The 60,948-nt window shown below is 45.7% G+C and overlaps 2 protein-coding genes, 1 long non-coding RNA gene and 1 pseudogene across 4 annotated transcripts; 2 read left to right on the top strand and 2 right to left on the bottom strand.

The window, feature by feature from the left end:
• The first annotated feature begins 4,681 nt into the window (after nt 1-4,681).
• On the top strand, nt 4,682-11,510 carry LOC144121903 (uncharacterized). The gene is made up of 2 exons (XM_077655349.1): nt 4,682-5,007; nt 11,083-11,510. Exons 1-2 carry the CDS (start codon nt 4,852-4,854, stop codon nt 11,488-11,490), a joined length of 564 nt encoding a protein of 187 aa, XP_077511475.1. The 5' UTR covers nt 4,682-4,851; the 3' UTR covers nt 11,491-11,510.
• A 10,213-nt stretch (nt 11,511-21,723) lies between these two features.
• Nucleotides 21,724-24,243, top strand: LOC144119169 (uncharacterized). The gene is made up of 6 exons (XM_077651864.1): nt 21,724-21,868; nt 21,930-22,046; nt 22,512-22,595; nt 22,777-22,857; nt 22,970-23,050; nt 23,279-24,243. The coding sequence occupies exons 3-6, from the start codon at nt 22,568-22,570 to the stop codon at nt 24,241-24,243; spliced, it is 1,155 nt and encodes a 384-aa protein (XP_077507990.1). The 5' UTR covers nt 21,724-21,868; nt 21,930-22,046; nt 22,512-22,567.
• Nucleotides 24,244-25,648: 1,405 nt separating this feature from the next.
• LOC144119168 (uncharacterized) lies at nt 25,649-28,539 on the bottom strand (annotated as a pseudogene).
• Nucleotides 28,540-42,295: 13,756 nt separating this feature from the next.
• On the bottom strand, nt 42,296-55,956 carry LOC144119167 (uncharacterized). Of its 2 annotated transcripts, XR_013312280.1 has the most exons (5): nt 55,777-55,956; nt 55,299-55,369; nt 50,404-50,584; nt 47,977-48,093; nt 42,296-42,378 (listed from the first exon to the last, which is right to left on the bottom strand). It is a non-coding gene; the product is annotated as an uncharacterized LOC144119167 (long non-coding RNA). The 2 variants fall into 2 exon arrangements; XR_013312279.1 differs by lacking the exon at nt 55,777-55,956 and having other exon boundaries at nt 55,299-55,595.
• Nucleotides 55,957-60,948: the final 4,992 nt, after the last annotated feature.

Here is a 60,948-nt window from a genome sequence, read left to right as displayed (position 1 = left end):
CAGAAGGAAAAATACCTAAGGAGTGGAAGATAGCCGTCATAGTGCCACTCCTGAAACCTGGGAAACTACCAAGTTCTCCAAGTAGCTATAGGCCGATAGCCCTAACAAGCTGTCTTGCAAAACCTTTTGAGTATCCTTAATATAAGATTAACATTTGTCCTTGAATCCCGCGAACTTCTTAATGTCCATCAATGCAGTTATAAAAAGGGATGTTCAACAACAGACCATTTAGTTCGCCTCGAAAACACAATAAGAGAAGCTTTTATGCGCAAACAACATTGTTTTGTCGCTTTCTTCGATATGGAGAAAGCGTACGATACAACTTGGAGGTTTGGGATCCTCCGCGACTTGGGCAACCTAGGTATCCGCGGTACTTCTGAGCGATAGTGACGGACTGCAGGAGGGCGTCACGGATCATAAATTGAGAAGCTTGGGGACGAAGGTAGAAGGCGCGTGGAGGACGTCGAGGAGGGAAGAAATCCAGCCGTCGTGGCGCTGATCAAAGGGCATGTCCGTAGCAGTGAGTGCTGCGATTTTGGAATCAGATATTGGCGAAGTGAGCAATATGTTCGTTCGCCGCTTCCACATATGCTGGCCACCATCGCGTCTCTTGGTCTGCTGCAGGCCCGATTATGACAGCCCATCCGCTCCCGAAGAGGTCACAAAGGCCTGAACAACGGTGCTGTATGCGGCGGCCAGAACATCATGTTGCATTGCGTGTATTTGGACATAACAGGGAAGTAAAATGGAAGCTGGTGAAGCGCACTGTTTGCTTATTGTGCACAGACTGTGTACCGTTTACTTCGTCCGCTTAAACCTCGAAAACGCCACTTACGTGTCTTGCGTTCGTCCCACCAGTTCCCGATGGTCACTATGATTACGACGGACGTCTTATATCAGCAGAACCCATTCCGTTCTCTACAATGCACCAGTTGCCTTCGAACGAATGATGGACTCCTTGCTTCGCGGCTTTAAATGGCCCGAATGTGTGTGGTACCTCGACGGTGGTGTTGTATTTCGCCCACATTTGCAACGCACCTCGAAGGACTAGATAGCATTCTTTCTTTCTTCCGTAGACAGCCCATTGTGCCTTCTAGCGGTGCTTGCAGGCACTTTATTTTTTTTATTTGTTTTCTGCCCAAACTAAATTCTGTCTTCCGTTGATAGCCCATTGTGCCTTAGACAATGCGGGGTGGGCAACACTATTTAAATTTTCGTAACCTGACAACACTACTTTCTCTTCCGTACAGCCGGCCTTGAGCTGAGCTTGTCCAAATGCCAATTCGGTGGCCGACAGCTGATCATTTTGGAACAAATGCTATACCCCATTTGTTAGGCTTGTACCATGATAGAGCTCAAACGATCGAGGACTTCCTTATCCCCCTGTAGTCTAAGGATGTGCGCACCTTTGTCAATCTGTGCTCATACTTCCGCCGTTTCGCCAAAAATTTTGCGAACATCGCTCGTCCCCTTACCGACCTCGTTAAGTAAGACGCCTCTTTTATCTGGGGCCCTGCCAACAAGGCCTTTTCTTCGCTGATCCACTTGTGCACCTCTCCTCCTAATTTGGCCCATTACAACCCGTCAGCTGCGACTGATGTTCGTAAAGATGCATGAGGTTATGAGATCGGCGCTGTGCTCGCTCAACAGCCCAAGGTCAAGACCGTGTCATTGGATATGCCAGCCGCCTTCTTTCTACCGCCTACCTCAATCACAAAGTTAGAGATCGGTCGTGTCGGGCAATTTGGGACCTCATCTGCTTGGCCATCTGTTCTGAGTTACGACCGTCCACCACGCTCTTTGCTGGCTTTCTTCACTGAAGGACACCTAGGCCGGTTTGGGCATTGCACCTCTAAGAGTTTTCTTACACCGTTGTCTGCAAGTCGAGGCTTCGTTATTAAAGGGACACTGAGGAGAAATTGAAGTTGGCTTGTATCAATAGAGTACCAGCTCCTGATCACAAAAATGCCACTCTTACTGAAAACAAACCTCTTGTAAGGTAGAAAATAGCAAGAACCAAAATACAGGTATCGCCGCCACAGGCCAATCTCGCAAGTACAAGCATGTTGATGTCATAGGACAAGAGAAGCCACCTTGAAGGAATTCTTCCTACATGGATTCGCGAATCTCTGAGGCTGACAAAGGAAGGTTGCGCTGTTCAATATTGAATTAAGTTTTGTTTTAAAATCGATAGTGCAGTTTTATCACGCAAGGAAGAGAGACAAAAGACAACCTGAATGTTCGAAGAAAAATCCGACGCTTCGCGGCACCACAGGCGACCAGGAGAGTTTCGATTTGTTATGGCGCTTCGCGTCTATGAGCTTTGCGTGCCCCGTGCTTTTGTCTTTGACGCGCCTCGATTTACAAACGCCGAACAGCAGGGGAACTCCAAGTGCCGCTTCAAGCGGTAGTTAACCTTTGAAGGAGCCTTTTAAGGCTGGTCAGTTGATCGCCATGGTCAATGAAAAACTATGATGGCACGATGGTAGGTAATCGTACAAGGCAATTCGCAGTATAAAGAGCACAACTAATTAACGGAAAGCGTTTATTAGGGACAGGAGACAAGGTACAAGGCAGTTAAGAAAAATTGCTGATGCCCCATCTCTGTTAGGCTGGGATATACGTAGCGAAAGCGCGGAGACTTCTGCATCGGAAGAGTGCATTCGCTAGATGCGCCTTTATGCGTGGTTTAATCTTGAGCTGTCGTGGCGGAGTGCTATCATCTCCGCCTCAAACGCCAAGGCCCCTGGTTCGATTCCGAGCCGCGGCACAGGTTTTTTTTTATTCAGTGAGTGGACGGAGGGTTTCAATGGCTCCCATAGATGCCGCCCCCGAATACATTGGTTAGCTGTTGTGTGTATGTTGGGATATGTGTAAAACACACCCTTGCCAATACGATGACTGCTGTCCTTGGTGCGGCGACACACCAACCCTAAAACATATCACTTGGCATTGCAAACAAAGACCAGCAGAGGGAAACTCACCCCTCGTCACACGCAACGAACTTGAAAGGTCATGGGACGCGCTACACGCCCAGCAGGACCTGGGAAGGCAGCAGGCAACCTTGGAACGAGCCGCTAGAGCCAGTAGGACCCTTGAATAGGGGGGCCTCCACCGCAAGAACCTCAGTCCCCTATTTCAATAAAATGTTTATTCTTCCTCCTCCTGGTTAGCGGTTAAGCGCAGGCCCGGTTAAGGCGCGTTTATACTCCGGCGTAGCGCGCGCGCTGCACGACGACGTCACGTCGGCCAAAGCGAGACCCTCCTCCAACCGCGCTTGACCGCCGACGCGTTCGGCGGCTTCGGCGCACTCTGACCGCACTGGCGGAGACTTGGAGCATGTCTCTACTGTGTCGCAGCTCACTTGGCGCACTGGATTAACTGTGGTGCCAGGCTCGATGCCTGTGGATGGTTCTTGGGACAGTACTGGCATTTCCACATCACGTATAGGTGGTGACTCGAACGGTAGTGCTTTGACACAGAAGAATAAGTATGGCCCTCAAAGCCACATAAGTGGCAGATATGGGGCTTGTTAGGATAAGTTAGTTGCAAGATGTTGATAGCCATTGAACAAGGAGACCTTGCCCCGCAGAGACACCGAAAGGACCGCCACCACCGGTAGCGAAAAGTAAAAAAAAAAACTATTAGTATCACCATGTCTACTGCAGAGGAATATCGAACACCGAGCAGGGTACAGACTCCGTGCACTACCACGGAGAAAAAGGGAAAAAAAATAACTGCACCTCACCTCTAGGCTGCCTCGCGACTACCGCACGGGCGACAGGGTGACGTGGTGCACTAGACGTCATTGAGACCCCTGACGGGACTGGCATAAAAGATGGCCTAACAGGCGAGTGCGCCGTGTCTGTAGGCTGTTCAAAGAAAGATAACTCGGTTATCGTGGAGCTGAATGAGATGAATAAGAACAGCAAAAATGTACGAGATGCAGGCTTTGAGCTGATCGGGACTTTAACCCTTTAGGGCCCTGTCACACTAGCCCGACACGCCGCCGACGCCGACACGACAAAGACACCAAAGATCGGCCAACCCGGTCGGCCGACCTTGTCTGTGGCAGACCGAGCTGTCACACTAGGCCGACTACGACACCAACGCGGCCGACGACCGGATGTCTTCGTAGTGTGACAAGCTTTGACGACCGCGACGCCGACAAAACCAGTCTGCCGACCGTGTCGTCGCGAGATCGGTCGCCGAGCAAAAACATTACCGAAACAAGGCCCTGCTTCCATATCCAGCCTGCGGAGAATAAATTTCGGATACATTTCGGCGCTCACAAAACGTTCAAATTATTATGACAGCCGAATTGACATCGTGTCCACATTGCTTTAACCCTCCTTTGGTCAGGTTTTTAAGCGTGCGCTGGTCATTTCAATCGCCACCTCGCACGAGAATGACTGCTGCAGCATTTTCTTTGGAAGTGGAGACGGAGCTGATCTCCCTAATAGAAGAGCGTCGCCTGATATGGGACGTTAAACATCCCCATTACCACCGCCGCGACTTTAAAGAAGTAGCATACGCGGAGGTATGCGAGGCACTGGGAGGCCAATTCACCGGTACGTACGGGAACATACCACGTTGCGCGGAGTATCGGAGACTATATCTGATGCTGTGGTGTCTGCTGTTTTTTTTAGCACTGCTTATGGTTAGTGTGGCGTCGTGACTTCCCGACCGTCGATTGCATTAACTATGTGGCTTGGCGTCGTCCGCACGAGAAGTCAAACAGCAGCCACAAAACTTTATTTGACTGCCACGCTGTACCGATGCTCCCTTTTCTGACGTTACTTTTCAGTTGCCCAAGTGCGCGCGCGGTTCGCTAACTTGCGCACACAATTTATGCGCGAGAGGCGCAAGATCAAGGCCCGCTCCGGCGCAAGCCCGGACGAGCTCTACCAGCCAAAGTGGGCTCATTACAAAAGCCTGATGTTCCTGGATACCTCCTGCTCCTCGCAGCCAAGTTTTTCGACACTCCACACGCAGGAAGAAGAGGAGGTATGTTGTGTTTATTCCTTGATAGCTGGCGAGTATGCAGGGGCATTTCTAAATGTGTTGTATTGAAGCTGCATTTTGAGTACAACATCTGTTTTTTGAGCATCCAGGATAAGGTGTTATGTCACCGAATCTTTAAATAATGTTCAAAACTCATTCTGATAAAGCATGTTACAGGATGAAAACTGGCATGCTTTTTGAAATCAACAGTGCATCACATCTTCAATCAAGCTGGCCTGAAGCAAATCGTGGCCTACACAGACAACCGAAATTTGCTGCAGGCCATATTACATTATGTCTACACTGGTGTACAGTTGTGCCCCATCAATACAATATTCTTTAACATGCGCGGCTCAAGTTATGAGCATTTTCTTAAAAACCCAAATTTTTGCATTCATTTTAACCTCATTGCCCAGATGGTAAACAGGGTGAAAGTGCGCACAGCCTCTTGGAAATCTTGTCACATTAAAATTAATAGCACTGAGAACACAATATCGACTTCCCCTGACAAGTATTTCTATTCTTGTGTTTTATTGCTGAACACCACCGCAAAGGAGTAAAAAAGCTAGCATGATGGCTGTTCTTTGGTTTAATGCTTTCCAGTATCATGGTGCTTGGCCGGAAGGCCCCATCATTTGCCATGTTGCATGAGTTACTGTCCTCTGTGCTGCTTTGTTACATCAAAGCCTCCTTCAGGAGCACATCGAACTGTATCTAAATATTTTAAAAGTAATGGCAACCACAATAACACACTTGGAACTTCCCAGCTTTTGACTAATCACCGCTTCACTGCCGTCCCCTATGCACAGAAACAGATATTGGGCTAATACCCCTGTCACACGGCATTCCTCGAAGGCCTTTCCAGCAAAGGCACCTTTTTTCACCAAAGGAGCGAAAGCTTAAAGGAGCAGTGACGCAGCTACACGGTGCAGCCCAAAGGTGGAACAGCCATTCAGACTTAGCACCCGCTGCTGTGCTCGAGGCGGCTTAAGTGAATGTTTTAAAATTAAAGTGGGGTATTCTGTTCATTCGTTGAGCTCAGGCAATTTTTTTTATTCTGATTCCTTCCTTAAAAGGACTGCAACAGCTACCCTCATCAGCAGCAGCAGGTTTTGTGCATTGCCTTGGCCACCAGGGGCACTCGGTGTTCTGCAACGCTTTCACTGTCTTGAAATCTGGGCATAAAATATAAACACCCGTACAAAAAGCAAAGCCAGACACACCTTTCGTATTTCTTGAAGATGTTTTCAAACATTTTTGGCTGCATCTACGTTCTTTTTTAATTTATTTTACTTTTTCACATTGGATGGCACTGCGATCACAGGTTCTCGAAGGCCGCGCCTTTGGGCTCCAAAGGTCTTGGACGGGCCAAGGCCCTTAGCAGCAAAGGCACAACATTTGTGCTGTGTAGCTGCACTCCTTATGACTTTGGATATAAAGACCTGACTCTCAAAGGCCTTTGCGGTGCCCGTGTGACAGGGTATAAGTCAGCAACAGGGCCTGATAGAGTGAGAAACAGAATGTTGCGTAATTTAGACGACAGGTCTATCTCCAACCTCTCAACATACATGCAGGACTGCTGGGAGAAGGGGACGATACCGCAGGAGTGTAAACTCAGAAACCTTATTTAATTCCCAAGTCAGGGAAGAAACCGGGCTCCGAGAACATCGGACCGATATCGCTAACCTCCTGCATGGGTAAGCTTATGGAGCACATCTTTCAGACTCGGCTAAATAAGTATACAGAGGACAGTGGGCTGTACCCGGACACCATGATCGTTTTCAGACCAAAGCTGTCAGCATGCAACGTGATGCTGCAGCTCAAGGAGCAATTCATAGACAAGCAAACCCGAGACTCGAGTGGTCGTGGTGTTGGATGTGGCAAAGGCATTTGACAATGTGAGGCACGTGTCGGTCTTGGAGAAGTTGAACTCACTTAATGTCGGGAGGAGAGTGAACAACTACATCAAGGACTTTCTTACAAACAGGAAAGCCGCTCTCAAGCTAGGGGAAGACTCCATCGAGGACATTACAGTGGGTGACAGGGGGGGCTCCACAGGGTTCGTGTTATCACCAACCCTCTTCAACACTGTAATGTTGAGACTCCCCGACCATTTGGCGGAAATTGGAAATCTAAACCACACCAGTTACACAGATGACTTAACATTATGGATAAACAAGATAGGCGACCGGCAAATTGAAAGCTCTCTACAAAATGCAATTGACATCATTGAAGAGTACCTGAAGCCTAAAGGAGTTAAATGTTCAGCAGAAAAGCCGGAAGCATTGTTCCTCATGCCCCTCGGAAAATGACGGCTTCACCAAAAGCACGAGGCAGGCATCCGCTTGTATGTCAACGGCGGAGAGATCCTCGCGGTCGTCAGTATCCACGTCCTCGGGCTTAGAATTCAGGCGAACAGACGAAACACGAAACGCTTGCTAGGTTAGAAGCCAGCACAAATCAAACACGTCATCTTATCAGATGAATAGCAAACAGGCACGCTGGGATGAAGGAGGCGAATCTCTTGAGACTTGCACAAACCTTCGTATTCAGTTAGATAGTGTATGTGGCAGCCTACTTCAATCTGAACACAGTGGAACGGAACAAGCTAGACGTTATTATCAGGAAAAGCATCAAGGTGGCACTCGGATTCCCCCCGAACATGTCTACTGACAGACGTGAAGCTAGGGGTCTCGAACACTCTCGTGGAGCTGACTGAGGCTGCCGTTACAGTGCAGCATGAAAGACTACTCGGATCTAAAATGGAGAGGAAAATTTTAGACAGATTGGGGTACGAGCTTAAGCAGTAGCATGTGCACTCAAGAGACATACCGCGACAAATCAAGGACAAGGTTAAAATCGCTCCGCTGCCCAGAAACATGCACCCTGCCTTTCACAAAGGCAGATGTAAAGACTGAACAGATGCATTACAAACTAGGTATACAGGTTGGCAGGATGTCCTGTATACAGACGCTGTAGTATACGAGATCAAAGTGGCATACGCGCCTGTGGAGGAAGACTGAACCCTGGTGGCATGCTGCACAGTTTGTGGCGCTGAGACCGCAGAAGCAGAGGAAGTGGCCATAGCCTTGGCCATGAGCTAAGGGGGTTTAGGGTGGTCATCAGTGATTCAAAAAACGTTGTAAATGAATTGGGGACGGTGATGGAGACTGCCGTCCGTATATTAAACAGGGAAGGAGGACCCAGAGAACTGGTTCTGCTGGTTTGGGCACCAGCTCACCAAGGACTTAGAGGAAACGAGGAGGCTCATTTAGTCGCCCGAAGTCTCAATTGCCGGTTGACTCCTGGAACCTCCCAAGTCACCGAAACTATAAACAGCAGAGAGGATATGCGCTCGTACCAGGAAATCGCACTATACTACAGACTAAATCGACAAATTCATCCGCCAGTGGACAGAAAGCTCAATAAGAAAGAGGAGGTTGTGTGGAGAAAATTACAGGCGGGGTTTTTTCCCAACCCAGTACTATACAGCAAGTGGCACCCTGAAGTCTTCAGATCACAGTGCAAATTTTGCGACAATGCAGCAACATTGGTCCACATAGTGTGGACGTGTCTGGCTAAGTACGAGAGTTCGCGCACTCTAGAACCCTTGGGAGGCTTTGCTCTGTAGCCCAGACCCTAACTTCCAGCAGGACATCATTGGTCAAGTCTTTGCTGCTGCTGTGTCCCAAGGGATTCCGGCCGACGGCTAGGGGCGATGGACTTCTCTTGGCGTTCATTGGCTAGTGTTCCATTCATTTATGGAAAATTTGCAAAACGTTAAGTTGAACAGAACAAAAAGTGTGCCTTTTAGCATTATTTCTTAAAAAAAGCATCAGAACAGGCATTGCTCAATATGAAAAAAAAGAACTTGAATATTCAACATACTGGTGTTTCTCTACGGCATTACATCCTCAACGAATGTGACCACTTGCACTATGACATTTTCACATGTGTCCAGTGACACTGCAGTAATCATGCCGTGTAGCTATTAAAAGCCTTTGCACTGTGTTTTGCCTTTCTGCGCTTGAGTTACGTTAGCGCAAGGTACATCTTTGTTTATTGCAATTATGGTGTACCAGTCACACACATTCCTTAAGATGTACTGATAAGGGTTCCACAGTCTGTAACAGCAATGGGACACTCCATTAAAAACCACAAAGAGAACATTGTGTAAGGAGAACAGCAGATGCTTTTTATATAATCAAGATTGAACAACTACAGTGCACCTCAAAAACAAGATCTCAGCAGAAGAAAAGAAACACAGAAAATATGGATATAACAGTGCATAAAGAAACTTACACCCAAAAATAAATGCACAAACAATAGTGAATGAAACAAGTTTAACAAAGCATAACCAGTCAATACTCAAGAACTCTAGGAACTGTAAAAAAGGGTAATGAAATAAAGACATGAACGCATGAGGTGCAACCGAATCTCTTACTGTTTTGCAAAAAATTTCATAAATGATTGTTTCAACGCCCGCATCTAACAGACTGTGTCTTGCGTTATACTGTAGCTCACTTCAGAAACAAAAGCCGTACTCCGGGTACATTAAAATAGGTGGCAGAGAGCCAGGTTACTCATAGTAAGAGCTTTTGTCACAAAGGATTACAAATGGATACAAAAGACATTGATGTCTATCAATTATCAACTCATTGTTCCATAGATGGCTTTAATGTTCAACCTTTTTTCTTTACATCGTACAGTTTTTCCATGACTACATCCACAGTATTCATCTCAATATCTTTATCAGTGGCAAATGGCTGCTGAGGCCAATGATGAAGGATCAAGTTCTGGCCACGGCTGCTGCATTTCGGGGAAAGCAGCACATAAAAATGGCAATGTTACTGGGTTATACTAGTGCAGAAGAGCTCGGGTGGTCAAAATTAATTAGTAACCCTGCAATAGACCATTTCTCATAATCGATTTGTGTCACGAATTTCCCCGGAGAACACTCGGACCGAAAGAATGGACTAGGCGACAGCTGTACCCACACAGACGCACATTTAATACACCCTACGTGGCATGCACACTAGCACGCAAAACTAACACAAAACAGACTGTAAATACACACGACCCGGAACCACTGCTACCAGCGTCAACTACTAGCACTCTACTGTTAACGGTCGGCGTTCGTGCTCACTGTTCGTTCTGTCCGGATGCGGCGTTGCATGCGTCCAGTAGCCGGCTTCTAGATGGCGTTCGACGTGCTGAGGCTGGCGTCGGTGTCGTATAAGCTCCCGGTCCAAGCGTCCTTGGAGGTGATGCCAGTGTTGTTGGCGTTGGGGGCACCACCCGAATGGGTGGCAACAGCGCTGGAGACACACTTGGCTGTAGCAGGTGGTAGCGTCCTCAGTTAACTCCCCAGAACGAGCTCAGGAACAGCAGGAAGCCCACGATGCATTGCCGTAGAACGCGAGCTCACCGGAGCAGTAGCCTGCGCCGCACTATTCAAGCCAAAGCGTCCCTGACCCGCCGGAGCCTCCGCTTCTCTGTTCTTCCCCCTTGTGCCTCGCTCTCCGTCGTCCTTTTATAGCCTTGGCGTTAGTCCACGTAAGCCTTGTCGTCTTCTTCTCTTCTCCACCAATCATCTCTCTCCACCTTACCGAATGCTTCTTCATCTTCTATAGTCTTCGGTTAATCCACGTTATCCTTATTGCCAACCTCTTGCCTCCATAATTTTATTTTAAACTGCCTATGAAATGTGACAATGTGCAACTTTGAGCATTGGGGATTACTGTATGGGATAAATTAGTCATTAAATCCTAGTACTGCCATGATGGCTCAGTGGTTAGGGTGCCCGACTGCTGAACCCAAGGATACGGGCTGAATCCCAGCCGCCATGGCCGCTTTTCGATGGAGGCGAAAAGCAAAGCAGCTGTTTACTACAGTGACAGTGTACGTTAAAAAACCCAAGGTCGTAGAAATTTCCGAAGCCCTTCACTGTAGCGTCCGAGTCGCCTTGGGAATTTTAATACAAGCATAACTATGTTTCAATTGTGGCCCCATACGTTAAATAAGATACAGTTTAGCCTGTGTAGTTTTGACTTAAGATTTTGTGTCCTTTTGTTTTAGGAGACTGAACGGCAGTGCGAGCACTGGAACAACGAATCCGCAGATCAAGAAATGGATTTTCCTTGTTCGCCACAAAATTGTGCAGAGCCAAGTCTGCCAGCACAGCAGATTGGAGAGGGGACTTCAAGGCCTGGAAAAAAGAGAAGGCGAAATGATGACGAGACAGAACAAAGGAAAGTTCTGCTGACAACAGCGGTGGAAACATTACAGAGAAGTCAGCAACGCCTGGCGGCCAATGATGAATGCGACGCATTTGGCAGCATGATGGCGCATGCTGTCCGCCAAATACCGCCAGGCCCAGACCGTCAGTTGGCCATGCTAAATGCCCATCAGGCAATTGTAAAAATTAATTTATTTAGGCACAGTGTTCCAGTGGAAATGTTAAACGTCCTCAACATGCAGGAATAAAAACAGATTTCTATTTCACCTGGACACAAGTTTCCACTGCCAGCTAACTTGGCCTTCATTGCAGAAGTAGCTCTTGAAAACTTCTCTAGTTTCCCGAGCACTCCTGCTGCAGTTCCCGCCAGTTTTTGAGAGCGGCTTCATGGCACCACAAGGGTCTGCCCGGTCGCGCCAGGATCCTTGATGGACATGTCCTGCGCATGAGCAAAGAATGCAATGTACGGCAGCAGCATGAAGCATTTCTTGTAGCATAAGAACACAACACTACCTTAGGCAAGGCTAATAAGAATGTCCACATGATGGTGCATGCTTTGTTTCAAGGGACCCACCTTAAAATATTTTTGCAATACTTAAATAGCAATTTAAGTGCACCAAGTCAACGTTATTCTTTCATAAAGTGTTTTTATTTCTTTTCCTTTATTAATACCCCCAGGGCCATTTGGCATTACAGAGGGGAATGTTAATGTGACTATTTGCATAACTGATGACATTTCTAACACACGCATAATCTCCATTTTAAATGAAAGCATCATCCTTCTGTCTTTACACATGTTAGGCCATTTGGTCAGAAATACACACTGCTGTTTTTAGAGCTCAGCTCTTAGGTGCCGTTCCTTAACTCCTGCTATATTTAAAGCGTAGCTCAGGCTTCTTTTTCTAGATTCCTAGTCAGTGGCCTCACACGCCACCTGCCAGCTGTGGCAGGTAGTAGCAGAGCGAAATGCCACGGCGAGCAGGTGGTAGATTGGAGAGATGGAAATCCCCTCCTTGAATTTGAACCTGGCAGTTTTGGATCCCGAATAAGACATGTAACCCTTAGGTCATGCATGGACATTAGGACAGCTTAGTTAAAGTGGGGCATTATATCTAGGTCAGGTGGTCTTTCACAGTGCGTTAGTTTACGAGTGTATTCAATGTATGTTTCAGATAATGTGTAAGATGAGAATGAGCGAATTTGAATGCGTAAGCATTTTATGGCTATGTTTGCGGTTTTGTGCCCTCACGAGCTTCTCATCACGATAACGTTCGAACAAATTGAGTTATAAGAAAAAGTGGGCGGGGCCACAGCGAAAGTGGCGCCAAATTTGAAAGAGAGGTGACGAGTTGAGTAAACAGAGGCAAGGAGGTGCGAGGAGGAGTCAATGTTTGCGCATTCCTCCAATGCAGGTGCCGCAGTGATCTCATACTTTTTAGAGGGAGTTTAATGGTGTAGTGATTAAGCAGGCAGCAAAGTGCATTAAGGTGAACGTAAATCTGAAAAGAGCCGTAGACAAGAACCATTAACGCGATCTCAATGTAAGGACAACTCAAACTTCGCATTACCGAGTATTGTAATCGTCAGTAAATTTCTTTTGGAAAAAAATTCAGACTGTCACACTGCACGGACAGGAATACAGTCAAGCCTTGTTAATGTGAACAATTTGGTTGCTGAGCAAATCTGTTCATAGAGCAGCCAGTCCAGTGAATTGTGAAGGGAAAAAAGCTCAGGAAAATGAAAACAATTCTATGGTTAAGATCTCCAGATCACCAATTGTAGTAACGAAAGAGCCGTTACACTAAATTAAAGTGGTGCGGTTTGAAGCACCTAGTGGTCCATGAGATGTGTCTCAGAGTGATAATACACCTCCTACTGTGGCTGCTGAGATCTCTCAAACCACTGTGCACATCTGTACTCAGTCAGTTCACAGCTGCTAAAAGCTAATTTATATGCAGCATATAAAGTAGACAGAGATGTCTTCACAGCCATTCAATGAATATAGCAGACAGTAAGGGGTGTCAACTGGACTCTTGGCACCCTAAAGCATGAAACCACAAAAGAGAAGCTGTGACTAGAAACATTTCCCCTTTCTCACTGCCATTCAATAGTACCCTGTGGTCAAAATATTGGAAAGCTCCAGATTGAACAGTCAACATTCTGCTACAGCAGTGGCTCGTTAATATGGATAGTTCAGTTCTATATTAGCCGGCAAAAGTACATGACCTGCAATGGGCGCTCTACTTCCCCCCGTCCATTGCCTGGACGAGCTTCCATATTAACAAGGCACAAAATATACTGAAAAACCTTGGTCCCCAGAAAAGCTGCCCATAGTTTGAATCATCCATATTAACTGGGGTCGCATTAATAGGACACAACTGTACTCAACCTACACATTGGCAAAGCTCACACAGCACTTTGAAGACTGGCACTGCTGATCTGACTGCAGAGTAAATGCTTGGCAGTGGCCCTCCTTTCAAGACCTTGCAAAACGAATAAACGTTCCAAAGTAGAGAAGACAGATATAACAAATTCAAATATTGAATGAGGCACTGCATACAGCAGTACACAAGCGGGAGTGATCTGTTGGGTTGAAAGTAGTTGTTCATGACGAACCGAAACACTGAAGCGGAGGGCCGTTCAGATATGCAATCTTGACAAACCAGACCCATGTATGTTGCATAAATAGAAAAAGAAGCTGGGAAAATGTTGCGTGACATCTATTCCAAGTCATAAAATTATTGTAGGCACAGCATTCCTGCTCTTTGTCCTGATCACTTGTAAAAGAAGGAGAGCACTGTATGCAGCCATGATTACAGATATGCACAGGTTTCAACAGAGGTGAACAGGACAGGCTATTGGCCTCCTTGCCTTTTTCACACATGGTCTAAAACTGGCAGGTATCAGATGCATAGCCTGGTAGAGCCTGCTGGTGCTGTTTGAAGAGGCGAGCTACGATCACACTTGCAAAAGGGTACAGTGCTCCATTTACTGATGTCTGCCCCTGTGCATACTGTCATGATCAGTATTCCAAATAAATACTTGGAAGCACATTAATAAACTGCTGCTTATAATAATGTGTTCTGTCAAGTCATCAACGGCATACACAGTTATACAGACTAGGCAGGCCTTGTGCGTTCCTAGCAGTGCAACAGCTTCAAGACACAAGCCAAGATTGCCACGAATTTCGCAAAGTAGGAGAAAGTGGTGTCTTGCCTGTTAGCACATCTTCCACATCAAGGCTCTCGGGTGGAGTATACAGTTGTCTTGATGCCCCCCTAGACCGAAGATAATTGTGCAATGCAACTGTGGCAAGCACAAGTTGCACTGCCTTGAGGGGCTTGTGTCGCATCGGCGCCCTGTATATCTGCCAGCGGCTGGCTAAAATGCCGAAAGCGTTTTCTGCAGTGCGCCTGGCACGAGAGAGCCTGAAATGAATGGGTTCAAGAATGAGGACAAAAGTGCAAAAAAAAACCCTTTCATAGCTGCTTCATCCGTTCATGACACTGTGACTGGGCAGTAAATGCTCCTATTAAGTACATAATATTCCAAAGGAACAGCGGAAGCATGGTTTACTGCATTACAAGATAGTCTCGATGCAAGAAACTTGGTTACAATGCAAATTAAGTAGGTTGCAAGGCCACCACTACCGAACTGCACCTGGAAAAATGGAGAATCAGCTGGATGAAAGCAAATTCCGTCATTGTGCAACCCGCACCCTGACCCTCATCATCCTCTGCCCGAGATCCAAACAATTCCCACACCAGGAAGGTACCTTTGCTGCGAAACTACTTTTGAAAATAATTGTACGCCTTCAAAAAATAAACTTAAGTGACCAAAACAGATGCAGGAATGGATATTGTGTACGATTTTACGCAGGCCGCACCTGTAGTTAAAAATCCTCTTCTCGTGCTGCAGCTCGGCGACTGGATATGGCCGCATGAGATATGGCTTGAGGCCAAATCCCTCGTCTCCCACAATTACATAGGGAGCACTGGTACAAGAGTTGGGCAGCTGCTCAGGAGGGGGAAGGCATGTTGGGTCTGACTCGATTCTTAAGCGCAGCTTTGCCTCGGTCCAGACCCCACTGTCATTTAGGCGTCCGTTTTTGCCAACATCAGCAAAGATGAAGTTGAGGTCAGCATCCACAAGTGCCATGAGAACTATACTAAATGTTCCCTTATAGTTCCTGTACACAGCTCCACTCCCTGGTGGTGGCGTGATGACAACATGCTTGCCATCCAGTGCCCCTATGCAATGTGGGAACTGCCACAGTTCTTGAAAGCCTTGCGCTATTTGTAGCCATTCGTCGTGGCGTGTGGGTGCCTGTAGAAGGGAAACAACCAAAAGTGCAACGTTGAGACATGCTTTGCTCAACTGTATATTAGTGGACGCACACAATTTCACTGTAAAAATTGGTGTACTCTCCATGACAACTTCTTTTAGTGTAGTCCATAATTTATACACCTGCACTTTTTTATTGCTTGTCAAGGAACCTTTGCAAAGCACTGTTTGCGGAAATGAACTTTTCTAGTGCCATACATTTATGTCGAGCAGTATTTTGATTGAATGTGTACATCTGCAGATTGCCTGCAGCATTACATAAACGACAACACTTCAGCATTGGTTTCCATCCTTGATAATGTGTAAAGTGTTGAAAATTACAGTAAAGTGCACATACCTTCAGCACTTTTGGCTTCAGAACTCTGTATATTGCTTGAGACACCTCAGATATAATTCCGGATATGGTATTATGTGCCACATAAAATGCAAACTGCAGCGACATTTCGCTGTTTCCTGAAAGAGAGAATGTGGGCATTAGTGTAATGTGGACAACTACATTTTCTCCAGAAGGGGATTTGAATATGTGGCATACACACACGGCAAAATTATCTGTTAACCCAGCTTGCAAAACACACCAGAAAATGGTTAAAAAAAACAAACTTCCCAGCTGTCCTTGCAAAGAAGTAGCATTCAATCACTGCACACCAGAGACAACTTTAGGTGCGAGTGCTGGCAGGTGCAGGTGCTGAGATGCCATTTAAAATGTAACCTGCAGAAAACGGCAAAAAAAATGCAGGCAGCAGATGCTTTTAACGCCAAAACTATGTTGCAGTGCTGAGTCCCGATCGAACTGTCAAATTCGTCTGCCTGGCTTGTTTCCCTAAACACAATTCAGCCCTGTTATTTTGTATCTCCCGGCATGATATTCTGCAGTAGGCCCTATAAATGCAGTCTATCGCACTGTTTGATTTTTTTTTATTCGCCACAATCGCTTTAATTGACTTCAATTAACTCACTCAGAAAACGTAATTAAAATGCTAGGCTGGTTCACACTAATTAGCATTAACAGCAATAATTAAGATGCTTAAATGCACGTGATGATCACTGTGCGCACTTATTACAGGGAACCGATTGCTGCTGATGGGCAAGTCGAAGCCCTTGAGGAATTTAGACATGACAGCGCTTGAACGGCAGCGATCGAGCAGTATGCTGCAAATCATGTCATTCAACTAAATTTCTTACGCGATTTTAGACATAAAGCGCAAATGGTAATAAACGTCGCCTCCAGCTCCGGCACCTGAATCTCTGCTGAGTTTAAAATGTACCGGATGTCATAGCGTGCGACGCGCTCGATCGCTCACCTGTTGCAAGGTACCGTAGAGTAATGGCCAGCCGTTCTCCTGCCTGAATAGCTTCCCTGAAAGGCGTATCTTTCTTGGTGATGTGCGGCCTTACTTCACCAAGGAGCTCTTCAAAGGTGGCCGTGTCCATCCGTATCCAGCGGCGATAATTTTCGCTGTCTTCAAGGGCCAGCTCCCGCATCAGATTTTCATAGGCGCCCTGCTGTTTCCTGCGCTGCAGCCACGGCGACACCCAGGAAGTCCGCGGCTTCTTTGCAGGCGGCTCCTCCAACAGCTCCAGTATTACTAGAGCTGCTGTAGCAACAGCAGCCGCCGATTCAGCTTCCATTTCAGACGCGCGGAGATTGCCGTAGTGTGGATGCTTTGGTCGATGCCGAAGCGCAGAAGGGCGGCAGCGAGAGCGGAATTCCCCCGGGAAGGTCACGTGACAAACTACCACTGCGGCGCGCCGTTTTCGTGATAACGCGAGAAGAGAGGGCACGGAGTCGGCCGATGGTTTCCGAGCGTTGTCTTGCTAGTGTGACATGGGAGTTTGCAGACCATCGGCCAATACCTGTTTGGCGAGCGAGAGGGAGCCGACGCCGACAGTCGGCCGACTGTTTTCGTCGGCGCAGTGTGACATAGAGCCAGACATCACGACGACATGGTTTTGGCAGACCGAGTCGGCCGACTGTTGGCCTAGTGTGACAGGCCCTTTATAAGGCATGAGGTCACACGCAAAAAAAATGTTTTTTTGATCCAAGGACACTTTATTGAAGCTAAGAAAAGGCGGTCAGACCAGTTTTCGTCACTCTCCATACAATTGTTTTAGCACAAAAGGTGGGACAACATGTGTCCCGCTGCACACAAGGAATAAAGGGAGGTGGGACAGCATGTGTCCCAATGCTCACGAGGGGGTACCACAAAAGAAAGTTGCATCGTGATTTTAGGTTCACTTTTATGAGTGAAAGGGAGAAAAGCACTGCATACATAATGGCACGTTACAACTTGTGCATATGAGCTTGGTGCGCACTTCGGCGCGCTTGGTTGAACACCAGCGGCATCTCTTTCTTGTGCCAGATGATTGTGGGAAGTGGTTGTTTCCTTGAAAACGGACTTCGTGTGGAACTCCCGTTAGTATAGAACCACTGTGGCGCCCATTTTTTCTGAGGTAGTCTGCCTGGGATCTTCCAATGCGGAAGCATCGCCGCTCGACTAGTTGTCGCCCAAGAATGAGCTTGAATTGCAGCAAGTCTGTGCTGCCAGCATCGTGAACACCTGCGTGCTGAATGAAGGCATTCACGATGGCAGCATCAGCCATGAAATAAAAAATTCTGTGCCATCCTTTTTTTGACCGCCTATCTACTATGTAGGCATTTCTTTTTTGGTCAAATCGGTCAACTCCACCCATCCACCGATTATAGTCTTTCACAGCCTTCGGGCATGTCACCTAGATTTTTGTTCCACAAGGCAGCTTCCTTTCCACTGTAGCTTCTTCTTGGGGGTCATGATAATTGGACATCACATGGACGTTCTTGGAGTCCCGCCACTGGTACACAGAAATTGGCCCTTTGGATCTGTACACGAATGATCCCCGCTTCAATTGTCAACCTTTACCTCTTGAGGCAGATCTTTCTTATTGGATCTGAATGTTCCACAAGCAAATATACCTCGCTCTCGAAGGCGCTGGAGAAGCTTCGTCGAGGAAAAAAATTATCGAAGAAAACTTGTGAGCCTGCGTCCACCACGTCTTCTGTTACAGAGGGCACTACATGCTCACCGAGTCCCACTTCAGCGGGTCGACGCTCTGTGCGGCCTTGATAGGGGTCAAATTTACAGAGGTAACCAGTCTGGCTGTCAGCGATACTCCACACTTTATACCCACGCTTGATTTTTGGTTTGAGCGGCATATATTGCTTCATTGCCGATCTACCCTTGAAGAGAATCATGGACTCGTCGACAGCAACGTGGGAGGAAGGCTTGTACTCTTTTTGGAAGTTGATGTTGAGCATTTCTATTAGGGGCCTCACCCTGTAGCACCTATCAAAATTTGGTGAGGTCTTATCAGGTATCTTTGAATTGTCGTTTAGGTGCAGGCAACGACTGATCTGTTGAAAACGTCTAAACGACATTACACTGGAGATTGCTTGAACATAGAAGAACTTGTCTGAACTCCAATACAGGTACACTTGAGGCAAGTTATGAATGCTCATTAGTATGAGCATCCCTATGTAGGCCTTCAGCTCGCTCACTGTCAGCGTGCGCCAGTTTGGCATCATTCCTTGAAGAGCATAGAGGTTTGTTTCCTCGACAATCATTTTCCACACCTCTTCATCAAAGTGCAGAGAAAACGCGTCGCATGCGCTGCAGTCTGCCTTTAGTTTTTGTGAGCATGTCGGTGAATTTTCTGCGATGCTCATTGGAATGTCGCAAGGCTGCCCGGCTATCCATCCTGCTGATAGGGAATCGTCTTCTTCCTCTTCATGGTCACTGTCATGATGAATGGGTTTAGCGCCCGCGTTCTTAGTTTTCTTTTTGCGTGTGTATGCCTTCTTGGGTCTTTTCTTGCGCGGCGGCTCGATGTTTTCGTCGCTTTCCGACGACTATATCGGAGCGAAAGCCGAGGTTGATGGTAGTGTAAACTCGTCACCCGAATCACTTGACACATCACTTTCCGAACTTTCAGGCAGGCTAAAAAACACCTCTAATGCCTCTTCAGCGGTGAGATTCCGTTCCCCTGCAAGGACGAATGAATACATAATAAATTTATACGTTTCATTCGAGAACGAACGACACACGACGCCATGCTTCTAGATAATGAACTTCCATATGCCTGCAGACTCGAACACAGAATTCTTTACAACATTGTACGAACTGTACAATTTTACTCATATGAGCCTGACATATTTAGAAGCACGGAGAACACAATGGGCGTCTTACCTGGCATTTTTGAAGAAAAATGTTGCTCTTCGAAAAACGTGTGTGCACAGCTCCGTCCTTCGAAAAAAAGCAACAAACTACAACACACACGGGACGCTTGCGCCACCCAGCAGGAAAAAAAGAAAGCATAAAATAGTTAAACACATCTCTCTTAAATGGCGCCAGTTGTCTCAAGCAAACCCAGCTCTCTCGCAGTTTTCACAATCGTCGTTTTGCTACAGCCTTGCAGGTGGGACAAGGGTTGTCCCGATGTCGCAAAAAGGAATAAGGAAGCCATAGGTCCGCGCTGAATTGCGCAAGGAATGAAACGAACCGATTCAAGGCAGTGACCCTTGGGTTCACGACGATCAAAGATTTCCCCTTGACTTTGAAATCGAGCACGAACGCAGGGTTCGTACTCTAGCGGAGATGCATGTGTAGGAGCCCCAAGATACATCTTTTACGTGCCCCCCCCCCCCCAAAAAAATCCCTTCCCACCCCAGAATGGCCCTCCAGACGAAGATTGTCAGGAGAGCTACCAAGCAGTACCTATTTATTTACTCGCGAAGCTAAATAAGAATAACCTATATGTTTGCACGCGAGGCTAAATAATTATCTAACATACTAAGTATAGGTAACAGAAATGCTAAATCGAAGCACTCACAAGATTTGGGGGGGCAGTGGCCGACCAAACCATCATGGTGCCCTTTGAATGAACCCAGAGAACACTGAAATATCCTGAGGACATACTGAGGATGTTTTTTAAGGATATTCTTTATCCTCAGGACGTCTTCAGATGGTCCTCAAAATGTACTAAAAAGGTCCTCATGTCCGGCCTTAGGACATCCTCAAAAGGACAATTTCTGATGTTTTGAGTACAATCTGAGGAGGTTATAACTGGTCAAGCTGCATAAAAAAACTCGAAAAATTTGTGCAAATAATTAATTGAATTCCTCAGCTGCTTGCTGCCATTTGTTGTCATCCCCATGCGCTGCACGGGCTTCTCTACTCCTCTTCTGAGCTGCAGATGTATTCTGTGGTGCGTACAGAAATAGAAATGGAAAATCAGCAGTTGAATATATGCATTTCAGTTCAAGCACAGTTTTTTATACTCTTAGTTCAGCAATGAGATGCAAATATGACTTTCAGTATCTGAACTTACAACTTGCAGTGCAACACATTCTTCTGCATGAGCAACTGCCATAAAAGTTATCGCTGCAGCACGTATTCATGGGCTCATATGACTGAGGCCCTTGACATGGAGCAATAAGGGGCCCAGATTCATGTCGTCCAGTGAGCAGTGGAAAGTTTGGCGTCTGCTGAGCCGCCTTCAGTACAGCTCCTTGCTCTGATAGTCGGTTAGAGAGCTGCTCAAGTGGTCGCTCTGGTTTTCGGAGCAGCCTTTTCAGTGTAGACATGTGGTTCTCAAATAAGAGCGCACTCCATGAATCCAATGGCCCCAGGTGCTCAACATGGCATAGTCCATGCACATTGTGCGAAGCATGCTCCTTGCCATATATCTTTGTAAAGCCTTTAACAAAATGGTTGAAGCTCCCCTGCATACTGCACTTCACTTTTCGTGCCATTAGTCATTAAAAGAATGGTGCCGGAAGAAGCGATGACAGGAGCACGGGCCCTCATACAGCAAGAAGAAACGAAACTCTATGGCCTTCCAGCGATCCAGATCTGTGAGGCTACGCGGTTTTCGGTTAAATGGACCATTTGTGGAAAAGTTTCTGCGCATGCGCGGCGACGGCGCAGCCAGCGCCCTCTATAGACGATTTGGTTTTGGTTGGAAAACACGAGCCGGCCGTGCAGTCCTACGCTGTAGTGCGGAGACTAATGTGAGCTCCTTGCCTCGCTTTTGCCGCGTGTATAAAAATGCCAGCCCACTGCGTGGCCTACGCTTGCACGAATTACTTCATTGAGAAAGGAAGCACGAAGTTCTACAGGTTCCCGTGCGTGAGGCTACGCGCCGAAAAGAGAGCGGCGTGGATAACGGCTGTGAGAAGAAAGAATGCAGATGGCTCGCCATGGGAGCCGAACGAACATTCTCGGATCTGCAGCTCGCATTTTATAACAGGTACGGCACTTTTAAACGCTTTTGTATAGGTTTGTACGATTAGAAACAACGTTCAATGCAGGACGGCCGTCAAAATTCGAGAACCATCCTGACTTCGTTCCAAGTGTGTTCAACTACGTTAGGAGTCCCGGTGATGCTGCTGTGCTTCGTCATAGCCGATGGCTGAAACGACATAAAGGTAAGCGCTACTTTTTCTATTGATTTCTCGCGGGGTCTAGAAATACCAACGCAGAACTGGGGATCACATGTAATGCATTGTTCGCGTCTCTTATTTTATGGTCGCTTTCATCGTCAGTAGGATGAGTCTGTAAACGCTTGTCGTTGTGATTTGCAGTGGCTAGCGTAGTGCGGCCGTCACCTGTTGCGTGGTTTAGAGAACCCGCACGGCGAAAGCCGCGCAAATACCGCGTGTAGATTTATTACCCAGTCGATAAATATTGCCAATGATACCCGCGTTTATGAAGTGCTTTTAGATTACGAAGTTGGACATTTTCAAAATTGTGAATGCCAATGCAATGCCTTCATTGAAAATATTTTCAATGTATTTCTCTGACCTACAATATGTGGCTGCTGTAAATGTCTCACCCTCATTCCTTGTATTGAGCAGTATGTTTACTGCATAACCGCTGTTTCATGGTTGTAGGGGAACTTGAAACGCCAGCGCGTGCAGCAAAAAGACGTGTAGCTGCTCCTGATGATATGGCAGAGTTTCAGCAGCCTGCTAATGGTGAGCTTTCATTGCTTTGCAGACTGTAATACTCTAAGCTTTTGCCCATATTGTTTTGTGAACACTGTAGCTGCTTGTTGCACCTGGCCTTGCTTCTGCTGCAGTATACTCACATAGCACAGTCAATGTTATGCACGAAGGGTTTCTCCAGCTTCTGAGTGCCAGCTGTTGTTGCTTGCAGGGAATCTTGACATGGACACAAATGCGGCACAGGATAACAGAGTAGATGAGGACTCAGTGTCACTACAGTTGCCTGCAAATCGTGAGTTTTCACATGTTTGATCAGCCATTGCTGTTCTTGTGTGTCTGTGCTGGACCGAGAAGCCACCCAGGTTTTTCCAGGTTCTGAGTGCTAGCCATTGTCTTGCTCGCAGAAAATCCTGACGTGGCCACAAGTTCTTGGGACGTCACAACGGCTCAAGAGGACACAGCAGAGTTGCAGCAGCCTGAAAATGGTGAGTTTTCACGCGCTTTGCAGATTGAAATGCTTTTCTGAGCTTTTGCTCACACCATGGTGCGAACGCTGCGGCTGCTTGTTGCAGATGGCCTGCTTCTGCTGCGAGTAACTCATCAACTAGAGATTAATTATAGAGCTCTTTTGTTAGAGAGTGTGTTCTAGTGTGCTTGCAGAGGAAGCTCTAAAGTGCTTTACGTGCGCTCTTTTTTTTGTGTGCTGCTTGCAGGTATCAAGGAGCACACCTGGCCAGATTGCTGTTGTAAAGTCTGCGCACTTAATAGGGTGAAAGACTTGGAGCAGACAATAGGAGAGTCACAGAAGCTGATTCTCCGATTGCAGAATGAAAATGCGAAGCTCGAGATGCGGCTGGATGCAGCCAAGTCAAGTTTTCTCTCCTTGAGTATGCTTGACACTCCGAAGAAGTGCATGTATTATACTGGGCTGCCAAATGTCGAAGTTTTTCACACTTTATTAGAATACTTTGCACCGCGTGCTAGGGAAATGATGTACTGGGGCTCTGATAAGAAGCAGATGGATGACCCCCGGGGCAATCGAAAACAAAGTTATTTGGGCAATGAGTTTTTGATGGTGTTAGTACGGCTCAGGACAGGTATGCAAGGCCATGAACTGGCTCGGAATTTCCTGACATCTGAAAGTCAAGTTAGCCGCACTTTCTCCATGTGGATCAACTTTTTACAACGAGAACTTAGGCACCTGACAACCTTCCCAACTCGAGAAGATATAGGACCCCACCTGCCTAACTCCTTCCACGATTTTCCCGACACTCGTCTTGTCCTTGATGCCACGGAGGTGAGAATACAGCTGCCCTCAGCAATGAATACACAACGCCAAACTTTCTCTCCCTACAAACACTACAACACCTATAAGGTACTTATTGGCTGTACACCAGATGGGTACATCTCACATGTGTCGCGTCTATGGGGGGGTTCTAGCTCCGATAAAGCTATTCTGGAAGCCAGTGGCCTTCTTGACAAGCTGGATGCAGGTGACGCTATAATGGTGGACAAAGGCTTTACGTTCCCATACTTGCCACCAGGCATAAAAGTTTATCGGCCTCCATTTCGCGAGTCGCACCAAAAACAGATGCCTGCAAAAGCAGTAGATGAAACTAGGCGCATTGCTTCTGCAAGAGTGCACGTTGAAAGAGCCATTTCAAATCTCAATGATTGATATCGCTGAGCAGGTTTTTGAAGTTTGCTGCCTCTTAAGCAATTTCAGGCTACCATTGATAAGAGAGACAGATTGATATGGGCACGAGTTGTCTGTTTGCTGAAGGAGGGCATTTTGAAATATGAGGGATATAATCGGCTAGAGCTGACAAAGGAACAAGGGAGGTGGAAGCCTCGGGCTGCTTACCAAAGTTTCGACATGACGACTTGCCTCCTCTTGTCGAAACGTTGGCAAGCACCCTGAGGTTTTCCCCTCGGTTGTTGACTTTGCGAGTGTCAAGAAGCTTTCTGCCTGCCCTCTCTCTACCACTGATCTGACAAAGTTAGGGAACAATGCATTGGTAGCTGCAGGTGATGCAACAATAGAAATTTGTCTGCTGCTGGAATGCAGCATGCTTTCTGCCAGTTTGGCTGAAATTGATATAACCGGGGATACCGTTACGGTTAAATTTTTTTTCAATCTACCTTGCATTTATACGCATACTGTAATCACCGTTGTGCTGCAAGACGTTACGTTCGAGAACCCCTTTGCTGTTGAAATTAATCTCAAGCTTTTCAATACATCTCGCAGCTATACGCCGCTTCAAACAACACATACCATACTTTCAGTCTTAAAATGTAATGTAACAAGCAGTCTACCTTTGCTACACTGTTCCTGACTATATTTGGGAACAAAAAAATTGTAGGACGCCTAAGCTTAGCCTTTAATTGTAGAATGCGACAGCATGTTGCAGCGCTGCCCGGGAATTACTTATGTATGCACCAGTACACAAAGACTTTTCACGAAGTCAGACCACAACGCATTCACTACGTCCCCTTTTATTCAGTTCGAACCAATGAGCCTACGTAGTGTTCTGTGCGTGCTTGCCTCACACACTGAAAGACCTGGATTCGATTCCTCGTATCTCCACAATTTCTTTTTTATTTGGAAGTTTTCGTGTTGCAAAGCTGACACTGGCTGTTCTGCGACACGAGCTCCTTAACACTGCCGCATTAACCTGCCAGCTTCTTTCATCAAAACACGCATATAAAGTGCTCAAAACATTAAGTTTTGTTATTTATTTACAAAACTGCTGGTCTCCACTTAGACCAAAGCATGTGGGGAGTCAGTACAGTAGGAAGTTCAGAATAATTAGATGCGTCACAAACATTGAAATAAAGTGAACTACCAAATATTTTACAGCTAGAAGTTTCCAGGTTAGCAGAAAACGTAAAAGGTCAGAACAGTTGAAAATGAAGGCTGGAGTGAAGGCTCGAGTTCGAAAAGTATGCTTGAACATACGCTTGTGCCACGATTGTGAGGAGACATTTTGACAGTTCTATATTGCAACTCCTGGGACTGAAAAGTAAAAAAACACGATGAAATTCTTGTGCTCTAGATGAGAATGATGATAGGTAGTCTGGTGTGCTACTTTAATTTCTTTATTTTTATGCGCAGACCTCCAAGAGGTGTGCACACGTAATACCCCTGTCTGAATTTGCTGTGCGACACATACATGCCGGACGTGTACAGCCGTCCAAGCCTTTTGACTCTCCTTGTCAGAATCTCTGGTATCAGTGCATGCTTGCTGAAGTGCAGGAGTCCTGGCAGTAGCTCCCGATTCCAGAATTCTTCATTGAACTGTATTCTCTCTACATAGAGGTATGGCGGGTCTTCTGGCGTGTCTCCCTCGGTCCAGATGACAAGGTCGCACCAGTTATGGCCCGTAACTGCCATCTGGCCTTGAATTTGGTAAAAATAGGCATGGTCCCGCTTCAGCTCCACACCGTCTTCAGTTAGCCTGCAGCAGAAGTTTTTGTCTAGGCAGGCTTCTTCGCATGCCATACCTTTTTTGGAGAAGGGGCATTTAACCTCAAGTAGGCCTTCTTCTCCATCTAAAACAACAATCCTGTCTGGTGAGGCAGCTATGAAGGGGTACTGGTTATGGACATGAAGGCCAGTTTCCTGCACTGCTACACTCTAATCTTTAGCGTGCTGCAGCTTTACATAGGCTTCTACAGCATCTGCCTCGTGCTCTCTGCCATATGCAATCGCTTCAGACGTGGCTCTATTACAAGGGTACAGTAGTCCCTTTAGTAAACCATCTGGCTTGGTACAACGGCAGATCCTTTTAAAGAGTGATGCTGTTAGCCGGCCAACCCGAGCTGCATGCCACTTCTTGTTGGCAGCTTGGCCGACCGTTTCTTCGCATATATCATGCCTCTCTTCTCGGCTTAGTGGCTTGAGTGTCTGCATATATGACTGCACCTCAGTCGCTGAAGGCTCGCTCCAGAGGTCGTCGCTGTCTTCTATAGCCTTTTTGTTGCATGGTGGCCTTGTCTTGGCTTTGTCGGTGAGACACAAGTACCGGAGCGCTTGCAGGTCTGGACAGGCGGATGCTACTTTTTTTCTGAGTGACTCAATGTCGTGGGGAGTAGGGAGTGGTGTAATGGGGCAGGGGTCATAATCGCGCTTCCGCTTCCCACGTGGAGGCTTGTTGACACAGTACTTTTGGAATTTGATTTCGACCAAGGGCTTCCTTGGAGCTGCCTTTTTTGCTGCAAATGAAGGAAAAATAGGCTGCTTCAGTTGTGCAACCAAATTAATTATAAACATGGCTGTTCAATACATGAGAAATTTGAGTTTATTGTGTCCGCTATGTTTGTTATTGAGTAAACAATGTAACACTGTTGAATAAATTGCCATGAGTGTATAAATAATCATGCAACTCTGCAGTTGTACATTTTGTGAAGGAAACAATGACGTGAACTCATGAAACAATGTGCTTTGTAGCTGTGGTCTATTGGTTTCAGCATCCACCTTGTATACGGAACATCTTGGGGTTCAATCTCCGATGTTGCCATTCGTGCATGAATGAGACCAAGTTACCCCCCCCCCCCCCTTTTTCTGGTGCTTAGTTTCTCCGAGGTGAAATGCATCTAAAACTGGTCTTTGACCCTACATTGAGTTAACCAGTTTATGTGCACAGTTTAGCCAAGCTGCCCTTGTGCCATTGATATTTATCGTGATCATAATATGCATGCACTAAGAATTTTATAGCTACGAACCTAGTTGAAACACAAGGCTCTTAGTGTACAGCAAGAACGGCAACGTAGCATTATTGGAGATGTGAGTAGGTGGAATGGGTGCTATACCTTCAGCAGGGACTATCCACTTGCAAAGTACATCCGTGCAAGACGGTGCATCTTCTGCCCTCGCAGCAGCACTGAACAGCAGCCCTGCCACATGTTGGCAGATTTCGCTGAGTCTACAAGAGCAAAGAAACGCAATATTCACTGTTGCGCACAAAATCTTAGGCCAGCCATGTAACTGCAACGCGTTTCTATCTAAACTAAGCACGCGTTTTGCAACAGTGAGACTTGCACGTAATAAACACCGCGACAAGATACAAGGCGCAAAAGACGAAGCCGTTGATGAGGCCAGTAATGCGCGCATTCAGGACGTTTCGAAAGTGGTGCTCCTGCTATATTTCGTGCTTGCTGCCAAGTGCACACAGCGCGGTCGTTCCAGAAGAGTTTTGCCATCAACGCACGCGCGTATTGGGTAAACACCGCATGAGATATACTAGTATAAACACTGACCATAGATGCTACAATGTCAAGCTCTGCTATCTGAACAGCGGGAGCACGGGAGAGCGCAACGGCGCAACCTCGCGTATACATCCGCGCATGCTCTCCAGCGGCCCGTTAGCGCGCAACGGGCAGTATCAGCAAGAGCAGTATATGAGATAGTACAACGGGTCGTTTACTAATCAGTAAAGTGCACCCAGCGGCAAAAGGTGCTGTACGAAGTTAGCAAAAACTCCTGCCTTATAAAGAAAGCGTAAACATAAACATCGGTGCGCGTTAGAACTGCACCCCATTATACTGTTAAACTCGCTCGCGCATAGGCGCACATTCATGCACATTTTCATTAAGTCATTCGGCGTTCCGCACTAGAGAGACACACGTTTATAAACAAAATATCTCACCCAGCAACACAATCGCAGTGCGCTCCAACGATGTGGCCCGTACCAACGACGAACCATGCCGTTGTCACGTAAACACCGGTCTTCATAGACGGTGCGCACGCCGCTCTCATCAGACCTAGTTCATCGTCAGCTGTTTCAAGGTTCACCTTCAAGTTTTTCACGTAACCTTTCTCCTTGAAGGACCAGCCGCGATGAGCCTGGCGAACAGTTGAGGTAGCAGAGTGCAGGTGCTGCCACACGTGCTCGTTTCTCACGCTACAACGCGAAAAATCTTCGCTCCACCCCGTTTCTTGGAACGGAAATGGGATGTTTTCCTCTTCTATCATCGTCTTTGGCTGGCAAACGCACGTTTCCGGCAAATAAACGGCACTAAAACAACAAAACAAGTGCACGCCAGCTGCCGAACGCTGCCTCTCACATGCTCGCTCAAAGAACCCCTTTCCAACCAAAAGTGCCGATGGAGCTTCCCCGTTTGCACGACAGGGGGCGCTCGCTTTTCCGCAAATGGTCCATTCACAAGGAACAAACTGCGCGGCCTTGACATTTCTCTCTGCGAGTTCAATGCGGACTTTGCTGCCAAGCCTTATAGCTTTCGGGCGACGGAACCACAATACAAGCAATTTGTGCACCACGCCTATGCAAACAAGGTGCATATAACCTAGCGGGACATCCCTCACAATGTCTATTGGCAGCTGCTCTACAATACTGCTTCTAGTATGATACTGCTTCTGCGACCTCTGCCTAAAACTGCAGTTAGTTCTCGGCTCACTGCTAATGTTTAGAAAACACTCTTCTTTCAATGTACTCGCCCTTAACAGTGCAATTCCTGCATCTGTAATAGCCCGTTTGGTTTTTGACACACAAAACAAACGAATTTGCAGGCGCATCACACACTATGGCGTTTAGTTTTACAGGTGTTGTGAAAGCTTCAACAGCAATTCCTGCAGCTAAAAGAACATTTAGCTCTTCAACAAATCTGTATAGAAACTCGTTTGTATCTCTATAGCTATAGGCTTGCTGTCACCGAAGAAAACACTCGTCACAAATGGTGCCGCATGCTTGAGGTTGCTTATGCGGCCGAGAATTGTCCAAAACTGGCCTCGAGCTTTTCGATAATGGAAGGCCATCAATATGAAAAGTCAAATTCAGTTCCGGCGACAGGTCTCGACACTCTACCAGGATTTGCCATATTCCTGCTTCTACACTGAAGTGGCGGTACTGACCTCCCGAAATTTCGGAAAGGTCATTCGATTTTTTCGGTGTTTGTAGCAGCGCTCGCCAAGGATGGGAGAGAAGGAACACTTGTGGCTGCGGAGCACTTTCAAAAGTGACGTGACAGCAGCATGCGACGACCCAGACTTCACGACCAATGTTTGAAGCTGGTGCCGGAAAGTCGCTACGTCCTCGTCAGCGCATTCATGATCGGCTTCGCAATCAAACCTGCAGTCAACCTGAGTACAAAGGTCCTGATTAGCGCTTAAATCTACAAAAACCGATGAGGTCCCAGTTTCAGCAGCTTGACTTGTGGGGTCGGCACTTCCTCAGTATCGGGCACAAAACGTTCGGTCACACACACATCACATTCGGTCACACACACATCACTCTGAAGCTGGTTGCACTGTTCTGACAATGGATCAGCACCAGCTTCGGCACACGCGGCGAGCAGCAGGCTAACATCAACCCGTTTTTCGTTGTGCGGCGAAATTTTCGCGCACGACTTTCCGTTGCCATCGTGCAAATCTACAAAGGAGTCACTCACTTTTCTGAGAGACATCCATCGTGGAACAACGCGCGCATGCGAGTAGCGTGCAGGCGTCGCCATCGCGGTGATCGATCACTGTATCGACGTTGCGGATGCAGACTTGGCTTGGCTTAAATGGGAATCGGCCAGACACGGTAATGATGATGATGTAGATGATGGTGGTGCGATGCGGTGTTAAGAGGCAATAAATATTGCGGTACGATTGACTTTGTGAAAAACAGTTTTTTTTACCGAAATAAACACTTGCCGTAATTTGCCTACCCAGCAACACAGACGGGCCCCCAGATTCAAGCCCACTTTCCGTGATCGGGCTAAAATTGTGCTCCTTCGCCAACGGAAAAGCTAGCGGCATTGCGTACAACACGTAATCATGCATGAAGGAAAACAATTTGCAGATGCTTGAGTTGTGCGCGATGGCATCGTCACATGAAAAAAACGGCAATCACAACTACGGTAGACCAGAACTCATCGATTTTCTCAGGACATGAACCAGCAGCGATGCGGGTGGTTGAATACGACGTTGGAGCCTCACAGCAACCGCGGCTCAAACTTTTTTCTGTGTCGTTGGCACGCAGCAGTTGCAGTTAGAACCAGCGTGCATGCGCGGTGTTCAGCTAGAGGCGGTGGTTTCTCTCGTTTCCGCGTGCAGCAGTTCGCGGTCTAAGCGTGCTGTCGTTGAAAAAAAAAACCTTGTGCATGCATGCTGTCAAAGGGATAAAACTTGAGGCGAGCGCCGGGGCAGTAAAGCATCTCAAAAAAACCTTAATGGATGTCAATGTTTAGAATTCAAATTAGGCGCGCGCGCGCACACACAGTGGCCAATGTGGATACAGTGAGGAAAAAATGGCTGCAGCTTAGCTGAGCTAACCTTGGTTATGCCAGCGAAAGCTTGCATTCGTTGTGCGTTCCGCACTGCGAGAACTCTCTTCCAGCGGCTGGCCAGTCTCCGCCGCGGCTACTTCTAAGACTTGTCGCTGTCTTCTTACGGCATCTTTCGCTCGTCGTTGAGCCAGGCGAAGCTCCCGTTCTTCATCGGTTTCGGCTGCCCGTTTAGCGCGTTTGCGCTCCCTGTCGATTGCAAAATCTCTCGCGCACTTGGCAATGTCGACCAGATGACCATAATCGGCCCGATGTCTGCGAGTACCCGCTCTCAAGGACGTAGGCTCCAGCTGACTTGGTTTATAGTTCCATATTTCCTCGTCTCGAAGGCTCGGACACTCTACCCAACGGAGCACGGGTTCGTGGTAGCCCCTGCCCCACGACAGTGTTGGTACATGTGCTTAACTCCCTTAACTGAAAATACAAAAGCGAAGCACTGCTCGGGTGTAATGAATTAAGGGCTTACCGGTAGTTTTCAGGACGCCAAAATCTCGCGGTGTACAGCATGGGGCTACGTGATGTTCACTGACGAATCGTCACTCGTGTCTATAGTGGTCTTACAAGCGCCAGCGTGAGAATATTGCGGGGACCTTCTGCCCGGGGAATCTAAAGGCACATAAAATGCCGTGACTTGCCGGCCGCATGCCGAAAGTCTGCGTGCACAGTTCTGGTGCGCTGTTCTGTCGCGGCATGCGCTACATTCGCGGCAAGTCAGTTCTTGCAGTCGCACATCCGTCACAGTAACGTCCTTTTTCGTGCAGTGTCCCTCGCACGCCTTGCATTCCAGTCGCTGCTCTGAGCGGCTGCAGAGGCGAAACATCATATGATAGCGATGTAAGCAATACTCCACTTTGGTAAGACAATTGTATGTGAATGAAGCCATGTAGGCATCAAGAACACTTAATTCTATGTCCTTCGAACTTGCATATCGGGCGCTAAACTTCATCCTTATTTAAGTAAGATATATCGACGAGTGAAGCATGTGGAGATGAGTTTCCGATAACCCACATGTTGTTGTGATGTACAGAATTCGAGAGCAATATTTCCAGCTAATATCTGGATTTCCCCTCCCCCCCCCCCCCCAAGCTTCCTGCTAGCATAAAGCACTAGTCGACGTCTACATTTTTAGAAGGGCTCCTAAGTTGTATCCTAACTACTTTTTAGTATGTGTCCAAAAAAGCGAACGCACTAAACATTGCCTCTGGCGCATGAGAGCGTTAGGTGCTTGTGGGCCATCAAACTGAAACCAACAAACTCTGAGGCAGATCGATGGACACATTTATTGATGCAGAGCTGCAAAGACCGGATTTTGGTTTTAAATGGTTCCATCCAAAGTGTCAAGAGCGTTGTTTTGCGATGATTATTGTCAATATACAAGACATCCAGGGTGGCGATAGCATAGACATTGGTTTAAAAGATGGTTGCGTCATCGGTTTAACCGGTCCATTAATGAGATTTGGTTTTTTATAGGATACACTTCTCAACGCGTGGCGCGGGTATACTTAGTGACTGCTTTCTGTGGCTATGAAGTGGTAGCTACCAGCGCGCGTCACCTGCTCACAGGCCTGTGCCTTCGGTTTGTGTTCGCGGGTGTGGCCACGATGGTATATAGGGTATTTCTTGGTTGTAACGGCAGGCGCCATCGCATTAAGGAACTGTGGGGGGGACGACGATAGGTGATCACATGGCAATCGAAGCACCATAACTGACGGCTGCCTTCTACTGGCCGAGAATCCGCTTTTCCCACAACTTTTGCGAGTGACTGTCCATCTCTGTGGTGTTGCCCTTCGCGCTCAACACCATCTGGTACATGACTGTGTTCTGCACATTATTTCTCTCTTGATGTCGCCCATAGAAAACATTATGCAATCCCAAACTGCCGTCATTAATAGATTGATGGTCTGTTTGGTCGCGAACAAGGCCTTTGCGATCTGCAACAGCAGGTAGTCTCTCCTCTCACTGATGAGCAGCAGGACCTCCTCCTATTATCCTTGTGAACCTCCTTGTGCTAACGTCCGCTCCGAGAAGCGGCACTGTCAGCGCTGAGCTTCCGGAAGTTTATGGGCAGGCGAACCCCGCCAGACTTGCCTGCTCCTAGGGAGATGTCTTCGAAGACTGCGCAGGCGCGTTGCACGATCCTCCATGGTCAAGGTGACGGCCCTAGGGGACTCCCCGTTGAAGATCGCCAATTTCTTCAGCCTCTGACCGGGCCAAGTTGGGCGTCGTCATGATGCAGCTTTGTGTTCCATGCGTGAAGACAGCCCATATCCACAGGAGCCAGCAAAAATAGCGAATGGCTAACAGCTGCATTTTTGATGGTGTTCACTACAATGTCCACAACCGTCAAGTCCTTCGGGCTAACGTTTTCGCAGGTTCTGTGCCGAGCTCCTTCAGTCTTTCATCCGAGCACTTCGAACAGTACGGTGACAGCTCTGGCTGCTTTCGTAACGGTCTTCGGACGGTCAAATTGCGATCCTAACGATCGAGCTAGACTGTTTGATCTAGAGCTACTGTTGATGGTGCCTGTCAATTCTTTGATTCCGTCTGGAGGGACCTTCGGGCCTTGATCGTGCCTGTTGTTGATGGTACCTGTCTGTTTATTGGCAAATTAGCGCCATTGTTTAACAGCTAATATGTGTAATCCTCGTTCTGCGACTGCCTACGTAGACAATTTGGCACTTCACGAGAGTCCTTAGAAAGTAAAGTTGGCAGTATGGCCAAGTACGGCAGGTCAAACGCGACCTGTTTGTAGTATGCGAAACGTGTTAAAAGAATGTGAAACATAGACTACAATTTACAACCCGGAAAATTATCAGTCCCATATAGATTCTGTTTACGTAGAAATGTCGATTTCTTTTGTACTTCAAGTATTATGAAATGATTATAATCACACACACGATAGTCGCCGAAGAACCGAGTGCAACTCTGAAGATCAAAGCGGCGCTTTTCAAAGGCTGTGATTGGCGCATGGTAGCCTTAGCTACTGATGTGCCACAACACCCAGCATACATAACGCTTTTATATTCGGTTCTAAGGATACCTGTTCTGCAGTGTCTTGCAGGCCTGATGCAGCTTTTGCATAACCACAAGCGGTAGGGCAGCCGCCCTGCTGCCTCAGACCTTGCGAACCTGCTGAAAACTATCCTAGTTGCCATGAGGCAATCGGTATTTGGGCACTAGCGTTTTGGCTTGTTTATTCTTCCTCGAAGAACTTTACCACCTTTAGGGTGACAATGTGTGGTTCTTTTGGATAGCGGCAATGTGCATGGAATGGTGAAGAACGGGCCACAGGTATTCCGCAGGGAGTCCAGTGTTCATAGTGTTGCGGATAGCATTGGCTTTAACTCCGGCCACATCGAATAAGCATCTGCTAGTGGTGGCAGTTGGCTGTTTGGTGCACAGTAATTTTCTTCAGTCATACAGAAATAAACATACAGCCACTGCTAACCTTTGCTGCTCAGTACGTAATCATCCGCCGACAGTTTTACTGTGCGCTGTGCTCAGCTGCATTGCTTTCTTTTGCTTATGTAGCACAGACTCTACATTATACAGTCGCATTGTGCTATGCTTGTACGTACAGTGCAGAGAACTGATATTATGCAACTTTTTTTTCTATATTGCTTTGACGCATGACAGGGTTTTCTGTGGTGACGAGTTTTATGCTGTTCAGCGCTGCCGCTGGGCACTGCAACTCCGGCCGTAGCACTAGCTGAACTGCAGCTAAAGCATTCGATTTGCGCATCCACCTCCTCCTCATACTTACCCCTCAGGTCGTGTGTAAGTTCTGACATCGCGGCAACTCTGGCTCCCGCCAACTGCCATGCCATTACCCGTCATTTTATGCTGCGTTAGCCATCTGGTTGTCTTTAGTTATGTCTTAGGCCACGTGATGGCTCGGACGTCGCGGTATCAGTGTCGTCGGATCACACTGAAGCTCTTCTCAGTAGGGGCTTAGTAAGACAGCTGTCGTCGCCGAAGCAATACGTGCTAGTGTTCTGTAGTAACGAAAGTAGGTACAGTGGTTTTGGCGGCCACCAGAAAAATCAAGGACTTAGAAGGTGTTCTTGAGACGCACAAAACTTTGGGCAAATAACTAGGTATAACTAGTTAACTTCTATTTCTGTAAATATTAAATAGCTTCTCAGTTCTGAACACAAGCAGTGCTTATATACACATGGGTCCAAATATTTATTTCAAACTAAACAATACCCAGGTCGAAAAGCCCATCACGCAGCAGAGAGACACCCGCATTTACGCCCGGGTTAAAACGGAACTCGCGAAGAGCATCACTAACCACAAATTCTTTGCTCTCGCTCTGCGTCACACGTATCGCAGAAAAAACTTCAAATGCAGAAAAAACTAATTTGACCACATCAATTTCGTAAGAAAGCCGGCATTCCGGGTGATCTGAATGAATGCACACTTGCAAAAATCAGTGTCGCTGGTAGTCACTAGCGCTTGGCTCCTGTGAAGACTGATATGGAAAGGATGCATCTTGAGCTTGTTGAGAACATTGCAAACGACCGTCTGGAGGGACCTTTGGGCCTCTGAAATTTCACGCGTGGTGGCTTTGGGCTTGGCTCTCGCATAAGCGAGCTCACTGGTCTCAAAATATTTGTCTGTGGGCAACCTGCGACGAGGCTTGCTGTGCTATAACACAGCCTAGCTAGACGAGCAAGTATTTCAAAATTTTTGCAGGCCACTTGCCTGCCTTATAGGCATAAGATTGCGCAATCTCACTCGAGTACATCGCCAGAACATGCTCAAGGAATGTTCTCAGCCCGCCTGTCATCGCTCAAAAATTGCTCGCGTTATCATCACGCATCGGAGATTGCGGCAACTTGTAGGAGTGACTGAACATCCCCATGGCGTTGTCTTTCGCGTTCAGCCCCGCGTGGTACGTTACGATGTTCTGGGTTTTCTTTATTTCTACCTGGAGGTTGCGTATGGAAGGCACTGAGCGGTCTCCGACACCAGCCATTCTCTATTGACGGTCTGCTTTGGTGCGTATGCAGCCTTGTCCCTATGCACCAGCACATCGCAGAACTTGGCGCTGATGGGAAGCAGGCCGTCTTCGTTTCAGACAACGTAGCACTCGATTATCAGCGGCATTTAGCGGCGCTGCCCCGAATGCTACTCGTCGGCGCACAGGTTCCTGGGGGTCCGTGGGCCACGCGAACCGCGAGACTGGCCTGCACTCATGCCGATGGTGCCGCAACCAGAGTGCGTGCAGGGGAAATGGATGATACTAAAGGGTCCTGGTGAAGTACCTTCAGGACCCTCACATACAGAATACGATTTATTTAGCGCTTCGCCGGACCTTACTAGAGATGCAAAATTTCAAGAAATTTTGAATGGCATGAAAAAAACCGTTTTTTTCAGGGTTTTTTTCATGAAAAATTGGAAATTTTGCAAAACGGGACAAAAACAAATTTATTTGCAAAAACACAACGATCAATAATAATGCTCCGAAGTTGAGTCGAATATGCAGTTGTAGATGTCATATTGTGAAACGAACTTCTTGTTCTATTGCACCGCGAAGATAAATAATTATTTGCACTTGAGGCGAATATGAAGGTATAAATATCATATTTGTAGAACGAACTTCTTGTTCTATTGCACCGAGAATGGGAACATGAAACCTGATCTATAAGTCACCCCATATCGGACTCAGAATCACTGTCGCTGGATGCGGCACTACGCGCAGCAGCAGGAATTGAAGTTGTGTCCACAGCTAGGTTCGACTGCACATACACAAGCTTTCGAACGCGTTCCCCTGAAAGCCTGTTGCGAATCCTTGTATGGACGTTTCCGAAACGTGACCAGTTTCGTTCGCAGCTGGCGGATGATGGTGGTATCTGCAGCAGTCGGCAAGCCAGAGGAGTTAGCGGCTGGTTGGTGCAAAGGCCTTGCCACCAGGTAGATGGGGCCACGTGCTTCGCTGAGTCCCAGACCCCTGTCCTGGACCATATTCCTGCGGATGTCCTGTACTCTGCTACGTTGGAAATCAGTTTACCGATGTCCAGTGAAAGGTGCCCTGCTTGCTGAGATATCCACTCAAAACTGTCTGCAATCTGCGCATCGTCCAGGTGTCTTCCTCTATATCTTGCATCCAGCAAATTACCAGCAATGTGGACTGGTCGCAAACAAAGCTTTTCGCGCCTGGTGATCATTTCTTTCGCTCGAATCTGTTCCTCGCTTGTCAACGCGGAGGTCGCCAGGTTTGCTGCAAGTTCAATTCTAATGGAATGGAAGGCTTCTGGAACGTCGGACAGCAGAGCATTGTCCGACTCTAGTGAGGTTATGGCTGACGCAATTGGTGTAATGAGGAGCAGGCAGCTTTGCACGGACTTCCAGAAAGCGTCTTCGTCCAAAACAATTTCTCGCACGGACTTATTAACTTTGAGGTCACTTAATATCACGGTCTGCTGAAGGGCTTCCTTGTTTCTCAAGAGGCTTTGAAGTGACAGAACCATGCCTCCCCACCTTGTTTTGCTCGGAAGCTTTAGAGTTTCGGATCTCCCTTTACCATCTATTGATTCTTGTTTCTCCTGCAACGTCGCAGCAACGATGTGGGTACGCTTCACGTACTTTATAACTTGCCTTGCCGTACGATGGACATCCTCCAATGTCTTTAGTTTCATCAAATCATTCAAAAGCAGGTTCAGGCCGTGAGCTGCACATCCAATGCATGTGATATGCTCGTATTTGCTTGCAACAATACTGCAGGCTGCTTGCATGTTGCTGGCATTGTCTGTGACTAGCGCCACTACTTTATCGCTTCCCAGCGATTCAATCACTTTGCAGATCTCGGCAGCAACATACACCGCAGTGTGACGATTTTGGCCTGTTTCAACAGCTGAGTAGAAGAATGGCTTTGGCGTTGCCACGACGAAATTCATGACTGCCTCGCCACGAATGTTCGTCCATCCATCTGTCAACAGTGTCAGACACGAAGCGTTTCTCACGGTTTGCTCGACGTGTTGCTTCACTCGAGTGTACTCCGAGTCCAGCAGAGGTCCACTCAGAAGGTGTCGAGAAGGCAGAGAATACGACGTTTGAAGCATCTTAAAAGCTGCTCTCCAATGTTCATTCTCAGTCACAAAGAGAGGCACATTGCTTGAGTAGATCGCTCGAGCCAAGGCAGTGTCGATTTGGCTTTGCTGCTCTGGAGTCATGCGGTCTACAAAAGGCGCAATACTCTTGATTTTTTTTGGCAATGGCTGCTCTTGATCGTGTTTGCAGAATTCTGACTCACTTGCTTCAATTGATGACTGAGTTGACACACCAGCAGGATGTTTGGCGATCGTTTCCTTGCTGCAAATTTCCTTGATGTCCAGCGGGCATTTCTTACACGCCAACAGGTGCCTTGTCAAACGTGTGGCGTTCGGAAATGCATGCTGAACACTGCAGTACTTGCATACTGCTCGCTTTGTCCCGCCAGTGGACGTTTCGCACACAGAAAAGTGTTCCCAAACATTCGACCCCGGGCGAACCATTGTCACAGCCAGAACCGTGTACCACGCTAACAAAGCGGCATGCACTCCGAGTAATCGTGCTTGCGTTTGTTTTGTCAGAATACAGATGGCAGCACTCTGCAGACCTGTCCACTGTAGACGATATTGGCTGTAGTAGTTAATGGTTCAGCTTTGTTGCGCCTACATTTCGTTAGATGGCAGTGCGAGTCCATCACGCTTGATCTCGCTTAGTGTTACCAGAGTTTCAGGTGTTACTGTGTAGCCGTCCTACCCAGAAAGCAAGGTTTCTATTTGGCTAAAACCGATTACGTGCACAGCAGCCTATGTTATTTATGCCGTGTGTGTCGCGCTGTAGAATTTGCAGCCATTCTGGTCTACTTCAGCCGTGAGTTCAAGTATCAGTGTGTTTTTAAGTCAAGCCTCGATCTTATATGTGACCTGGCCTTCAACCCGCGTACTCGCAGCACGAACGTTTTAAAACCACAGCCTGGCACCGGCGATGGCGGCTGCTCTCCAATCGTTCAATGATGCACGCTGTAATGATTTTCACAGCAAAAACCTAAACTTAAAGCAAGCAATCATAAAACCTTGAAATTGCATTGTGAAATTTTCGATGTTTTTTTCCATTTTTTCTCGTCTGAAAAAAACGAAAAAAACCGGTTTTTTTTCCAAAATTGCAGTTTTTTTCAGGCCTTCACATCTCTAGACCTTACTGCACGATGGGGCAAAGAGTGCGGGTATTGTCTATGTAATAATGTCACTCATCATGTCGAGGTGTCGAGCAATGCAGTTGTATCACCGAAGGTATATTAAATATATACTGTCTTGTGTGAGCGCCTTAAATGTCTTCTCGAAGAAAGCAAGATATTTAACAAATAAAAAAATGCTTACTACCTTGTGTGTCAGTATGTCTATCGACGGAAACCGCCTGCCACCCGACCACAAAGCTAGCCAGAGAGATGCAGTCGACTGGAGTTAACCAGATCTAAATCGCCCGCACTTTCTCTAAAAACATCTCCACGACATCAAGGCCCTTAGAACGGTGCGTTCACAACTGAAAATGAGTTTTCCTGAAACAGTATTGCACCGCAAAAATGGCATTGTGGACTAAAGAGCACCCACTTCATACATAATTATTGTAATCAAAGAAACGGACGACGAAGAGTTGAAAAGCTTTAAATTATTCTCGATTACGTCATAATCAGGTTGCCTAGTTAGCTAATCGCGTTACCGTTGTGATTTAAGAGAAATTGGAGAAAAAGAAATATGCGGAGAGAATACACCAGTGTGGGATCATGGAGTTGCTTACCGTCATCATGGTGATATTGGTATAACGTCGTCAACCACCTCGACGCAACTGAAGTCTAAACCCTCTTTTTGCACAACAGCAAACAGGCTAGCCTCACTCCATTATTAAAGGGTCACACCTTCATCGTCATCGTGACCTGCGCTGTAACCGGACTCTTTTTCATAGTCGCTCGCGCATGTCGCGGCCACATCCATGAGAATTTTGCGTTTTCAAACAACATACACTGTAAAAAAAAATGCTCCGCAGTACAGAGAAACCCGCTGGTAATGCGTTGCCGGAGGGTTTTCCGCAACATGAGGTACGGAATAAATGTCAGAAACAGAGACTCCGTATGACGACTGTCACATTCTTGGTAACGGAAAGTTATGCCATGCTATGCACGAGACCGAAATCGTTTTTTCACAACGAATGGTTATGTTTTATTCTTATTGAAGTTTCCGCAATGTGTATGCATACGTCCTCCGTTCACTCGGAAGCCATTTCATCTAGAGCGGAAATTATCTGTATTGTAATTATGTACTTTCTGTAGTACATGAACATGCGTCTTCGTATAGCTTCTGCCCGCAATGTTCACTGCAGATATAGCCGTCCAGGTGCCGAAGAAATAAGTATTATGTACAAGGCTTTCCTTTACGCATATTATGTAGTGCATACGTACAAAGAATGCAGCTTAAAATGAAAGAGTGGTAAGTGTTTGGGTGAGTACAAGTACATACGTTTTATTTTCATGGCAAGCTACACACATGTACATCTGCACATTGCTGTCGGATCCATCTGAAAAGCATAAAAAATCCTCATTTAGTGGTCACACAACACCAAATATAAATTTCACAAATACATTTCAACCATCCGCTATTGAACAATCGGCTTTCGTAGAAGCTTTCAAAAGCCATTCACCGAGAACCAACCCGTTATAATTTATTGCCCAAAATTCATTTCTCATAACAGTAAAGAGTAAAAACCACAGGTCCAGAAAGAAGCAGACAAAATGCGCTTTTTCGGGCGGCACTGTGTGCATGAAAGTCTTTACAGTTGCTTATGATTTTGTGCAAATAGAAAGTAGCTCAGGATGGGGGCCAGATGCAATTCAATGCGGGTGCCTTTCTGTACATAGTACTAAATCCACAACTTAGCGAGCATGGAACATTGGTAACATCTGAAAAAGGTGGGAGACGCTTGCCGAATTTATCGTCCATCCAATTTGTTATAGGCAAGACAAGACGAAGCGAAAGTCCCGCACTCAGTTTATATCCAGTTCCCGGGCATGCCCGTTGCGGCAGATTATGACGCTTTTTATTATGACACAAACTTGGAATACGGCCCCAGGAAGCACACTTCCCCAAAACCGCATGTTTTCACTCATAGCTTCCATTATCTCAGCACGTGCAAGAAAATGTACTAATATCTGATGTCAGTGAAAATGCAGTCACACGTACCGGAAGCAGCTCACTAAGGCATTCCAATATCTCTGCAGTGTGCCTCACAAGGAACGGATGCTCAAGTTTCAAAAAAGGGCTCTTAGCAGAAATTTAACCAAAGGCAGTTGCCATGTGAACCTTTTCAAAATGATGACCCAGAAAGATGAAGTGTCCTCATGTGTCTGATGGAAAAGAAGGATGAAGGCATGAGTCTTTCTGCTTTTTGAACAGCTGTGATAAGTTTTTACTGGTACTGCTTGGTGCAGCTTCATTCTCCTTCTTGACATTTTGTGAAATAATTATATATCTGCGAAAGATCTCGCTAGCAAACATTTTGGCACTAATGGAGAAGCAAAAAGACCCATGTCCTAGGCCTTTTTTTGTGACACTAAAGGAAGGCTTGCCATTTAGAGTCATTGATTACAAAGAGGTCCATGTGGCAACAAACTTTGAGAGAATTCCTTCAAGGGCTCTTTGTTCTCATGAGGTGCCCTGTAGATATATCACAACACCTCAGTGAGCTGTTACCTGCCCTGTGAGTTCACTGTCACTTGACATCAAGGGTATGTACTTTTCCTCGCCACATGCAGCAATGATGTATGTGTCAAGAGAAAGCATAAAAGATTTCTAAGTGCAATTCCAGATTGCTTGCGGAGGAAAGCACAAGAGTGGCCATGCTCAGCTGTTACCTTTGCTTCTTGCTCGAGTTCTACAGTGAGTACTACGTAATGACAGGTGTCTGCATCAACTCATATTTAACACCCGTCCTGTGCGACCTCCATCTTGCACTACATGACAGGCAACTTTATAACACCCTTCATGCAAAGAGTGTCATCAGGGTCGGTGTGTTTTGTCAGTTTCCTGGTCCTGTGGTTTGTGCTGTGTTTTCTACTTTTAAATTATTTACTGCCTTCATTCTCCACTCCATGAAGCCTGAATGTGCTACACTGGGCTGCTCCACGCGTCGTGGAGCAGCCCAGTGGCCATTTTTTTTTTCATACGTCGGAGGCACTCAGCTCGAAAGCCATGCTTACTATATTCAGGAGACAAGGGTACATGTGAGACACATCATTAATAACTAATTCTCACAGTGGTATCTGGTGCAAGAATATCTAAATACTACTCAATTTTTGCTTAAGTTTTCAGATACACTCTTAGATTAAAAACATAATTTGGCTACATTAGCAGAAGCACAGCACCAAGGTACTCACCAGTTACCTGAAGCAGTGTACGCAAGTTCTCGTGCCATCATGAATACAGCACACTGTCCACGTCTTCATAATGCCATGTCACTCCAGCACTTCGGTAGCAAAATTTTCCTTTAAAAAAAAAGTAGTTTTGTTTATGTTAGACTGGTCATATTTATTTTACTATATACTATGTACTTCTCATTGTACTGCCCCAGACTAAAAAATACCAATGATCACGCTTTGAATTATGTCATATGTGATCACCATTATGTGATCACCAATATGTTCTTAGAAATTCTGATTGAAATAAATCTGACAAAATATTATTTCAGAAAATGTGGCACAAGGAAGAAGGACGCTAGCTAGATAACCTGGACGAATGTTTTCAGTTGCATGCAGCCACCGGCCCCATTGCACACAAAATGTACAATGAAGTGGGTTTTACCTTTCCGAATAGAATTTAATGCTGCAAACATTTGTGTAAAAAAATTTCAACCTTCCATTCCGCATAAAGGAAAGAAAATTCTTCTCATTTTCTCACAAGCCTCTGCAAGTACACAATTCAGTGAATCTACTCTACAAGTACTTGAATCTATCAGCACGAGACAGGGACGAGAAAAGAAACAAAACAGGCACTGACTCGCAACTGAAGTTTATTGAGGTGAACAGAGAGTATACAGAAAAGCCACACGCCACAAACTACACAATTACACATAAGCTACATCACAACATAAGTAAAAGATTGCCCTTAACATTCCTCTCATCTAGACAGTCCAACCCGCTGCATGTTAACGCTATGGGCAGCACACTCACACATTCGTCACCGAGTCATAAGATGTGTCTAGCCTCGATAATTTTCTGGTTAATCTGCTGTGAACGTAGTGCCAAAATGCGTGTTGCCGAAAGGAATGGCTAGCAGCCTTCACATCCCTTGTAATATGCAGATAAGTTACAACCCCTACCAATATCCAAATACCTCTCATGCTCCTGTAGTCTTACATTGATACACATTCCAGTTTCACCAACATAAACCCAACCACATGATAATGGTATGCAATGCATGCAATGGTTGCAAGGCACATATATGTTGCCACGTTTCACTCGACACATGTGCTTTTCCCTAACGAAATTCACAAAATTATTAACAATTTTACAGATTGTAGGCAACTTATTAGGTGCCGAACACACCATTTTTACGTCATACCTTCTGGCCACAGTTTTCAAATTTTGCAACAATCTATGTATGTACAGTAACACAGTCAGTCTTTTGGCATCTCACTGGCTGGCCCCAGCCTGATCATGCCAGTCCCTGCGAAGGGGTTTCAGCTTTTAACATGCTAAAGGGAAGAATGGCACAGCATCAAGTAACGAGGAAAGCAGGACAGCACACCCATGCACAAGTGCCAACCCTGGAGCAGATACAAAATCCAAGAGCGCGTGCTTGACACTCAGCGTTGACAGTCAAGGAAACGAGGAAACACGGATTTGAACGCTAAAGATTGAACGAGCCCGATCCTTGGCTGCCAACACTGAATGTCAAGTACACGCTCTTAGATTCTGCATCCGCTCCAAGGATGGCACTTGTGCGTGGGTGTGCTCTCCTGTTGTCCGCGTTACTTGATGCTGCGCCATTCTTATCTTTAGCATGTCAGACCAACTTGCCCAATCTTATATGCTCAGCTTTAACAATTTATCGCACGCTTCTGCAATAGCATGGTTGGGAAATCATGCTTTCATTAGCCTTAAAATCTTCTCTTGGAAACCAGTTGTCACGCTGTAAAAGCATGGCTTCACCAATACCGAGCCTAGACTTGACGACGCAATGCTATTTTTCACTAGTTTAGAATCGTTCGACCAACAGTCAAGTAGCTGCTTAACACTCCTGGGTGAATATCGCTAGCACACATGGCGTGTGCAGAACATCAAGGTAAGTTTCAGAAACTGCAGCTCTTTTTGTTGGGACATTTTCTCCAAGGTAAACTTAAGACAAAGGCCTTGCTCCTTAAACAAGTTCACAATATGTACAGGTCCCACACTATCACAACCTTTGTAAAAGACCAGAAAATCATAGACGTAGCGAAAGATTTCCTCCAGCCCATGCAATTTCTTGGCAATCATTCCTTCCACCCTGCTTAAGAGAATATTGCTTAGCACAGGGGCAACCTTCAAATCGATACATTTAGCAGACTTTTGAACATATGCCGCACTGCCATACTCCACAAACATGCTCTTCACTTCAAATAAAAGGAGGCAAGTGCCAAAAAAGACTTATGTTACACACCCGTTCCTAAACACGAGCTCATCGTTGTGCTCCGATATACACATTCATAAGCTTTTCACAAGATCTTCATACGGGATAGAATAAAATAGTTCTACATCGACACTAATCACAAGACAATCCGCTGGATTGTCATTCTTAAGATACTCAACCACACTGCAAATTGAGTACAAGAAATGGATCTTCAAGATGCGAAGTAGACAGATGCTTTTGCAAATAACCAGAGATAATTTTGCATGAATCCTTTTCTGAAATTCATCTGAAGAGCATGTTATTGAATAGCATTTATTTGAAGAGCATGTTTGTAGAGTAGCGCAGTGCGGTATGTGTTCTAAAGTCTCGAATATGTAGTGGTTCAAAGGTTGACCTTGTGCTAAGCAATATTTTCTTGAGTAGGGTGGATAGAATAATTGTCCAGAATGTGCATGGGCCGGGGGAAAGATCTTTTGCTATGTCGATGATTTTCTGGTCTTTTATAAAGGTTGTGATAGTTCGGGACCTGTACATCTTCTCAAGTTGTTTAAGGAGCAAGGCCTTTATCTCAGGTTTACCTTGGAGCAAATGTCCCAAGAAAAAGAGCTGTGGTTTCTGGACCTTACCTTGATGTTCAGCACACTTCATGTGTGCTCGCGAGTGTTAAGCTGCTACCTGGCTACATGTCGACCATTCCAAGCTAGTGAAAGATAGCATTGTACTTTCTAGCGCGGGCTCAGAATTGATGAAATTATGCTTTCACAGCATGACGACTAGTTTCCAAGAGCAGATTTTAAGGTTAACGAACGCAGGATTTCCAAACCTTGTTACTGCAAGAGCATATGATAAATTGTTAAAGAAGCTGAGACAGTTTTGCGGTGACCGGCACAATCAGGCTGGGGCCAGCCAGCGAGATGCCAAAAGACCAGTTGTATTACCGTATGTACATAAATTGTCGCACAATTTGAAAAATGTGGCCAGAAGGTATGATGTAAAAGTGGCTTTCTCGGCCCCTAATACGTTGTCTAAAGCATGTAAAATTTTAAGAATAATTCTGTGAATGTGGCTCGAGAAAAGTACACGTGTAGAGTGAAATGTATATGTACCTTGTAAAATGGATGTGGTATCAAATATTATTATCTTGTAGTCTGGTTTACGTAGGTGCAACTGGAAGGTGTATGAATGTAAGACTACAGGAACACAAGAGGGTAGGGGCTTGGCTAGGTGGTTGGGGTAACTCTGCTGTACACTGCACGGGGTGTGAAGTCTGCTACCCTTTTCTTTTGGCAACACGCATTTTGGCAGTAAATTCAGAGAGATTAAATGGGAGATTATCGAGGCTAGACGCATCTTATGACTCCGTGAAGAATGTGTTTTGTCTATCGTGTTAACACACAATGAGTTGGACTACCTCAATCAGGGAAATGTTGAGGGCGATTTTTGACTCATGTTGTCCTGTATGCTTATCTGTAACTACATGGTTTATGGTATTGCTTGGCTTTTTATATATTCCCTGTTCACGCCAACAAACTTTAGTCGCGAGTCAGCACCTGCCTTGTCTCCTTTCTCATCCCTGTCTTTCGCGCTGGTGGATTCACCGCAATGGCTCACCTATGCAGAAATCCAAGGCATGACATTTTCCTCTTCACACTCGTGGTTCAGCGCATAATACGGCAAAGGCATTTCAATTCCAAGGAAAGCTCATGGCTCCACTGAACACTGCCTCCTGCTTACAAGACACAGAGCAGCAATCATTGTAGATTCTACCTGTGACACAAAGAGCAAAGTTTTAGTTTGAGTGGACTAAACTAGGAGAACAGCACAATATATCTGCAATGAAGTGAAGTAGCAGTCACTAACCATAGTCGAAAAAAGAAAGACGTTTCGAAGCCCGTACGGGTTTCTTGTTCACAGTGAGCAGGACAAGAGCGGTGGCGAATTTATATCCGGAGAATGTGACGTAAAGATCGGGCGTAGATGCCTGGCATGGGGCCAGCGTTCTTGTTTAATGTTGCTTGTGATGTTTGGATGAATAGCGATTCCAGCAGAAGGCGCGTCGTCAGGTTTCTTTCCTTAGATAAGATGGAGGCATTGCCCCAGTCAATCTGGTGGCCAGTGTCGTGTGCATGACCCGCCAGCGCATTTTTGGCATGCTTTTTGTTTTTCACATCACGTTGGTGGTCCTTTATGCGTCTTGAGAACTTCCCTGTCTCACCGATGTAGGCATGATTGCAGTTCAGGCATGGTATTTTGTAGACGACTCCTGGAAACTGCTCATTTGGTAGTCGGTCCTTCACATTCATTAGCTGATTCCGCAGCTTGCTGACAGGCATGTGGGCCACGCGTAAGTCGTATTTTGAGAACCCACGAGACAACGCTTCGCTGATACCAGGCATGTATGGAATGCCTGCTCGTGTTCGATACGTCCTACAATCAGTGGTAGCTGGATGTGCAGCTCGTTCTTGTAGCTTTGATATGAAGCGGCTCGGATAACCGTTGGCTGACAGTTCTTCGTCACTCTTTTTAACTCAAGATCAAGAAAAGGAGTTAAAAAGAGTGCACGAAGAACTGTCAGCCAACGGTTATCCGAGCCGCTTCATATCAAAGCTACAAGAACGAGCTGCACATCCAGCTACCACTGATTGTAGGACGTATCGAACACGAGCAGGCATTCCATACATGCCTGGTATCAGCGAAGCGTTGTTTCGTGTGTTCTCAAAATACGACTTACGCGTGGCCCACATGCCTGTCAGCAAGCTGCGGAATCAGCTAATGAATGTGAAGGACCGACTACCAAATGAGCAGTTTCCAGGAGTCGTCTACAAAATACCATGCCTGAACTGCAATCATGCCTACATCGGTGAGACAGGGAAGTTCTCAAGACGCATAAAGGACCACCAAAGTGATGTGAAAAACAAAAAGCATGCCAAAAATGCGCTGGCGGGTCATGCACACGACACTGGCCACCAGATTGACTGGGGCAATGCCTCCATCTTATCTAAGGAAAGAAACCTGACGACGCGCCTTCTGCTGGAATCGCTATTCATCCAAACATCACAAGCAACATTAAGCAAGAACGCTGGCCCCATGCCAGGCATCTACGCCCGATCTTTACGTCACATTCTCCGGATATAAATTCGCCATCGCTCTTGTCCTGCTCACTGTGAACAAGAAACCCGTACGGGTTTCGAAACGTCTTTCTTTTTTCGACTATGGTCAGTGACTGCTACTTCACTTCATTGCATCACCATGCCTGACCAGACGGATTTCCGTCGAACTCTTGACTACACAATATATCTATAGCCAAATAACTGAACTGAAAGAAATAGAGGGTAGTGTAATAGTGAACACACTGATATATTGCAAGTGAGATATATGCATAATATATTGCAATATTCAACACTGCTACCATTGCCTTAGCCAACTACTTCATAAATAACAATAAATGCAGTATCACAAAAATACTGATAACGTACTATTAGTGTTAATAGTAGCAGTGCAGGTTCCATGAACAAAAAAGGGCCCAGTGCTGACTGTCGTTCCCACAGCAGCCTTGTGACCAATGGCCGGTGTAAAGGAACGAGGAGGAATGACTGAAAAGAGAAAGAGCCAGGGGGAAGGAAAGTAGGTATAGAAGGGCTTAGGATATCATAGGCAAATAAGGTTGTTTAGACAGTGAGCACAAAATAAACATTACCACACAAGTAAAGACATGCAAGACCAAACATATATATCATTGTGCAGTGGCAAACTTGATGCCATTTAGCCCAAAATATGTTTTCAATAAAGTGATTATAATTATTAATAGAACAACTGACCGAGTGAAACCATAACAGGGATGAACAAGGAAGTTGTTAATATTCTGGCAGAAATTAAAAGAAGAAAATGGATCTGGCCAGGGCATACAATGCAGAGAATGAATCACCAATGGTATCTTAGGGCAACAGAATGAATTTGATGGATTTTAATGGCACAAGGGCATCTGTGGCCAAAGAGTGCCTTAGCACAAGTTAATTTCGTCTACTCAAGGTGAAATCAGAGACCCATTTCCCAAGCATTTCATTCCAAATAAGCTGAGCACCACGCCAGCAAACAGCTTGTGCATTGTATCGCAACAAAATGAATTTCACCATAAGGAAAATATAGCAGGAGATAGCTGATTATAAGCTCACTAGATAAGATTAGGTGATTTCTGATAGTGTGGCATGTAGCTGGTGCAAGACAGATAATTAAACTGGAAAAGGCCATTGTCCTGAGGTGAATGTAAACTAAGCAATGAGGATAATGAAATTCGCTACACTAGAGCTGTTAAGAATCAGCTCAAGTTCCATGCTTCAAGATGATGCAAGTTTGCTCAGTGAAAAAAAAAAATCATAAGTTCACCCAAGAATTGGTATCTTGGCGGTATCAGGCTGCAGGTGCAGATGAATTAATCCTGCCTCAGAGAAGAGCTACATAGAGCACAAAACATTTTAGGCCAGTCCTACACTGACAGCTGTTAATAACTATTTTAAAACTGTTTTTCATTGCACAAACAACAATACCAAGTTTGTGTTGGTCATGTGATTATGTTACTGAGGCTCTCCTAAAAATTCTAGCCAGAGCTAAAATACAAGCTGTCTCAACTAAGTTTTTATATCAACAATGAGAACATAAACACATGCAGATTATTCAAGTAGAAGTTTTATTCTTCATGACGTGCCCTACAAATTTTAAATTATACTGAAAAGTAATAGAGTGGAGTGCTTGTGCCAAAAATACTAAACCTCAACAACAAAGAGAACACAAGATAAAGGCAACAACATATTGCCCAAAATTTAAATGTTTGACAGAACAAATATGAAAAGAAAAGCTCTCCACAACCGGAACAAAACAGCGTGATACCGAGCACACATTTTAAAATTGTTTCATCCAAATCCCCAGTCTGGTGCTCCAGCACTCTTCAGCCAGCATGTCATGAAATGTACCATAGTTCTGGTAGCTGTAAAGAGTATACAGCTGATCCGGCATTTTGATATGTGAACAGTAACCCTCAATGACCACCAGGCTGAATACTTTCAAGAGGCTGTTCTAGTAACAAGACTGCAGTGAAACACTTAGCAAGTTATGCTGGCGTAATAATGCAAACCGTTAATCTGAGAGTTTGCTACCACACAACTCTGTAGTAACTCCTAAAGTGTTGCAATCGAATGAAAAAAAAGGACTGCCTATTATATAAACAAAAGTCAAGAGGCTGCAATGCAAGACCACGACAGAAGTGCTGCAATACAGCAATAGCGATACAATGTACACTTTAAGCAACACAATGAAACATAATCTTTTATCCTTAATTTTCAGAATTTAAATATTTGTTTTCCTTGCTCTCTTGCAAAATTAAGTTTAGATCGTGAAAGCGCTCAAAAAGACAAGGATACAGAAAGAGATTTCCACACAGTGCGCTTACTTCTTGAGCCCATCCACTATCTAAACATGGTAACCCAACTAGTCTAAATGCTGTCGTTATTCCAAAATTAAGCCTTTCACAAAGTGGGAGCCCCTTTCCCCATACAAGGTGCACCATAACTAATCCAACACTTTTTTCATGATATGTTTTCTCTGAGAATAAACACTGTTTGAAGATTTTGCAATAGTACTTGTCTTTTCGATTCTACGAATGTATCATGCAAGTGTTCAATGAAATGACCATCTGCCTATCTTGATCATTGCTCAAAATCAGGGTATAATGCACCATGAAGGGCAGGCTCTGCTTGATTTTTGTTTTCCTAATGAACCATGTACGTGCAACCCTTCTGCTGGCTTGTATGCAGCAGGTTTGTCTAGCTAGGCGAACTGTGGTTTTGCTATAAAGATGAAATGGTACTTTGGAAGTGAATGGTTTTCTAAAATGCATTTAACATACATACCGGGGCTTTAACAGCACCTGGTGTAAGCAACATCAGTGGGGGGACTGCAGGAGTGGCCTAGTGGTCCGAGCATCTGCCTCGCAAGCAGGAGGTGCGGAGTTCGATCCCCAGTGCCACCGGGTAACCAGCGGTGATACAATGGGTCGTTTCAATGGCCAGTTTAAAACTTGAAATAACCATGCTGCAATATATACAAAAAATGATTTGTGTACTCTCTCTTACATGACATAGTTAATCATATCATAGTGTTGGTAGTACACAAAATGCATGTGTGGAACATATACATGCACTGTTTTTGTTCACATCTTACCTGCTATGTGCTGTTATGGCATGTTATGTGCTGGGAAAGCAACAGCTGGTGAGCAATGTTGTGTTGCAGCCTTTCTTCTGGTGGATTTGAATCATGTAAGGTGCAGCTGAAATTGTTTCATACATAAGTATATTTCATGTAACACAACAAAAAATGCACAGCCCCATCATGAGTTGTGGTTTAAACTAACAGCGAGCTTTTTACTACTCTATTTAACATATGATGCAAGTCAGTGATGCTGGAGGCACAAGACTAAATACTGTGAGGTAACAAGAGCTAATATGGACAATCATGCCTTTAAGAGATATTGTCAATATATATTTTCTGAATGAACTAAAGTTATCCTTAGAAGCATTCAGAGGAAGATAATTTTGCTAAATACCTTTTGCCAGAATAGGCCTTTTATGAACCAGTTGCAAATGAAAAGAATAATACCCCTGTCACACGGGCATTTCGAGGGCCCTCGAACCGATAGTCTATCGACTCAAAGGTGATCGAGCGCTGCCACACGGGCAGTTTCAATGGCGATCGAGTCAATAGCCTATCGAGTCAACGGAGCAGCGCAGAACTCCATCGAGATTTCGAGGGCCTTCGAGCGCTGCCCAATGTTGCTAGCGTTGCTTCGAGCGGCGCCAAGCGCACTTTCGTACACGACACATTCAAGGTGCAAAAGCATGAACAAACATTATTCGCATAAAATTTAATGCAAGCAGTCTGCAAAATTATTTTAAAATTATATTAGACTTGTTTTAAGCGCATTAAGCGCATTAATTTTGCGTTGCAATCTTTGCGTTGCTTGCGTACTTAACGTTGACAACATGGCGGCACCCTGCCCGCCCGCTTCACAGCGATAACAGCTTCGTCGCTAATCCCTCAAAGCAATATCGTGTTCTAAGCTGTTGTATTCGCCTTCGATTTGCCCATTCTTACCCTCGCATAAGGTTTCAAGCGACAAATAGCTCTTGTTTTTCAGATATCATGGCGATTTCCCAGGTCTTAAGCCTGACGAAGCAGCGCTCCGACGCAGTTGGATTGGCTGGGTTTTGGCTCGTCTTGTATTAGAGTGGCTACAGCAGTGTCTGCATATGTCCGTCGCGTACGTGCAATTAAAAGGGTTTTGAACGACTTTCGCGTATGCGTGTAGTTCAGCATTTAGTATACATTTACAAATATTTTTGTCATTTTCGCAAAATCCAAAGTAGCGATTCTGGCGCCACACATCCGTGGCGTAAGACACGAGAACCATTTCAATGGCCATTGAGATTTGCCGTGTAGCAGCGGCGAGTTCGATGGCGATCGAAAATCTCGAAGACCCTCGACTCGAGGGTGATTGAAACAGGCCGTGTGACAGGGGTATAACTTTAAGACCATGCTATGCATGCTCTAACGCCAAAGTAGTTGCATACAAGCAGTATACTATGCCCCTAGTTTTATGGTGGGCCTGTACTGCACAATTTTCATGCAAGGTAGTGGAAAGTATGTGCCATGAAACAGACCTCTGCTTGCTGAAACTGGCAAATAAGTACTGTGTTTTTAAGGCAGGAAAGAAGTTACATAGTTCCTTCTGCAGGTTTTGAACTTCAGGTTAGTTATTTGAAAAATATCCCTGAACTGCAATGATTTGAAGTTTTTAGCAAATAACATTTCCATTGTAACAGTGGAAACGCTCTTTTATTTGAGGAACGACTTTTCAAAAGCCTGCGTTTCATGGTGGCTGTCAAGTAGCCCTGATAAAGAGAAACCAGTCACGACACACAACCAAGCCCCCGTAGCACATTTTCAACTATACCCTCATGATATAGCTTTAAAGTAAGTGTTAAGCAATACAAATACAAATCCCTTGATTTCCTTCATGATTTATCACTGGTGTATACATACAAAGATAACCGTACCAGATGTGGAGTGCATGGTACAGAGAGAGTAGGCAGATGGTTTCTTGACACTCAAAAAGTGAACAAGGGAAGGAAAAATCTCGGGGTGCTTGCCGTTTCGACATGACAACTTGTTTTCGTCTGGGGTCAACATATACAGAGGAAACTTAGAATCAAGTACAGGGTTGTCCACTCTTAGCGCGAACACGCGAGCACATGGCTGTGCTCTTTGGGCCACTGTGTCTGACATTGCCACACATCGAAGTCTAACATGACACGAAGCACCACATCCAGGTGCATCTCCTCTTGCGCCATTTTGCAGCAATGAGTGGCTGCGCCGCACACATTGGACCTCTAAAGAGTGCGGCCATGCGCTCACATGTTTGCACTAAATCTGGCCAGCTCTGTACATTCCGGAATTGGCATAATTATTTGAAAAGGCCTTGCACATGGTCAGAGGTTTCCCAACCCATAATTTCCCCCTCCTTTCCTGCTTTCTTTAATTTATCGTTATACTTTAACCTTACGCCCTGCACCTCCTGACATCACTTCTCGGAACCTTGGCTGCCATACTCCTCCCCCTCCCCCTTCTTTTTGCCTTTTCTCCGAACCTGCCCTCATTTTCTCTTTTTCCTTCAAATTATTTTGCCCCCCCCCCCCCCCTGGTATTTTATTCTGCCATGCTGCTTAATTCCTTTATCCTAGTTTTTCAGGAAAAGGCAGCCAGCCATACCAAGCCACCTGTTGCGGCTGGACATAAAGCCATTCAAGCCCACTATCCGCACTCCATACCCCGAGATTCGTTTCTACTGAATTGGGCTTTTTTGTTTTCACAGTTTTGCAGGTCAACCGGTTAATCTTCTTTAGCAGCTATCATGCCTGGTCAAGGTTCACGCTCCCCATCGTAACGCCCTTCCCATATCGCACCCTCACCCCACACAACAGGCCTTTTGCCTCGAAGTGAAAACCTTATTTAAACCCCACCAATGATGAACACTTTGCCAGACAAAAACAAGTCCTCTTGTCGAAACGTCGGCAAGCACCCTGAGGCTTTTCCCTTCCTTATTCAGTTTGTGAGATACCAGGGACAGGTGTTCAAGCAGCCATACCACACTAATACCCCTGTCACACGGGCACCGCAAAGGCCTTTGAGAATCATATCCAAAGGCGTAAGGAGTGCAGCTACCCAGTACAAATGTTGCGCCTTTGTCGCTAAGGGCCTTGGAGGCAAAGGCGCTCAACCGAGACCTTCGGAGCCCGAAGACGCGGCATTCGAGAAGCTGTGATCCCAGTACCATCCAAAGTCAAAAAGTAAAAGCAATAAAAAAAATAGATAAGCTAATAATGTTTGAAAACATTTTTTTCAAATACGAAAGGTGTGTCTGGCTTTGGTTTTTGTACCGGTGTTTATGTTTTATGTTCAAATTTCAAGACAGTGAAAGTGTTGCGGCAACACCGAGCGCCCATGGTGGCCAAGGCAATACACGTACAAAACCTGCTCCTGCTGATGAGAGTAGCTGTTGCAGTACTTTTAAGGAAGCAATCAGAATAAAAAAATTGTCAAAGCTTAACGAATGAACAGAATACACCACTTTAATTTTAGAACACTCACTTCAGCCGCCTCGAGTATAGCAGCGGGTGCTAAGCCTGAACGACTTTCACCTTTGGACTGCACCGTGTAGCTGCATCGCTGCTCCTTTAAGCTTTCGCTCCTTTGGTGAAAAATGGTGCCTTTGCTGGAAAGGCCTTCGAGGAATGCCATGTGACAGGGGTATAAAGCACATTTTTTACTGACACGAAAGACTCAGTGCCTTTAGTTCTGACAACATTCTGAATCATGCTTTGGTGGCTTAGCATATCAAAATACTGGACATGACAAAATCAGCTAATTAGTGAGGGCTATTATTTGCTATAGGTAACATTATAACATTCTCCTAAAATAATGAAAAGAAACCACCAGCACTGACATCAACGTACCATTTGGCTGTAACATACTGACATGACAATATAGTTACACGTAAATTCCCTTTTCGCACTTCAAAACTGCATGCATTATTTCTAGAAAGTGCGAGAACAGAAGCTCATACATACTGCCAAAGAAAAGAGTGCATAATAGTACCACTTATGAGGTGTTTATCGGCAACTGCAATGAGCAAGGCTATGTTAATGGCAATCCAGAGTTATTATGTGTCTTACGAGCGCATGCACTTGGGAGGTGATAGCAGCTGTGGACGCAGCTGTCCATCGCAGTTTTGAGTCTGTCGAGATAACACATGGGGTAAGGTATTCCCTGTTTTGCTGCCGAAGGCAAAACCATCAGCGAGTGGAGTTGCCTTGCTATTCACTGTCAATATCTACTGCTCAAAGTAAAGGAAACTAGGGCATAAAACATACAGCATTTCATATTATGCTTTGGCCAAATGCAGTGAGAATGAAACAGACTAGAGACTTGTCTTATGATGTTTGCACTCTTTACTTTGCACCAGAGGAAAATAAATTTATGTACAGTTGACCTACTGCTTGCCACAGTCCTAGATGAAATGAATCCAGGTCTCAGAAATTCTACCGAGAGAATACTGATGCTGCATGTGCATTTCTCTGAACTGTTCTGAAATAAGCAGAAGTTACCAATTTTTTTATTACCTGATTACATACTGTAATCTTTGCAAGGAATATGAGGTTAACGGACTGGGAAAAAATGTCAGGAATGGTACCTTTGGTACTGGGCACTTGGACAAACAAATGACCCACTGGGCGTCCCCAGGAGCTCTGCTACCAGGCACCCCTAGCAACAGTAGTCAATTTTCCAGATCCAAAGGAGCCATGCGAATGATTGCCGAAAAGTCAAGTTTAAGGACAGCAGATGCATGAACACAAAACAGTTTTCCAACTTTGTTTCAGTGTGATAAATGGTTTCAAATCTCTAGACTATATCTGGTAGTACACAAATTATCAGAACACCATCTCCCGCTCAGAATCATCTCAAAACACATTCGACACGCAGTACCAACATGGACAGTTCGTGCTTTATTGAATCCAAAAGTTTACGCTGATCGACCAATATTACTCTAAATAGAGACAGAAAGCGCATGCACGTTGTACTGATGTTATCGTGAACATAACATGCGACGAGACGCAGGGTTACAATACAAACACAAAACCGTTTTCAAAATTTGAGAACAACAGGCTCACCTTCTCACAAGTTCGCCAAACCGGAGACGTTGCCGAGTGGCTGCCGCCAAAGTCACTCGCAATGCACAGAAACAATAAAAATGCAGTGCCGCTGACTTTCCTTGAGCAATTCCAGTCGATTGAACTTCCAACTGTTCGCACCGACTACATCTGCAAGCATGTCTAAAAGTTAGCAGCGTAGTCACGCTATTTGCAATTTACGGAGCTACACGGGAAATTCATAGCGCCATTCGCGTATTCGCGCTCAAGCTCACGTCGCTGATGTTGCAAAGGCGCACAACGGCAAAAACATATAAGATGTATTTAATTTTACGGTAGCTCTTTTTGCTGACAACCTGAATCGTTTGATATATTGTTTTTTCTTTTCGTTGCATGAACGTTATTACCACCAGCGGCAGCGCAGCTTGGCCATGGCTAGCCATGGCGAAGTCGAAGCGCTAGCCGAGCCCGCAGTCAGAAACATGTGCGCAGTTAGCGCAGTGTGGAGTTGAATGAAAAGGCGCTATGGAATGGGTTTTTGTTCTTCCGTGTTCGCTGCGTGCGTCCTGCGCGTTCTGTGTCTTTAGTATGTGTGTGTGTATGTGTGTGGCCGGAACGCTGCATTGGAGTGCACATACAACAGCTCGCTGTCCCGTGCGGCATCGGTGCGTAGTAAAACGATCATGCAGAATGTGCGTTACAATGCCAGTGGCCCTGCACGAAAGAGGAGACTTGAAGCCGACGGAAAAGCTGCTCTCCCTCGTGGGACTGCAAGAATCTGGCGAGTAACAGTCGACGCGCGTTTCGGTGGATGATTCCGTTTACCACGCCAAAAAATTCAGCACTGGCCAACAGCAATGATGAACTGCTGCTGCATCATCACCTGTGTGATGTTTGTGACAAGCTTGTTGGATGTGAACGTGGCCATGAATGGTATTCGCCGAGCAGTGGCCCTCAGGGCGTGGCACCAGTGGATACCTGAAGACGATTACTGTTTGCCCGCGCCCTGGCGCCTCGCATTCAACCGAATGCTTTGGCGTTATCTATATCTGAATTTCACACGTAGTTGGACTCGCAAATATTACAGCGTACAAACGTACCGTCGGAAGAGCACCCTTTTTCATTTTTTTAGGGAGGGGGTAGGGGAATTACCGTCTGCTCAAATTTAATGTCACTAATATTTTGAGCTTATTTTCTAAACAGGTGCCGTGGTGGCACTGCAAGCAATGCATTTACTGGGCAGAAGTTTATTTTATGTTGTGTTGGCACAAGGTTAATGATTGTCTTTGTACTGTGGTGCCATGTTCAAACAAAACACATAATTGTACACTCTCTTTGAAGAATGTCTAATGAGGTAATAAATTACTGAGCAGCGAGTATGCACTGTGGTAAATGCGACGAACGTTACTGAATTACTTCACACTTGTCATGTTCTGTTGTCGTTAGTGATTACGTATGCCTTGGTGTCTGCTGCTTTCCAGTGTAGGGGTCGAGAGGCATGTCGAGCTCCACTTAGCAGCTTTTTTTCCTTCCACTCTCTACTGGCCAACGTGGTAAAATAAACTCAACATAATGCGTGATTGCTCAGACCTAGATTAGACTACCATTTCACTTATTTACTCTCAGGGCCAATTGGCATCGAAGAGAGGAGAGCGACTAACATAAATACATGTGTAGGCAGATTAATTAAAATGATTATACACAGCAGACTTGAAGGCATTGGATGCAGTGGTGGACATGACGAAGGCAGAGAAGATGTGACAGCTGGAAACGTAGAAAAGTGGAGATCTGCGTGAGTTTGTACGCGACTTAAGGTGAACGCTAGCAAAAAATTAAGAAGGCGCAGAAGACTGAGGCCAGAGTTAAAACTGTAGTTTAACAGAGGAAAGCACCTCCCAGCAAGCCAAAATGTGCACATGCAAGCAGTTATGTGAACACAGAACATAGAAAATGAAACTCCTTTTTGGACAGAAGGAAAGCTAAGGTACATTGCTTATTGTGATGTTGCTTAAAAAGTTGGTGTCTAGTTGTTGCCCTTCATATCTGGTCCTTCCACACCCAGCAACTGAAATGCCATCAAAAAGGAGCATCTCCAATCGCTCTAATTACATGGGAGGTACACATCGCCAGATGTCAGAGGCTTGGCGTCTCATCTTGCAGACTAGCTAGTTTGGCAGATTTAAACTTTACCGCATGTAAGAGGCATGCGGCAGCCTTGAAGGGGAGTATTTCATAAGTGTTACAGAATATTGTACAGTGTTGGCATGCTTCATTATTTACATCACAGTAATATGCTAGCACAGGCTGGAAAGTTTGTAAGTGAACAGAAAAAAAAACAATGTTCATGCCATATCTTAGCCACATTCTTAGTATTGTATAAAAAGTAGAAATAAGGAATTCCTCATTTTTTTGTCAGCTTTTTCTTTCTGTGCATTGATTTTTTGCAAGTTAGCAAGGTTCTACAGTCTTGTGTGCCTATCGGCTGGCCCTTTGTTTGTCAAAGGTACCGAGTACACAATGGGTCGTGTCAGTGCAAGCTAAGTAAACGATGGATAGAAAATTCGTGCTTTCAGAGTATTTGCAGAAAAAACTGCTATTATTTCCTACTCAGGATGGGGGAACAGCATTGATGGTGCACATCCTCCTTGTCACTGCAGCAATTATGGCTGCTCGCTGCTCTTTGGTGGCGTTTCATTTATCTGCAGGAAGAGCAGGCATGAATGGGCGGCAATAGTTACCTACTAAATTAAACATTGCATTGGGCAATATGTTGTTGTGTCGGTGCTTTTGTTATCCATGAAGGAGTTGGTGTTTTGATTAATGGTTGTGTAGCAAAGATGTAACTGCTACATTGCACTGCATTCACAGATTTGTTTGCCCATGCTTTTGGTTTACTCAGTTGTTTATTTCCTTACCAAATGGCAGATGGAAATTCGGCTTTCAACTTGTGCACTTTCATCATGTTTGCAATGTAGTTTCAGCTGGTGCTCTGTTTCACTTTGGAGAAGTTGTCCAACCATTGTCTGTGTCTAAATGTTTTCTAACAGTTGACCTCATTACGCAGCATTTCTCACAGAAAGCAAATGTTGCAGTAACATTTTTATTAAATGTTACTCTATCATGTGGCTAGCAATGTAGCAAAAATATTTTCATCAAGTCAGCTTTTAACATTATAGCAAATTAAGGCCTTTGTTATTTAACGTTGCTCACAATTTGTACCAATCACTCAACCTTGAAGCAACGTAATGCGTTATCACCCTTCCTCGGCTCTTCATTGTGTTAATCACATTAGACATGCTCACGGTCGTTCGCCATGCTAGTTTGCGGACATTGTTGGCTAAGAGTAAACCAGAAAAATAAAAAATCGGACGTCATGTCATGCCTATAGTCCGCGGGCCAGCAGTTCATCGTGTAAAAGTGGCGTCACATCATAAGCATCTTCTGTTTTTGCTGCCTTTAAGCAAGTTATTAGTGCGGTTGGTGCAACGCATAGTCAGTGGGGTCAACCGTCCTGTCGTGTTAAGTTTTGATCCCTTAAATTGAATGTTTAGTATTTTTCCCTGCAACGACTACAGAGGAACACGGACATTTCCTTCAATACTGGACTGAATATACGGTCATTCCCTACGTTTCATTGAAAGCAGAAGTGGTTTTGTATTTAAAACGTACATAGTCTACGTTATAGGTACGGAAATTTTTTACAGTGTAGATGGGGTGAACACCCGGGTCGTTGTAGTTGCAGTCGAAGGCTGGGGGTCACACTGGGTAGATGACCAGCGGCGGTTCTCACCCGCCCTGTATTCGTATAGGCACACTAAATTGCCTTCCTGACGCTCATAGACACACAACGTCATGGTGTTTTTACCGAAATTGTTCAGTAGGTAATAACTGTGTGCGGAAATGGAACAGCAATCCAAGATGACATCTTTGCCGGCAATCATCGTGTTGTTGATTGTGTCAGTTGATGATGATACCAGGGTGAGATATCTAATCCATCTGTCATCTTCATCGTTATCGTCCTTCTTATCGGTGCAGTTGCGCCCGTGAACGTCTTTTACGACCCAGCGGATGAGTTTGCATTCTTGATCGTTGCACGTCTCTGCCAGTCGAGCGTACTCGAACATCAGACCCATCCACATGCGGCGCGTGGCATCGTCGCTGTGTAGCGGGTACTCGAAAACCGTATCTTTTCAGCACCACCGCCAGGTGCTGAATTCGTCTGCTTCAGCGCCGGGCAATCCCCCAACAGGTGGTGGATGACTGTTAAGGTGTGGTTTAAATGTAAATGTCCCGAAATGAAGTTTATTATTGGTGTATTGATAAGTAAGGCTCATCAGTGCTATGTGTTCGGAGGCGTCAGGCATCATCATCATCAAGGTGAAGTTTGAACAATATGAAGAGGATATGATTGAGATGTACGTGCAGCAGGAGCGAGTATTACGGTTTTATGATAGTGAATCGGCCGCATACAATGATTATAGTATATCTACTTTTTAAAGGTAGATCTGACATTTTCGATGACTCGGTAGAAAGCGTCACTGCGTCGATAGAAAGCGTCAGCGCTTCTCCTGCTCTTGAATATTGCTGAGTATATTTTCACGTGGTGGTGACGTAGAAAACAGTAGCAATACTGTGAAAGACAAAACTAACTTTTATTGGGCGAACCTGTGCCCGCAAAAAGAGGCTACACTTACAGCCCAACGGTAGCGGGTCCAGACTAATCGTTGGGACCCGCGTGCCTTCCACAAAGTTCTACGCCATTCGCGTCAGGCGATGAAATCAGATAACATAAGGTTCGGCTACAACAGACAGCGAATAGAAGCATCGATGACTTGCCAGAAACTTCGGATAGATGCAGGCGCGTCACGCGCTGTGCGATAACACTTGTTAGGCGGCGAAACGTGGTTTCCCGATAAAGATAAGTACACGTGTCATTTTCCTCCTCTTGAAAAGCATTGACCCGATGCTGCAAACAAACGAAATACAAAAAAGCACTCGTAGCAAAGAAAACAACAAAAATAAGAAAGTTTGTCAGCGTCCGTAAAAGGGTTTAAGGCGCACCACGTGGACCACTTCAGATCGTGCGCGGCGCCGCTGTGAATGCGAAATGCCGTCTGGCACGACCTCATAGTCCAGTGAGCCAATACGTCGAATGACCTTGTAAGGTCCGAAATAGCGTCGCAATAGTTTCTC

Source organism: Amblyomma americanum, chromosome 2, assembly GCF_052857255.1.
Source record: "Amblyomma americanum isolate KBUSLIRL-KWMA chromosome 2, ASM5285725v1, whole genome shotgun sequence".
In the NCBI taxonomy this organism is placed as follows: Eukaryota; Metazoa; Arthropoda; class Arachnida; order Ixodida; family Ixodidae; genus Amblyomma; species Amblyomma americanum.
This window is presented reverse-complemented; position numbering and strand designations above follow the sequence as displayed.

Excerpts from the sequence above, each read along its gene's own strand:
- LOC144121903 (XM_077655349.1), top strand. The coding sequence starts at position 4,852 with ATGCGCGAGAGGCGCAAGATCAAGGCCCGCTCCGGCGCAAGCCCGGAC. Across the intron at positions 5,008-11,082 it reads ACACGCAGGAAGAAGAGGAG|GAGACTGAACGGCAGTGCGA; the intron begins GTATGTTGTGTT and ends CTTTTGTTTTAG.
- LOC144119169 (XM_077651864.1), top strand. The coding sequence starts at position 22,568 with ATGGCAGAGTTTCAGCAGCCTGCTAATG. Across the intron at positions 22,596-22,776 it reads GTTTCAGCAGCCTGCTAATG|GGAATCTTGACATGGACACA; the intron begins GTGAGCTTTCAT and ends TGTTGCTTGCAG. Across the intron at positions 22,858-22,969 it reads ACTACAGTTGCCTGCAAATC|AAAATCCTGACGTGGCCACA; the intron begins GTGAGTTTTCAC and ends TCTTGCTCGCAG.